The following is a 69,850-nucleotide window of genomic DNA, read 5'->3' as shown; positions in this document are numbered from 1 at the left end:
TAAGGAATTAATTAATTAATACATGAATTAATACTGATTTAAGGAATTAGTCTGTAGAAGTGTAGATAATATAGCCAGAAGGGACCTTGGGGTGATCTGGAGAGTCTGTTTCCCTCAGGCAGCATTCCCTCTTCCAGGTCACTGCAGGTACATTTGTCAGATTTGCTCTCAGCTCCCTTTTCTGGAGGATGCTCTGCCTGGCTGCTCTTCTTCCAATTTTCCAGTTCCTTAAAACAATATTTATTTGTAATGGAATTTTTCAGGGGCTTAAAGGTAACATGGCCTGTGTTCACCCACCACTTCTCTGTTTTTTCCCTATTTCAGCTATTTCAGAACTGCTGTGTTTTACCACCTGCTGTTGCCACCCTGGGGATGGCTGCAGGGGAGGGGGCTCTGGGCAGTGCAGCTTAGGTGGGGAAGTGCTGGGGTGCCATGGGATGTCACCACTGCAGGAGCCATGAACAGTCCCTGCATGCAGAGAGGAGAAGTCCAGAGATCAAGGGCTTTTCACTGTGGAATTGTTAAATTAACTATTAATTTAATTTTGATTAAATTAGAACGTCCTTTTTTTTTTTTTTTTTTTTTTTTTTCATTACCAGCAAATTATTCTCTGCATAATTAATGCTGGCTGAGGCTGCTGATTCACTTGCTGCTGTGGGACAGAGCATTCAGTTGCAGTCCAAGATGTGCTGGGCTCCAGGGACAGTCCTGTAGGAAAGCCATGGGGAGAACTTTGGTCCCCAGGAGAGGGAAAGCACTGGATCAGATCCCCCCTGGCAATTAAACCATTAATTGTTATTGATGAGCCCACTTTCCCCGGGGTCTGGAGTGATGCTCCCCATTCACTCTGCTCACAGGGGCTGGGAGTGGGCTGGCTGCAGCTCTGTCAGGTGCAAGTTGTCATCAGCCACAGCTTGACTAGATGAGATTTCTGGGGAATTGTTGCAGCATTTCTGAGAGAGAGGGCATGATTTATGTTTGGAATGAGATTTGAGCTACTCCAGTCTAGGCCTCAGATTTGGGCCTTGTGAGGCCTTCCAGCCTCTGATGTAGTGAGAAATTAAGAGTTTGTGGTGCAGTCAGAAATTAAGAGTTTGTGGCGCAGTTAGAAATTGTATTAAGGTGTGATAGGAAGCATTGGGTTGTCTGGGTGTGAAGTAGTACAGGTTTATAGTGTAAGGTTTAGGCCACCTGAAGACAAAGATAAGCAATGTTAGCTGCCAATGAGAGTGCCTTTGTAAACTGTAAACTATATAGAAGTGTATATAAACTGCCATGTTCTCTGGAATAAATGGAGAACATTGCACTAATGATATTGGTTGGGTGTGCGTTCTGTCCTGTCCAGCCTTCCTGCTTTATGAGGATGCCTTTGGGGAATGAGGAGCTCCCAAGCTTGTGGCAGTTACCTGCCCAATGTGGGCAGAGGGGAATTTTCAGGTTTTCCTCCTTGCTGTACAGTTGTATCCTCTGAACACCCTTCAAGCGCTGACAGCCTTCCCCAGGTGTGCAGAGAGCCCTTCCCTGCCTCCAGATGTCTGAAAGGAAAAGAAATGGTGAGTTCACAGAGATTTGGGCTTTTAATCATGGAACACAATCTTTAAAAACCTGCAGTGATGGGGACAGCTGGTTTCATCATTCTGGGCATGTTTGGCCAAAATCCTCTGCTGGTTCCCAGACATCCATTCCCCTCTGCTGCGTGGCTGCAGCTGTGGTGGGAAGAGTGGTGGGGCAGGGATGGAGGTGGGAGAGGGATGGATGGATGGATGGATGGATGGATGGATGGATGATGGATGGATGGATTATGGATGGATGGATGGATGGATGGATGGATGGATGGATGGATGGATGGATGGATGGATGGATGGATGGATGGAGGTGGGATTGGAATCTATGGTGGGCAGGGGTGGAGGTGGGACATGGATGGAGGTGAGGCAGGGATGGATGGAGGTGAGGCAGGGATTGATGGAGGTGGGACAGGGATTGATGGAGGTGGGACAGGGATTGCTGGCAGGGCAGGAACCACCACACCTGGCTGGCAGAGGGAGTGGCCAGTGGGGCTCTGTGGTGCCTGGCTGAGGATGGCTGGCATTGCAGTAAAGCTAAACTCAGCATCCAGGATGTTCCTGAGAGACACCATCAAGGTGCTGCTGGCGTTGGAGCAGGCTGGTCCTGCTGGCAAGAGGAGCATTTGGTGCAGAGACCATGTTGGCTCTCCTTGTGCCCTCCATGGTTAACACTCTGCAAATATCTTCTTGGCAATGACTCCAATTAGGCCAGGACATCTCCCTGTAATCTGGATCCCTGTTGTGCTGTCAGACTCAATTCAAATTTAATTTGCTAAAGGTGTATATCAGGCAGTTTTTTTCCTTAAAACAAAACGGAGGGGAAGATGTCGTTGATGGAAGAAATAATACAAGTTCATATTCTTCTTAAGGAAGGAAAAGAGATGCCAGAAAACACAGCTAAATTTACATTTTAATGGGAAAGGTTCTGACTGCCTGCTCTGAGAATCACAAATTGCTTTCCGAATGGGACCCTCACTTTATACCAAAGTGCAGGGAATTAAATCCAGCAGCCCCTGATGAGATGAAAGGGACATCTGGAGCCACAATCCCCACCAGCAGCCAGTGGCAAGGACAAATTGGGCGCTGCTATTGTAAATGCAGGTGAACCCAATGGGAAGAAATGATGATGTGTGACTCAATTCAGAAGGCTGAATGATTTCTTTATTATAACTATGCTAAAATACATTAATATACTATATAAAAGGAGGATACTAAAACTACATACTACTTTCTCTGAGCCTATCTCTAACTCTCCCACAACTTGTGACCCTCTTGCCAGAGCCCAGCCCCAGGTGGGTTGGATTGGATTGGGTTGGATTGGATTGGGTTGGATTGGATTGGGTTGGATTGGATTGGGTTGGATTGGATTGGGTTGGATTGGATTGGGTTGGATTGGCCATCAGGCTCAAACAATCCTCACCAGAATCCAACCAAGCACTCACTCCAGGTAAACAATTCTCCAAACACATTCCACATGGGAAAAACAAGGAGCAGAAATAGAAATTGTTTTCTCTTTCATTTCTCTCTGTGCACCTCTATGAAAAATCCTGAGAGGGAGAGAAATGTGCTGCCACACGCTGCTGGTGAGGCCAGGCTGCTGTCCCAGCGGGGCACAGGCTGTGGGTGGCTGCTGGCACTGAGGACGTGGCTCTGGCTCAGCAGCTGGAGGTGCCATGGCAGGGGGCAGAGGCCTTGCCATGTGTTTCAAACCCTGGGTGAACGTGGCCCTGCCCCTGCTGGGGTACCCCAGCCCATTTTGGGATGCTGACTGAGGGAGGGCTGGCTCCTTATTTCTGTGTGCTGAGGGGGTGTCAGTAGCAGAACTGCACTGGCACAAGCCCCACTTCAGCCTTCCCAGCTGGAGCCTCCCAGGAGCCCTGCCCAAGGCAGCTGTGCCCTCTGGGCTCTCTGCTTCTCCTCAATGTTGGAATCTGAGGTATTGATGGTCCCAAGATTGTAGAAAGTCTCTGTCTGTCAGCCCCACTGCCAAAGCAGAAGCCAGAATTGGTCTGTGCTGGTTTCCAGGTTGTTTATTCTGTTGATCTCTCACATGTTCTGCTGCCCTGCCCAGCTCTGTCCTGCAGGGCAGCGTGTGGGGCTCTGCCCTCAGTGGGATGTGACAAACATTCAATACCAGAAACTCCCTGGGCTGGATTTACAAGAACGTGCCAATATCTGTCACCTACGTTGGACAGTGTGTCCCCAGCCTGAACCAACAGAAAAATGCCAACACCACAGTGAGACATGGAGGGCATGAAGAAGGAGAAAAAGGACAAGGCACACCCGATTTCCTCCATCTTGTCCCCTTTGGACCCCTCATCTAGAATCCTAAAATTTTACTTTTGCACCTGTGCCACACTTAATTATGACTTATATCAAACATTCAGAGCTGGTAATCCATCCTGTAAGATTGAAAACTCTTTTCCATGGACAGAGATCACAGCCAGTGTCTCTGGGGGCTCTGTCCATGGGGGTTCCTGAGCCCTGCCAGGGTCCCAGACCTGCCAGGGCAGCCAGAGGAATGCCCTGAGTTCCCACACCTCAGGTCAGCTCAAGCTGGCACACAGGTCCAGCAGTCTCTCTTTGGTGGCTCAGACCCCCACGCAGCCAAAAGCCCTGCCCAGGAGAAGCTGCTGTGAATTTCTTTGCATCTTAAAGCATTTCTGCAGATGGAAGCATGGCACAGTGCTGTGTAGTCTTATCTCTGGCAGGGCCTGTCACCTGCAGACGTTTCTGGCACATTCACAAGCATGGCAGAGACTGGTCCCTGCTGGGACTGAGCTCCTGGAGTGTGTCCCCACCCCATATGGTGCTTTTCCAGTTGTCAGAGCAGTTGTATGCAGTGGATGGGATGTAAACTCAGTGTCATACAGCAAAGGCATCACTCAGACAAGGAGACAAGATGTTTATTGGGGATGCGTCCAATCCAATAAAATAAGCAAAATCATCCCTGTTAGAGGTTCAATCAGAGCAGATGTGCTGGCACCCACAAGGCTGCTTCCCTGGGGGAAACAGTGTCACTGGAAACCAAGGCAGTGATAAATCATAGGTGACATTCAGTAATTTGTTACTGCCTTGTGCAAAACACTGCTGCTCCTCTGGGCCAGTCCTGGGCACCCCCCTGGGATCACAGTGATTCTGATCTTTGCTATCATAATGGCTTTGTCATGGGATAGATAATGACAAAAGGCCGTGGATGCAGGAGAGCACGGATGTGGAGCTGCTGGAAGCAGAGCAGAGCATGGACCAGTGGCAGGTACTGCTGGTGTTGGCTGCTGTGTCTGCAGGTCTGCTCAGAGGCCCTGGTGGCTCCTGTGTGCCAGAGGGAGGTGGTTTGCTGTGTTTTCAGGGTGCAGGGTTGTCCTAGGTTATAATATTGGGGTGTATTCCATTACCACCTCAAGCTGCAATCCCTTTTTTTAGCCCTTATCTCATGGCTCAGAGATAAGTCCCTCCAGGAGGAGCTGTTCTTTCAGCCACATGGCTGATAAGATCACAGTTCTCTTGTGAGATGCTCCGCCCAGAGGGAGGAGCCAAACGATGCCACCAAGGATATAATGGGGTTGTACAAACAACAAGTAAATCCCATTTTCCAAGAGGAACAGCTGAGACCTTCTCTGCACTGGACCTCCAGAGGGAAACTACATCAGTCTGCAGGAGCACTGCTGGGACAGAACCATATCTGCCACCACCGCCCCAGCCAGCAAGTGTCAGGCTGTATCTCTGACTCTGTCAGTGGCTCTTCTTTTGTGTGTGTGTATGTATTTGGTTCTTTGTTCCCTTTTCCTAATAAATCGTATTTCTGACTTAGAGCCTCTCACTGCTTTTGCTTTTTCAAACCAGGACAAGGGTGCAGGCTCAGTGCTGCTGGTAGTGATTTATTAAAAAAATATGGATATTGATTTAGTACTGATATCCAACTGTGACAGACAAAAACTCTCTCACAGTTTAAAGTTAGAAAGTGTGTGTTTATTGTGTTTATTGTGTGTGGGAATAGCTCCCAAATCCACACACAGCTTCCAGGTGATAACAGAGTCTTTTTATCCATCCAAGTATTGAATACCCAAAATAAAAAACATATTCATCATGTTGGTACATCCCATTCCTTGCTTTGTATGCTGATCACTCCAAAAGCCATTCAGCATGAGTAGTTTGTTCCTTGAAATGGGTCGGTGTCCCTTTCATGGGAGGTCCCAAAATGAGGAAGTCAATGAAGTCTTCCTCCATCTGACCTTTCTGCCTTTTCAATGCCAATCTGATAAATGAACTCTTGGTAGAACTCCCATTCCTTGTCTTCAGTTGGTTTCAGAACAGAGGAGGCCACAATTGTCTGATGTTCCTAAAAGCTCTTTGTCAGTTTGTGTATTCTTCATTATAAACCCAGCTAACTAAACTTTGTGCTGACAACCAATCAAATATTAGTTAACTACTAACTCCTAACTTCATCAAGGCCTACTCATTTATTTTAATTAACTCTAGTAAGGCTTATCTCTAACTAAAATCTTAGCTCCTCTAAAATCTCGAAATTCCTTAAAATTTACGTTTCAGAAGCAGCAGGAGTGATGCTGCTGGGGCAGGCAGAGCACGGGCAGTGTGTGCAGCACACAGGAGGTGTTTGTACAGAGATGGAGCAGCTCAGGGTGAGCGCTGGGGATTTGGGCTCCACAGTGGTGTGCTGAACTCCTGCCCAAAAGTGGGGACAAGCTGGGGTGGTGAAATGCAGATTAAAAATGAAACTTCACAATTCTAATAAAGATTTGTAGGGAATGGGTATGTTTATTTACAGCACTGTGGACGCATGTTGGGACTTATTGCCTTTTAATGGACATGTGTACGTCTGAGAATTCTTGATCTTTTTTATTACCCTTACTAATTTCCATATTGTCTTGGTTTGAAAAGACAGGAGTCTGTGAAGGAAGGCAGGAGTCCTCTGTGAAATGGAAAAGGTAAACCCCCTCCCTCCAAATTACCACAATTTTTAAAAAAAGGCTCTCAGGCAAAGATATGGGAATGGGAAAAACAGTTCTTTACTAGGAGAAAAACTAAATTAAAAAATAATAATAAAAAAATGTAATTAGTACAAACAAAACTAGTGATGGAGTCAGAAACCTGACACCCTGAGGAGTCAGGGTGTTGGGAACAGTCCAGTGAAATGGTGGCTGCTCCTCCTGGAGGGGCAGATGGAATGCTGCTGGAGCGGGGATCTGGAGAAGGGTGGAGTTTTCTCTGAAGGTCTGGGGATGGAGTAGCTGGGCCTGGTCTTCCTCTGAGGATCCAGCAGGGAAGAAGCTGCTCCTCTGGGAATCCAGCAAAGGGACTGCCAGTGTCCCAAAAATGCTGATTTTATGCAGGTAGGAATGCTTGGCTCCTCCCTCTGGGCGGAGCATCTCACCATGGGCTGATGGAACTTTCCCAGCCATGCAGGGAGTCATTAATGGCCCATTAACAGAAGATATCTCCCCGAGGGAGACATTGTTCTTGGGAGAGATAAGGAAACTGCCCCACCTCCAACAGATGGCAATAGAATACATGCTTATCTTACAAACCAGGACATATATCCATAGAATTTCACAATAGGTTAATGCATATTTGTTCTGCTGATTTCACATTATACTTACAGCTAGTTACACTTATACTCAGTTTTTGTCAGAATAGAAAGAACTCTTGGGTCACTCTGTCCTGTCTGTTTTAAGGTCCGAGGAGTCTTTCTTATATCTTATCTTTTAGTGTGGAAATTTGCATTCTTTCTCCTTAGCTGGGGTAGTTTTGCTAGGGCTGCAGTCACCAGACTAAACAGCATATTTAGCAAGCTCAAAGTGGCACATTTCACTTAAATCTAAATGGATTTCTACCCTGTTAAATTTTCACTCTGTCTCACAGGTGAGCAGTGGGGTTTGTTGGTCACAGACAGGAGCTGTTGGGATGGAGCTGCAGATGGGGCCATGGTGGAAAAGAGGGTGTTGGGCCCTTCAAAAACATCACTGGGCACCTAGATGGTCCAAAGGACAGATTTCAGTGCTTCTCCTTGGACAGGCAGCCTTGGACTGCTCTCCCTGGCAGCAGGATGCTCTGCACTGAAATACAGGGGGCTGGTGTGAGTGGCTAGTGGTGCTCACAGGGATTTGGGAGCCACACCAGCACTGAAGAGAATTCTGAGGACTCCCTGCGATGATCCAAGCTGAGCACAGAAGCAGGTGGCTGAGTTTAACCAGCAAGTTTGTGTGGGTTTGGCCGGAATGAATGTTATTTCCTCCCCAAAAATCACAAGGAGACAAAACACCTACTAAAAATAAAACTTCCCCATGATACTTCAATTGTGAATCAAAATTTATGTTTTGATTTTGGAAATCAATGGCAATTCACAAATTACTCTTCTGTGCTGCTAGAGGTCATCTGTCAGCGTTGCTCTCTGCCTGACAGGAGCCATTATGGGTTTTGTTTGGTGGTTTGTTCAATATTAGTGGTTTGTTCAGCTGCTCTCCAGGTCGGCATGGTAATGACAAATTACAGGCTCGTGGGCTTCTTTCCCAAACAGTTTTAGGAAATGCAGCTGGATGACATCATCTAAGAGCCACTGAGCACACAGCAGCAACACCTGGGATGAGGAAGGCATGGCCCCATGCAGCTGAAACGCCGATGAAAAATCAAACTCTACAATTCCAATAAAGATTTGTAGGGAATGGGTTTGTTTATTTACAGCTCTGTGGACGCATGTCGGGACTCATTGCCTTTTAATGTACATGTGTACCTCTGAGAACTCCTGGTCCTTTTTTATTACCCTTATTAATTTCTATATGCATAGAATTTCACAATAGGTTAATGCATATTTATTCTGCTGATTTCACATTATACTTACAGCTAGTTACACTGTACTCAGTTTTTGTCAGAAAGTACAGAAAGAACTCCTGGGTCAGTCTGCCCTGTTTTAAGGTCTGAGGAGTCTTTCTTATCTCTTATCTTTTAGTGTGGAAATTTGCATTCTTTCTCCTTAGCTGGGGTAGTTTTGCTAGGGCTGCAGTCACCAGACTAAACAGCATATTTAGCAAGCTCAAAGTGTCACATTTCACTTAAATCTAAATGGATTTCTACCCTGTTAAATTTTCACTCCGTCTCACAGGTGAGCACCAGGTGAGTCTGGTGGGGGCTGGAGCTCCAGAGGTGTGGCTCAGGCACACTCCTGCCCTTGTGTCCCTTCGTCTTCCCCCGATTATTTGTCCTTGTGCCCAGGAGGGACCAGAACATTTCAGGATCACTACTGCTTCCTTTCCCTGTCCCACCCACTGCTCACTGTGTTGGGATCACCTTTCCTGATTGTGAAAAATGCCAATCACTTGGTTTTTAAAATTTTAAAAGTTTAATAATAATATAATGCTTATAAAAATAGTAATACAATTAGAGTAATAAAGTTTAGAGTTAGGGCAATTACAAGACAATTAAAGGCAAAGAATTAGGGACGTCCAGATGCTCTCGGACACTCAGCCACAAAAATTGTCCCTTGTGAACAAAGAATAACCCTTATAACAATACACTTGTTGCATATTCATATATTCTTCATGGTTATACATACATTCTATTCTAAATAAGAAACTCTGTTGTATGTCAACTGTTTCCTTTAATCCCTGTGAAAAACGCCAATCACTTGGATTTTTAAAAAAATTTTTAAGCTTAACAATAATAAAATGGTTATAAAAATAATAATACAATTAGAGTAATAAAGTTTAGAGTTAGGACAATTACAAGACAATAAAAAGCAAAGAATTACAGACATCCGGATGCTCTCGGACACTGAGTCACCAAAATCATCCCTTGTGAACAAAGGAATCACCTTAAACCAATACACTTGTTGCATATTCATATATCTTTCATGGTTATGCATACATTCTATTCTAAACAAGAAACTCTGTCTGATGTGTGTCAACTGTTTCCTTTAATCCCCTGGCGTTGAGCAAGGCCTGAAGAAATTAGCTTCTTCTGATAGAAAACCATAAATTTCTCTCCTTTGGAAGATTTAGGTGTTCCTCAAAGCGAGTATCTCATTCCTAAAATAAAACCCTCCCCTCACATACACAGACTCTATTTTAACATGATGTTGGAACCTAAAACTACATTTAGCACACTACTTAAGAGAATTAATACAGCACAACTTTCTAACATTACACATACAATATTCATTGTACCATTTGCGAAAAGCCAATCATAAAATACGCATTTTTCACACTGATGATCCTTTAGGTAATCCAAATCCTGTCACGACATGTCGGAGGTTCTGGGGGGTGGTGGGATGCACTGAGTGCCCCGTGTGGCAATTTTGGGGGCTGGAGCAGCAGCTCAGAGCCCATGGGGACACAGAGGGGTGGGTGTCCCTCGGGAAGGGGCTGTGCTGCCACTGGAGCCATCCCAGAGCTGCTGGGCTCCTTGCCAGCACCAGGCCTTGCTGTTATGGGCAAATTACCTGCAGAATGCTTTTTTAATCTTGAGAGAAATAACTTGATTAGTAATTATTGGTGCAGAACACTTGGGGACTCTGCAGAGGGTGAGGACAGGCTGTTTCACTGGAGCTGCCTGTCAGTTTTGTCACCTAATTATAAAACTGTTCCATGCCAAGACTCTGGACAGACAGAGGAGGAAAAAAAATTCCTCAGCGTAATTGTATTGGTCATATTTTATAGCCACTAATTACTTGCTTTGCAATTAGCATTTTTCTGGCTGGCTGGGGAGCTGTCACAGCCTGGCTCGTGCCACACAGCTCAGTGCCTGCCATGGCACAGCCTCCTGGGGCTGCCAGGGAAGGGCATCAGGCTCTGGGGGGTCATTCTGCAGCCCCAGCACAGGAGGGAAAAGGGGGCAGCTGAGGGATGTCACCAAATCTGGGACAAGATGCTGGCTCTGGGTTTGATGGCTCCACCTGAGCTCAGTGTGATAATGAATCAAAATTCTCATGTGAACTTTAGCTGCATTCATAAATTCTTCATTTATCATTATTAAAGATACGTCAACGTTCAAACTCTGGTTTATAGCTGGAAATGTACGTTGTATTCTTGTCTCTGATGCAGTAAATATTTTTGTCCAAAGCCCATCAGGCAGTTTTCTACTTATTAGGAATTAATGACTCATAGAACAGAGCCAGAACAGGCTGTTGGTGTGAATGAAGGGAACTCCGGAAGAATTATGAAGGGACCCCAATAATCAGGAAATTGGGTCAGTCCACCCTCTGAGCTGCACCTCCAGGTTCTCTCCTCTTACATCTTACAATACATATGTTAATCCTCTGCTTCTCTCTGCACTGGCAAATCTTCAAAATCCTTCACCTCCAGGAAAAACCATCTGCTGCTGCAGCAGCATGGAAGCAGCTTCCAACAAGCAAAAACTTCACTTCATCCTTTTAATTCAGCCCAGTGCCAAAAGCTCAGTCATTTATTGTGCCTTTTGAGAGGTTTTTCTCTAAGCCTCTCTGTGGCTGGTGTTTGTTTGGAAAGTTTTAGGGATTTTGCATTTGTGTGAGTGCCTCAGAGTTGCCATGAAATGGTGAGGGAGCTCATCTGGTCTGATGTGCTGTGCTGACACTTTTCCATAAACACATCCAGTCCTAAACTAAAACTCTCCTAACAACTGGAATCAAAGAGAAATCAGCAGTTAAATGCATTTGTGGTGCTCCAGGTGGCCTGGGGATGATGCAGGAGTTGCAGTTTGGCTTGTGCTCCTGGGGCTCAGAGCAGGAACAGCTCTGAGAGGGGTTGCACTGAATCGTTTGTCCATTTGTTGCTTCCTTTTAGCTTTGCAGAGGAAGTTTTGCCTCCCAGTGCCTGATTTTAGGACCTTTGCTCACACCCTAGGACAAGCTTGTATTTTGGTTAAAGCATTACAGTGTGCTAGAATGAGCAATGCTATCTTCAAGAAGCAATTGCACTTCATAACATGAATTAATTAACACTTTACACTTAAACCAAGTAGCTAATTACAGACCTTTTAGCTTAACAGAGTGCAGGAAGGGATAATATAAATGGTAATTATTGAGTTAGGCAGGATGTGATGTGCTTCCAGGGCTCACCTGGAACATCTCAGTCAATACTCAATTACCTCAGTGCTCCCTGAAGGCTCCTGCTCCCCTGCAGTGATGTGCCCAGGGCCTGTGCCAGGGCCAGAGGAGAGTCTCATGAGGCTACTGTGCCCTGGCAGCCACCTCTGAGCCCGTGCCCGCCCTGCCCTGGTGCCCAGCTCTGCCCTGTGCATGCCCTGGTGGTTCTGCTCTGCTCTGTGGCAAATCCTGGTGGCCCTGTGCATGTCCTGGTGGCCCTTTTGTGTCCTGTGCATGTCCTGGTGGCCCTGTGCATGTCCTGGTGGCCCAGCTCTGCTCTGTGGAAGCCCTGATGGCCCAGTTCTGCTCTGTGGCATGTTCTAGTAGCCCAGCTCTGCTCTGTGGCATGTTTTAGTGGCCCATCTCTGCTCTGTGCATGTCCTGGTGGTTCTTCTCTGCCCTGTGCATGCCCTGGTGGCCCTGCTGTGTCCTGTGCAAGCCCTGGTGGCCCAGCTGTGCTCTGTGCATGTCCTGGTGGTTCTTCTCTGCCCTGTGCATGTCCTGGTGGCCCAGCTCTGCTCTGTGCATGTCCTGGTGGCCCAGCTCTGCCCTGTGCATGTCCTGGTGGCCCTGTGCCATGTCCTGGTGGCCCAGCTTTGCTCTGTGACATATTCTACTGGCCCGGCGCTGCCCTTTGCATGCCCTGGTGGCCCTGTGCATGTCCTGGTGGCCCAGCTCTGCCCTTTGCATGTCCTGGTGGTTCTTCTCTGCCCTTTGCATGCCCTGGTGGTCCAGCTCTGCTCTGTGCATGTCCTGGTGGCCCTGTGCATGTCCTGGTGGTTCTTCTCTGCCCTCTGCATGCCCTGGTGGTCCAGCTCTGCTCTGTGCATGTCCTGGTGGTTCTTCTCTGCCCTGGTGGCCCAGCTCTGCCCAGCTCCTTCCTGTGGCCTCTGCACACTCAGCTGTGGAGCTTTGCTGCCTCCCAGCCCAGCAGGGCTCCTGGAGGTTTGTGCCATGGCTCTGCTCTGCAGGGAGGCAGAAATGCTCCGTGCTGTGGGTCTGGGTGCTGGCAGAGCCTCTGCCCTGTGCAGCTGTGCCCTGCTGACCCCTCTGCTCATCCAGCACGCCTCGGCTGAGCATCATTCCTGGCACTGCACAGCCCTTACAGGAACACAGGGGAGAAATTCATTTAGCAAGGCTCAAGGTCAGAGTCGGAGAGCGAGCTGTTGTGAGGTCAGGAACAGTCACAGGAGGAAACAAAGCACAAACCACAGCCCCAGAGCAGTGCAGGGGCAGGCTGTGGTGCTGCAGGGCTCCGTGTGGTCTGTGTTAGTGACGTTTATGGACAGCAAAAACAGAGTCAGTGCTCCTCATGCCTTCCTGTCAGATGGGAATGGATGGGAAACCACCCCAGGCCCACTGCCACCTTCCCTTCTGGGGATGTGTGGCAAGCAAACCTTTCTGCAGGCATGGGGTAGCCCTGGAGGGCTGCCAGCACTGGCCACAGCCATCCTGGCACTGCAGCAACAGCCCGAGAGCTGATGTGAGCTTGGTGGCTGGATGTGGATGCACTGACTGGCACGACTGGGACTTGACACTAAGCCAGAGCTGTCTGGCTGGAAAACTCTGCCTTGTTTGGGAAAGGTCACAACCAGCACTTGAGCAGGTTGGATCACAAACAGCTCCAAACACCCAGCAGTTACTGGAAAGTGGGATAAGATGTCCCAGGGGCTCCTCAGCAGGTGATGCAGGCAGGCTAGCACTGAGAGAGGGAGGACAGTGTGGGACCCTGGCAGGGGTCAGGAACCCCCCTGGACAGAGCCCCCAGAGACACTGGCTGTGATCTCTGTCCATGGAAAAGAGTTTTCAATCTTACAGGATGAATTACCAGCTCTGAGTGTTTGATATATGTCATAATTAAGTGTGGCACAGGTGCAAAAGTAAAATTTTAGGATTCTAGATGAGGGGTCCAAAGGGGACAAGATGGAGAAAATTGGGTGTGCCTTGTCCTTTTTCTCCTTCTTCATGCCCTCCATGTCTCACTGTGGTGTTGGCATTTTTCTGTTGGTTCAGGCTGGGGACACACTGTCCAACGTAGGTGACAGATATTGGCACATTCTTGTAAATGCAGCCCAGGGAGTTTCTGGTATTTAATGTTTGTCACATCCCACTGAGGGCAGAGCCCCACACGCTGCCCTGCAGGACAGAGCTGGGCAGGGCAGCAGAACATGTGAGAGATCAACAGAATAAACAACCTGGAAACAGCACAGAGCAATTATGGCTTCTGCTTTGGCTGCGGGGCTGACAGACAGAGACTTTCTACAATCTCAGGATCATCAATACTTCAGATTCCGACAGGGCAGGACCCAAACTGTACAGAGCAGGCAGAGGTGAGACAAGCTGCTGGCCAAAAGCAGTGAGCTGAGCTGAGAGTGAGGAAGGGCTGGGTGAGGATGGCAGCTGTGGGCACCTCAAGGACCTTGGGGCTTGCTGTGGTGAGGGCTCAGTCCTGTCCCTGGCAAGGCCATGGCTGGGAGAGGTGCTGGGAGGGGATGGTGGCAGAAGAGCTCCTCCAGATGCTGACAGGTCCTGCTGAGAGCCAGTCCTGCAGCAGGAGGTAGCACTGCTTCCTCCCCCTCAAAGGCAAAATGCTAATTTCTGTCTGAGCAAGACGAGTTAGGAATTGTACATCAGCCCCTTCGTGTGTGGGCTCCATGCAGCACCTCTGCAAAGGGTTTGAACAGGGATGAAAACCTCCTGTTAAGAAGAGAGGCTGCTTAAATACTGTCGAAGCTCACCCTAGGTCAGGGGTGGCTTTCTGTGGTGGAAAAGTCTCTCCTCCAACCCGAGCTTCCAGAGAAAGGCTCAGCAGTCTCTGTTGTTTGGTCTCAAGGTAGTTTATTGCAAGTTATCTAAAAGATTTTCTTCTGGGGCTGCTGTGGTTTGCTCACAGCTCAGGCAGAGGCACACACACACCCTGACATCCTCTCTGACCCCGACTGCTTCTTCTCTCCTGCCCAGGGCTGCTGCTCTCTTTTATATGGTACATTACGTGTTACATGTTCACAGTTTTTCCCAATGCCTATTACCTATATTAAATGGTGCTTTTCTATCTTTTATATGGTACATTATGTGTTACATGGTTACAGTTTTCCCCAATGCCTATTACCTATATTAAATGGTGATTTTCTATCTTTTATATGTACATTACGTGTTACATGGTTACAGTTTTCCCCCAATGCCTATTACCTATATTAAATGGTGCTTTTCTACTCTAAAACAATCTGTGAGTGCCAACATCACCAAGAACATGGAGGTGAGGAAGAAGAAAGAGGGAGGACAGGACTGGCCCAGATCCCTCCATCTTAAAACCTCTGACCCCCATGTACAAAACCAAAACCCCCCTTGTACAGCACTCAAAAATTCTTCCCTCTACTTTGTGACTACTTCTACTATAATATCTAAACTTTTGTGACTTCTTGTTCTTCCTGCAAGGTTGGTAAATAATTTCATGGCTCAAACTCAAAATCACAGCTGTTTCCAGCTGCCTGCCAGGGTCTCAAATGCTTCTGACAGGGGCCAGGAACATCCAAAAATGTCTGAGGGACATTTTGAGTTCCCACAAAATACCTGAGTTGGAGCTGGCTGGCAGCTGCTCCAGGCCTGGGGTGAGTATCTCAAAGCTGGGGTGCTGAGGGTCCCCAGCCATCTGCAAGGGAAGAGCTTCTTTAGAATTACTAACAGTGGCATCCTGCATCCTCTTTGGTCCAAGCTGATGTTTGCTGAAGGAATTTGGAAGAATTAGTGGAGCTGTTTCTCTTTAATCCTGTCCCAAGTGACAGCAAGATCAAACTGAAAGCCAGGAGATGGTGTGCTGTTGTTTTAGGCAAGAGCCCAGTGGTGTTAACAAAGGGTTTTATTATTATGGGGGCTATTTGATTTACAGAATAAAAGAACCCAAAGTAATAAAACTGGATGAATTAAAAGCTTAACAGCATGAAAAGGTATTCTAGCCCCACAAATTCTTCAGGGAACTTGTCTGGGCTATCCCACACTTCCCTGAGGCCAGTGACACTGCCAGCCAGCACTGTCCTTCCCTCTGGGCTGTCCAATACTCGGTTGATGGATTTACCTTTCTTGGAAAGAGGTTTTAGGGGCAGGCAGATGGTGGCTTTTGGCAGGGATGCAGCATTGTGTGGCTGCTGGGGGGTTTGGAGAACATTTCTCACTGTTTGTGGTTTGACTTGTACTTGATGAGTCAAGGGTTATGAATAAATGGGCTCTGTTTGCAAGGGGGATGCTTCTGCATCTCTGACTGGCATGAACAAGGGCTGGGGAGGGGGAATAGTGGGTAGGGATGTTTCTGAGAATCTTCTTCAGTCCTTGCTCTCCTTTCCTGGCAATATCATCAAGCACTCCAGCACAGCTGCTCTCAAATCTAATCAGACCCAGGGAAACAGGATTTGCTGCAGTGTCTGACCACTTAGCTATCCACCAGCAGAGTAAATACCAGACAAGTTCTGTGAGAATGGCCACGAGCTATTCCAGCCCCTTTCAGTGCAGAGACAAGATCTCTGGGACCTGCACCTCTCCCTGCTTTGGGCTGCTGCTCCACATTCCACCAGTGCTGACCTTTAGCAAAACTCTGCAGGTGGGTTCATTGACACAGAGCAGGATCTATATGAGGGGAACTCAGACAAGGGGTGCAGCTTCCCATCAGCATTTATGGGTGTCTTCCAAAGTGTTTTCCTCTGTGATTCTTGATTAGTAGATAAAAAGCCATTTCTTCTTTTAACACAGTCTCTGATGTGAATGGTCTCCCTCCAATCAGATTCAGGTGTTTTGGCCCATTTTTCTCTACTGGAGGATGATGGAGAAATATCTGGTTCACATCTGGCTCACATCTGGCTCCTTGCACTCTCATTGTGCTGAGCTGCAGCCACTAAGACACTACTGGGAAATAAATAATTATTTAAAAAAGGCTGGAGGAGTTCAGCCTTCACAGGGGCTCCAGCACTCCCTCCTACCTGCCCCTCTGGGCTGTGGGCACATCCTGGGACTGTCCCAAGAAGCACATGGAGAGCAGGGGGGAGGCTGTGCTGGGGCTGTGCTCACCCCACTGAGCTCCTGGAGCTGCAGTGCCTGCCCTGCCCTCATGCACTGGGAGCTGTGCTGCCCTCCTGCCTGCTCCTGCCCTCCTGCCCTCTGCCAGCCTCTGCCATGTGCCATGGCCAAGGGCAAAGCAAAGTGCTGGATTCTGCTGGATAACCAGAGCTATTAGATGCACTCCTGTGTGCAAGAGGGCGTGGATGCAGATGGCTGGAGGACCCTGGGGAGCAGGACAGAACAAGTGGGGACGTGCCCATGTCTCTGTGAGGCCAGGATGGAGCTGTGCCTGCTGGCCTGGGGGTCCTGGGGTCCCTGAGCCCTACTCAGCCATCTGACTTGCACAGGCTGTGCTTGGTCCCACTGTATTAACAAGGCACCACTTCTGCATTTTAAGTGTGTGCTCCTTGATATCGTCCTGCCTCTAAATGATCCTGGAAATGCATTGTCTACTTAACTACTTTTTAATTAAAAGTCAGGGTTATTAGAAAAGAGAAATCAATTCTTGTCACAATTAAGACTTGGTTTGAACAATTGCAGCATGTTTCAGTGAAGGATCCTCTCTGGGCTTATTGATCTGTATTGTCATAATGTCTAGGTTATTGCCATGGCTCAGACAGTCTTAAATGAATATTTCAGCTGAATTATGTATGTTATCTGGCAGGCAGAGGAGGCTGCCTGCTGCCACTCAGAGCCTGCAGGGCTCCCCAGGCCCCCATGCCTGCTGACTGAGGTTTGGGCTGGGATGAGCACCTTGTCCTGCAGTGTCAGGCTCCTCAGCCAGCCTGTGACTGTGCCAAGGGCCTGCTGAGTGGCTGGGCAAGTCAGGCAGTCTCGGGGTTTGCAGCCCCAGGAAATTCTCAAAGCTTGGAGGCAGGCACAGGGCAGGCAGAGGCACCAGGTGAGCAGGAGCTGCACCCTTGCAGTGCTGCATCTCCCTGCTAACAGGAGCTGCAGGAGGGCAGCTGAGTACAGGGGCTGAGCCCTCCTCACTGCTCCCCCAGCTGTGGAAGTCTCTGTCCCCCCCCTCCTTCTCCCTTTCCCTCTCTTTCTCTTCCTCTCTCTCCCTCTGCAGAGAGGGGCTGGTGGGAGGTCTCCAGCACTCTCCGCTGTAGAAGTGACAGGAGAGTAGGAGGCTGATTAATCAAAATCTAGTATGATGAAGGACCTTTTTAAAGGTAAAAGATGTCCCAGTTATGGTTTGTCTGCCCTTTAAAAGTTCTTGAAAACTAGGGGGTCTTGGAGGAAAGAAAATTGATTTCTCATGGTTCCTCTTGTACCTTGGGGCAGAAAATAAATTCAAAGGGGCCCTACCATGAAAGGTTAGAGTCTGCTGCTGTGGCTGATAATGAGGTCTCTCAGAGATAAATCAAAACACCTGGACTTCACCACGGAGCAGATACTGGTTTAACCCAAGATCTGGAATCAGAAGAAGAGAGGGCACATGCTAAACCTTGCCTGCTGTGGAAGCAGAGGTGGCAGCAGCAATTGCTGTAGCTCCTGTTACATTGGTGCCAGAGCTGTTCCCTCCTGCCTGGTGGTGCCTGGCACATCCAGCAGCTCTCCACAGTTTGTGCAGAGCCACCAATGTACTTTTCACACCACCACTGCTCCCTTACATGCAGTGGCACATCAGCAGCAGCTCCCGTAGCTCTGCTCCCTTCTCCCTGTGCTCCCCCAGTCCTGTGAGCTGCATCCCCCAGACGTGGGGGCTGAGGAAAGAAAACCCTGATGGCCTTGTCAACACCCCTTGTCAACCAATGCCATGGCTTCCAGGGCTGCAGCCCACCAGATCCCATTTACTTTGTGATAAGTAGGATTCACATAGTAACTTCTGGCTCATATTAATTCTTTTAATCTGCAGACCTCAGAAGGAGATGAGCCAGAGAAAACTGGGAGAGAGACGCTAAGAAAAAAAAAAAAAACAAGAAAAGAAGCAGAGAAAAGTGAGTAGGATGAACTCTTTACCTCTCTATCCCATTAGCATGTTCACCATGGATTGCAAAATCCTGTTAGGCACAGGCAGGCTGCAGATCTGGAGGCAGGGCAGAGCCTGTGGTATTAGTGTGGCTTTGGCTCTGCAGTGGTGCCAGGGCTCTCCTCGAATGCTGGCTGCCCTCAGGGTGCTGGGGAGGGCTCCAGCACAGCCTGCCCCTGGCCCCAAGGGCCTCCCCCACACTGGGACTCCCCAGCTCTGATATTTGTTGTTCTTTGTTTTGGGTTCAGTGAGCCTCAGGCTCTGCGTTCGTGCTTTTGCTTTTGACTAATTGGAGAAGTGTCAAATCCTCTTCTCCATGGATGTCACTGTTATGTAGCCTGTGATTAAACATGCTGTCAGCTGCTGCTGTTTACAGATAACAATGCTACTTCCTCTCATTCCTACACTATCAGGCTCATTAGGAAGGTTTATGGATAAATTATTCAGTCTGGGATTGAATAATGTCTGAAATGTCCTCAGCTCCACTGAGGAACTGCATCTTCCTGCTCTGGATAGCCAAATGTGACAGTGACCTGAACCTCTGCAGAGGGCACAGGCCAGCCCCACACCAGGGTGACCCCCAGATCTGGAGCCTAATTGCTGTCCCTGTGTGGGCTCTCTTCAAGGAGACTCTTCCAGGGGTGAGCCCCCCACTTCTGGTACCAGGCTGGAGGCAGAAGTAAGTGTCTGGTTGATAAAATCCTCTCTGATGCTTCATTACAGCAGATTCTGCAATACCTATAAAAAGAGGCTCTTTTCCCACTCTTATTGCATGAAACACTTATACATTTCCAGAGAAGGCTCCTGGTAGGCTTGGTGCCTGCCTGTTCAATCCAGTGGGAACAAACTGCAGCTGCAGATGGGAACAGGTTGTTTCTGCCATTTGTTATTTTTTTCCCCTAATTATGATGCAGATTGGATGCTCCCTCCAGCATCCCCTCCCTTTCTGTTTATTAAGCAGGATTTTTGTGAACCTATACACCAATTTCTCTCTGGGCCCAGAGTGCCCCATTAGAGTGGAGAAGAATTTATTGCTCCCCTGAGCTGCAGCTTTTCCCCAGCCCCCTCCACCACTGGCCAGCACTGAGCTGGGATGGGAGCAGGGCTGGGGTGTGAGGATTATTGTAAATGCAGGTGAACCCAGTGGGAAGAAATGATGATGTCTGACTCCAGTGCAGAAGGCTGAATTATTTCTTTATTATAACTACACTATAATACATTAATATACTATTTAAAGGAGATACTAAAACTACAAACCTACTTTTTCTAACAACCATATCTAACTGCTAACAATTTGTGACCCTCTCGCAGGAGTCCAGACACAGGTGGAATTGATCAGGCTCAAACAATCCTCAGCAGAATCCAATCAAGCAATCACCCCAGGTAAACAATTCTCCAAACACATGCCACATGGGAAAAACAAGGAGCAGAAATAGAAATTGTTTTCTCTTTCTTCTCTCTGTGCTCCTCTATGAAAAAATCCTGAGAGGGAGAAGAATGTGCCTGCCACAGAGGATCCCTCTCTCCATCCTCAGCACAGGGCTGGCAGGACACCCCTGGCAGGTAAACAGGGGATGGTGTGGCTGGCAGTCTCTGTCTCTCTGTCTCTCTCTGGAGCTGGACACACCATGCTGGTGCCTTATTTGGAGTCTGCCCAAGTGCTGAGTCCTGGAGTGCAAAATGCAGCTACGAATTAGCCACAGCTGGAGTAAATTGCTAATTATAATTTGCAAAGTGTATTCCCTTCTTCTGTCATGGACAAATGAAAAAGACTCAGTCTGCATGACCTCGCCATCACCCTCACCCTGTGACTGCGGGGAGGGGATAATTGGTGAATGTCTTTGGTGATTGAGTTACCAAGTGAGTCCTGAAGTGTCTTTCTTCATCGGTGTGCCATACAAATTGCATTTCTGATTTGCCTGATGAGTAAGAGCCAGAGCAGAATCACTCCATGGAAATCCACAGCAGTTCAGTGCCCTCGTTGTTGTCAAGGGGCATTTACTGCCACGTTATTGAGGGGCCAGGAAAGTTAGAAATCTTGCCATTTAAAATGGTGATCAGCACAAAGATATGAACATGGAAAAGCTAGTAATAAATAGAGGAAACACCATGAAACTGGGGAATGCAGGCCCAAGGTTCATTGGCATTTTGGGGTCCCCCTTTAGGGTGCACAGGGATGCTCTCCTCAGGAGCAGTGTGAACCAGACTGGCTCTTAGTCTTCAAATGAACCAAGGTTTGGGTTGCAGGTGCAGTGCAGCTCGGAGCTGCTGAGGGAGGTCTGGGAAGCACTCGAGCTGTGGAGGGAGCCTGGCACCAGGGCGGGCACTGGCCCTTGCTGTGGCCACTCTGGAGCTTCTCACCTGGCACTCACCTCAGAACCACAGGACCAGCCTGTCTAAAACACCTCTGGCAATGAGTGATGGCCACATGCTACAGATCCCTTTGTGAAACACAACCAGCCTGCTGTAAGACCATTTCTGATGGGACTGAAAATGAAAATCCTGATGGCAGCACTTCAAACAGAACTGCTGCAAATCTCTATAAGTGGTTTTAATGAAACCAGCCAGGAAGAGAAGGAGAGGAAATCAAAGGTAGGACAACTTCTTTGTTCAAATTACTGTAATTGGTATCAAAAATACGTTAGTGGTTGTTTGCACCATTATACTCGAGGTATACCCTCATTTCTCCCTCAGTTCTCAGAGGTTCACCCACCTGAGCTCTCACTCTGCACCTCTGCCTTTGAAGCAGAGCAAGTGAAGCCACAGCAGAGGGGCAGGCTGAGGGGTGCTGGCATCCTGCCCTGTGCTCAGCACCACCAGCAAAGCCTCTCTGAGGGGCAGTGCCTGAGCTCACCCTAGGTCAGGGGGGGCTCCATGTGGTGGAAAAGTCTCTCCTCCAACCCGAGCTTCCAAAGAAAGGCTCAGCAGTCTCTGTTGTTGGGTCTCAAGGCAGTTTATTGCAAGTTATCTAAAAGATTTTCTTCTGGGGCTGCTGTGGTTTGCTCACAGCTCAGGCAGAGGCACACACACACCCTGACATCCTCTCTGACCCCGACTGCTTCTTCTCCCTGCCCAGGGCTGCTGCTGTCTTTTATATGTACATTACGTGTTACATGTTCACAGTTTTTCCCCAATGCCTATTACCTATATTAAATGGTGCTTTTCTACTCTAAACCAACTTGTGAGTGCCAACATCACCAAGAACATGGAGGTAAGGAAGAAGAAAGAGGAATGACAGGTCAGGCCCAAATCCCTCCATCTTAAAACCTCTGACCCCCATGTACGAAACCAAAACCCCCCTGTACAGGTGTTAAAGCCCCCCTGTACAGCACTCAGAAATTCTTCCCTCTACTTTGTGACTACTTCTACTATAATATCTAAACTTTTGTGACTTCTTGTTCTTCCTGCAAGGTTGGTAAATCATTCAGTGGCTCAAATTCAAAATCACAGCTGTTTGCACCTGCCTGCCAGGGTCTCAAATGCTTCTGACCTGGACCCGGAACATCCAAAAATGTCTGAGGGACATTTTGAGTTCTGACAGGGCAGGACCTGCCTCCTCCCACTGCTCCCAGGGGAGCAGATCCCACACACACCTCCTGAGCTCAGGGCCTCGGTGTGCCCTTCAGGCTCTGTCACCAGGCTGTGACACCTGGATCCCTCCTGTCTGGCTCTAATTAGCAGCATGTGGTAATTTGTCTCTGATTGAGTTGCAACTTAACACCGAGTGCATCCGTGCCCCAGCCAAAGGCAGGGTTCAAACTGATGATGACAGAACAAGGTATGACTTACATAACTGTAATGATGATATGCTGCCTGGAGCTCTGGATTTTCTCCGTATATGATGAACATGAGGCATTTAAAAAAATTAGACACTTTATTTTCCATTATTTTCTAAAATGTGGATATCTGTGGGCTGTCTGGAATTCCATTATCAAGAAATGTAAAGATGCTTAAAGGCATTTACCCAGATTAGCTGTGCTTATGCAGTCAAGGATCTTTTATGTGATTACCTTAAAAGCTAAAGAACTGCTGCAAAGCATTTATATACTGCAGACATTGTGAGGCAAAGAGTACAGATCTGACAGAAAGACAGAGCTGTTATAAAACAAGTGCACAGCTCTGGTTGCTTTGTATTTGCAGACAAAAAAAAAGCAGAAGGTAGAAGGGTTTTCCCTTTGTAGCTCTGAGCATGAGATTTATGGGGAGCCTTTAAATTAACTTCCATTTTCACTGTGATTTCTGCCAGTTAGCAGGAGGGGATGAGCCAGCACTGGCTGTGATGGAGCATTGTGCCCCTGGGATCAGCTGGGGGTGGCAGACTGGTGAGGTGCCCCTGGGACCTGATTGAGCCACCTTCCTCTGTGGGATATTCCCTAATGCCAGGCACACTTGTGCTGTATCGCTGCTGCTTCCCCTGCTCTGGCTCTGCCCTTGTCACAGCAGAAGGCCTGGAGCACGTTTGTGTGACATGCCAAAAACAGTACAAAATTGCAGAAATCCTTTGTTTTTCATTGTACAATAATCTTGCAATTGTGGAAGAGAAAGGAGAGCTGCAAAAGCTTCCGTGAGGTTTCTGCCTGCTCCATCTTTTGTCAAGGATTACTCTTTCAGCTGTACATTGAGGCCTGCATCCTCATGGCTCCTTTGTCCTTTAGCATAAAAAGTAATTTGTCAGCAAAAGAAGTAAAGTTTTGTTTTCCAGTACAGATCTGGCTGTCCTCCCACTGAGACTTTCAACTCTCTTTATCTCAGGAATTGATGGTCTTGGTTTCTGATTCTCTTTCCTTGGTGTTTGTATTGATTTTTTTTTTCCAGGAGGGTTATTTTCACTGTGGTGTCAAAACTATCTTTCTGTCTCCACTTACAGCAGGTAATAGCTCGACTTTGCCAATTACACATTTTCTGGGCTAGCCCCGCTCTTTGCACAAGTTCCCCTGACAATCTGGAGCCTGGCTGACCTGATGTCTTTGCTTTCCCTTTGCTCTTGTCTCTGCAGGCTCCAGGTAGGAGTGGGGAAGGGCAGCAGCTCCAGAGCTGGATGTGAGCAGCAGAGGTGACCAGAGAACCTGGCATTCCTCTTCCTTCACCTGCAGATATTGGCCCCTTGCTGTGCCATCCTGGGGACAGCATCCCTCCATCCTGTCATGAAGAAATCCAGTAGTATCCATTAAAGGCTGCTCTGTCTCTCTGTTTTCACACCAGCAATGGCTTTGTCATCTGCTGCTGCTGAAACAAAATTCATGAGATCATTTTCCCAAAGCATGATACTTAAAATCTTAATTAAAATACCTCTGGCTGTTCTACTACCAAGATTTTATAAGTGCTTGGAATAATATTTCAGATAAATGGATAAGCTGTGTGCTTTTAACATGACAGACCCTTCTTCTAGTAAAACATATCTAACATCAAATCCTCCATATACTTCCAAAATCCTCTTCCCTGCTTGGCTCCTCAGTGACAGGAAAGTGAACATGCCTGTGGAGCTTGGTGGTGAATGGAGCTGTCCCAGGGGTCTGGATTGATTTGCTTTGTGACATTGATACCTTCCACTGTCCCAGCAGCAAGACCCAGTGTGTGAATACTAAAAGGAAGCTGCTGTGCCTGGAGGCAGGCAAGCGAGATCCTGTATATTACACTGTGAGAGTTGTGTGTCATATTAGAGCAATCTGGCTTTAAAGGGCATCTTTCAAGCACAAACTAGCTTTTTCCCACACTTGACTGATCACACAAATAACTGTGATTAAAGGTCAAGTGCCTGGGTTTTTCTATTTTACTCCTTAAAAATTTATATGCGAGAGAAAACCTAGAAGTTAACATAGCATGAAATTGTTATGCAGTTCTGAGCCTTTAACGACAACTAAATATCACTTTTCTTCCTGGGTGGCTTGAGAAATCTTCAGTAATAACAGGTCACTTCTTTTGGTTTCCACTTGAGGAAGAATATAAATAAACCCTGTCCTTTGCTTCCCTGCTCTGTAAGATGATGGAGGGAGGGTTTTGGTGGTATGAACTCGTGCCCCCAGTCAGCACGGCTGTTCCTGGTCTCACCAGGAGCTCCTGGGCTCTGTGTGCACGGCAGGAGGGGCTCCAGGGCTGCTGCACTGGTCCACACTGAGCTGTCTTAGATGGGAAGAAGGGAAGAACACTGATAAATGGATGGGAGCTTCCTCACCAGTAAAGCTAACACAGACAGGTGATGACCATGTTTGCAAAAGAGCTGAGAGCTGGAAACATCCTCTGGCTCCAAATGTCCAGCTGGCCTTGGCCTGAGCTCCAAGCACCAACTCCTGCGAGCAGGGCTTGGCATGGGCTACCAGAGCCTGGCTGGGCTGTGCTGGATACTCCATGCTTTTACTTCAGACCTGCGATATTTTACATTTGACAGGTAATCACAGCAAAACAAACATCCCACAGGAATAAATGTTTGCTTTGGTATCATGGTATCCACCATCAGGGGGAAAACAGGGGGCATTCAGCCTGACTAAACTCTGCAGGAACCTGCAAGACCTACAATTAGTAATAATTAAACCTCGTTGAGTTTCTTTCCCGATGCAGGAGGCAAATACCTTGGCTTTGGTGAGCCAAGAATTGAAGAATCGTTTCCCCCAGAGCAGGCACCCCCGCAGCCACAGCACTGTCCTGGGTGTCTGGCAGGACTCTCCCTGCCTGGGCTGCCGTTCCTGGCGTTTCTGTCTGGGCATTTCTGCTTTCACAGCAGCTGCTGGGCTTGGCGGACCTCGACATAAAGCCGGGAATGAAATTTCAAGACAGAAAGGCAGGAGAGAGGGCTGGACAAAACCGACATTCCTGTGCATCTCCTGCAGGCCAGGGCAGGGATGCGACTGCCCGGGGCTGCAGGAAGGAGCTTCCAACCCTGCGAACATCCCCTGGGCGTGAGGGGCAAACGCCGCTGGGTGCGGCCGCAGCACCTCGCTGGCGGCGTGCCCTGGGCAGCACTGCCCGCGGCGCGGAGCTCAGCGCGGCCGCCGCTCCCTCAGGGGCCGGTGAGGGAGCCCGGTGAGCGAGCCAGCCCGGTGACCCGAGCCCGGTGAGCGAGCCAAGTGATGGAGCCCGGTGAGCCAGCCCGGTGAGCGGGTTCGGTGAGTCTGCCCGGTGACGGAGCCCGGAGACTGAGCCAGCCCGGTGAGGGAGACCGGTGAGGGAGCCAGCCCGGTGAGCCAAGCCCGCTGAGCGAGCCCGGTGACGGAGCCCGGTGAGCGAGCCCGGTGACGGAGCCCGGTGAGAGCCCAGTGAGCCAGCCCGGTGAGGGAGACCGGTGATTCAAGCCCGATGAGCGAGCCCGGAGACGGAGCCCGGTGAGCGAGCCCAGTGAGCCAGCCCGGTGACGGAGCCCGGTGACGGAGCCTGGTGACAGAGCCCGAGCCCGGTGACGGAGCCCGGTGAGGGAACCGGAGCCCGGTGACGGAGCCCGGTGAGGGAACCGGAGCCCGGTGACAGAGCCCGGTGAGGGAACCCGAGCCCGGTGACCGAGCCTGGTGACGGAGCCCGGTGAGGGAACCCGAGCCCGAGCCCGGTGACCGAGCCCGGCGAGCCATCCCGAGCCCTCAGCCGGGCCGCCCTCCCTCAGCCGGCTCCCGCCCGGCCGCCCGCCCGCCCTGGCCCCGCCCCCTCCCGCCCCTCCCCTGCCGCCCATTGGCTGCTCGGGCCGAGGCCCCGCCCCGGCGGCGGCGGTTGGCGCGCAGCGGCGGGGGCGGGGCGCGGCGCGGAGCGCGGCGGCGGCGCGGGGCGCGGAGTCGCGGCGCCATGGAGACGGCGCTGCCGCTGCCGCTGCTGCCGCTGCTGCTGCTGCTGCTGCTGCCCGTGCTGCCCCGCGCCGCCGCCGAGCAGGGTGAGCTGGGCAAGGCGGCGGCGCCTCCCGGTGCTCCGGCGCCTCCCGGTTCTTCGCCGCTCCCGCGCCGTGTCCCCGGTGCTCCGTCACCGCCGTGTCCCCCGTGCCCGGCTGCCTCGGCGCGTGGTGTGGCCGCATCGGCCCCGACTTTGGTTGTGCTGCGCGTTGCGGTACCGGGAGCGGTCGCTCCGGGGCTGGCCGGACGGGTTGTGCGGCGGATGTGCCGCAGCTGTCCGGGGCGCGGAGATCTGCCGGAGGAGCGGGAGAGAACGGACGGGTTGAGTGACCGGGTCAGCCCGGGGCGTCCCGGTCCCCGCGATCACCGGAGGCACGAGGCACCGCGCTGGCAGTACCGTGACAGGGAGACGGTTCGAGCCCCGGGGTCCGTGTTCGCGGAGATTGCGCTGCCACGGACGGACCCCACTGGTCCCGGAGGCGAGAAGAGTGTCCCGGAGCATCCCGGAGCGCTCCGGGCGGAACGGTGCTCAGGGATGTGCCCGCCGGGATGCGCCGCCGCACCCCTTGTTCCCGGTGTCTCAACCTGCCGGTCGGGAGCTGTGGCTGTTTGCTGGTTGTGGAACGGTGGTGAAGCTGTGAACTGAGGGAAATAGCTCTTCCTGTCAAAGGCAGAATTGGCTGTTTGGTGGAAAAAGGGTGTTGTTTGCCAGGGAAATCCCTCTTTCAAAGCAGCTGCTGGTGCCTTTCAATTCCAGCATCTGCACGCTGTGGGCATGGTACAGTGGCAGTGTTGTTTGTGGTGTCCGAGGAATCGTCCCCGGGGTTGCAAATCGTTAGGGCATTGATCAGACACCTGCGAGGTTGTTCTGGGTGTGCAGGGACAGCTTCGTGGCGCTTGGTGCTCACACGGTGATACCATGGCTGGTGGAGCCGGGCTGGGAGCTGCTCCCGGGAGACCTGGCACAGCACGGCACTAACCTTCCCAATGCAAGGACTTGGTGGGTTTTACCAGCATTTTTTTGCCAGCATTTCCTGTGTCAGTGGTTTTCCTAACATGCTGTCTTCCTGGCAGTTGTCCTGCTGGACTCCAAGGAATCGCAGGCGGAGCTGGGCTGGACCTCACACCCATCGAACGGGGTAAGCATGGGGGTGGGACTGTCCCTCTGGAGAGAGTGAAAGGGTCTGTCAGCTTCTTGGTGCTCAGCAGCATTTGAAGTCTTGCTTTATGAGAGCTTTGCTTCCCTCAGAGCTGGGGTAGGGCTGGCAGCCACGGGACCTCCTCATTCAAGGTCGATGGGTAGCTTGGCATGATCAGTGCCAGGAGCCCCTGGGAGCAGAGCGAGGTCCCTCCTCAGAAGGGATTTTACACTGCTAAAACAAGCCAATAAACACTGGCTACTTAAGGCTTTGTGTTGTGGTTCTCACACCAGCATGAGCACCAAGGGTCAGTCAAGCCCTGGGAATCCGAGGGCTGTGGCTGGGAAGGTCACTGGGAGCTGTGGCATGAAACATTTATTTCATCAGCCCCCGGCTTTGCTGCTGCTGTTGGTCTAAAGGCACTTTCAGTAAGCTTGGAGTTGTGCTCCTTGCAGCTTTGGGTTCCTTTTCCTGAATGGAAACAAAGCATTCAGAGGGAAGAGCGATAGATCCTGGTGTCATCTGTGTGCCACAGCTGTTTGTTTGCAGAAGAAACTCTGTTCTGAGTCTGTTTTGACTGTTTTGCATAAATTTACCCCCAGAAAGAACTGCTTTGGGAAATTGCCAGGTCGTCGTTCAGGCTGTGAGGGTTGAATCATCATTTCACTGATCAGAATCTCTGCTGATAGCTTTGGGGAAACACTGTTTCACTTTCAGTCGGAAAATTTGTCCTGTTGTAGCTAAAACTTCTCCTGGAAGAGAAGCTGCCGCTGTTCATTAAGGCATTTGACATCCTCGAGTGATGGTGTGACTGGTGTCACATCTCCCTAGAGATGGATTTCTTGGAAATCTTGGATTTCTCTCAGTGGCCCAACCCCATCCAGGGTTACACTGGTAGCACTGTGTGGATGCACCTTCCCAGGGACAGAAAATCTGAGGAGTGCGTGGGAGATGAAGGCTCTGGCTCCTCAGCAGATGATGTGTCCAGAATCAGGCTTTGTTTTCCAAGATCTGCTGCCACTGCTGCCTTTCTGGTTGCATTTTCACATTTGCGCCTCAGCGGAGAGCTCAGGTGTCAGGTTTGGTGGGCTGGGGACCTGCAGCATAATGGCCTGTGGTGGGGAGGCTTGTGGTAGTGACATTGATGCTGTTGGTGTCAATCTGCTGGGGCAGCTCCCGAGCTTTGTGTTTTGTCCCCAGTGGGAGGAGATCAGCGGTGTGGATGAAACCAACAAGCCCATACGCACGTACCAGGTCTGCAACGTCATGGAGCCCAACCAGAACAACTGGCTGCAGACAGGCTGGATCGCCAGGCGTGACGGCCAGAGGATCTTCATTGAGCTGAAGTTCACCCTGAGGGACTGCAACAGCATCCCTGGGGTGACGAGCACTTGCAAGGAGACTTTCAACTTGTACTACGTGGAGTCTGACTCCGACCTGGGCCGGAGCGTGCGTGAGAGCAAGCACACCAAGATCGACACCATCGCCGCTGACGAGAGCTTCACGCAGGGAGACCTGGGCGAGCGCAAGATGAAGCTGAACACTGAGCTCAGGGAGATTGGGCACCTGAGCAAGAGAGGCTTCCACCTGGGCTTCCAGGACGTGGGCGCCTGTGTGGCTCTGGTCTCCGTGCGGGTTTATTACAAGAAGTGTCTCAGCACCGTGCAGAACTTGGCCATGTTCCCAGACACGGTGGCAGAGACGGCCTTTGTGACGCTGGTGGAAGTGAAGGGCACTTGTGTTGCCCATGCTGAGGTGGATGTGGATAACCCCCCTCGGATGCACTGCAGCGCAGAGGGCGAGTGGCTGGTCCCCATAGGGAAATGCATGTGCAGCCCTGGCTTTGAGGAGAAGGACGGGGGATGCAGAGGTAAAAGTGGCCATTGGTGGCCTGGCAGTTTCTGCTTGTGTCAGTCCATGCTGCTGCCAGACTTCTCTGGTGCCTGAGCACAGTTTGGACAAGTGGAATTGTCTTGTGTCAGCAATATGTTTGTTTGGGTGGTGGCAGCTCCCCAGTGAACCACCAGAGGTGTGTTTGGAGGGTGGCAGTTGGAGGGCATGGGGCTGTTCTGCAGCATGGTGCTGGCTGGGGAGACGTGTCAGAGCTCTGGATGCTGTCAGGCATTCCCACAGCTTTATCTGCAATGTTAAAATTACTCTAGAACATTAATATCCCTATTGATACGCTTTGGACATGGTTTATTAATTTGGTGACTTTACAGCTCACAAGGTTATGTTTAAGGGCAGCTGCAAAAATGGATGTACCCTCTGCATCCCACTAACAAACCTGGGGCTCTGACCACTTCCATCTCCCTTTCAAAGGCAGGTGAGAGCCAGGTGTGGGATGCTGGCTGTCTGCTCTTCCTCAGAGCGTGAAGCCTCTGAATGGAGAGAGTTGCTGGGCTAATACCACCCCCAGGCACATTCTTGCCAGCTGGAACCTGGGAGAGGGGGTGTGTTCTTCAGTAAAACACGTCTGAAAAGACCCTTTGATACCCATGCCTTTGCTACCTTGGATGTCTTCCTTTTCACCTCAAAAACAGACCTAGAGGAAAACAGCTAAGTAAGTCCCAGGCAGGTGGAGTTCCCCCACGCTGGAGGCAGGTGGTGCAGTAGGAGAGTGAGCTTCCTGCCCTTCAGGAGCACCTCCAGGCTTTTCACTGTGCTGATGGTGCTGCCTCCTCCAGGTGGTGAGATGCCCTTCCCATTGCTCTGGGCAGTGGCTTCTCCTTAAGAAGACCTTATTAAAGCTATCAAATTGAAATCTCAGTGCTGTTGATTGCTTCAGTGGCTGCATGGCAGCTTGCCATGCTTTCCACATCTGTTTGGAGTGGGGATTTACATAGTGAGTCCCAGAAGGCTTTTGCTAATGTTTCAGGTTTCTCTGTGTTGAGTTTAAATAATTCATATTCTCTGAGGAAAAATATTTGAAGTAATTTAATGGACATAATTAAGTTTCTCTCCCCTCTCACAGAAAGCAGGTCATTAGTCATTCTCTGTGGAGCAGCGTCTGATGTCTGGTCAAATACCAGAAAATAGTTTTTAAGGGTTGAAAGTTTTGGGTTTGTTTGCAGCCCTACATTAGCATAGTGCTAAGTGAATATATTTAAAAAATTTCTGATGAAAGGTGCCAGGGCTGTGGAAATTCTTCAATGAGGATAAAAGCCCTTGAGCTGGAGGTAGGTGGGTGCTTTGGGAGTTTGGGGGTGCTAAACCAACCAGGAGATGGCACAATACACCTGGCTCCACCACTGTGGTCCTGTGCTGGTGGCTTTGGAGGGCTCAGAGGGTGCAAGTCCTGCTGGCCCATGAAACTTCTTGGCCACAGTCTCTGTTGTAGCTCTTGTGGGCCTGAGAGGTCTGGGTGGTGGACTGGGGGTGGTGGGGGCTTTGTTGCTGCTGGTGTGTGTGGGGTGGCATGGGGGCCAGGGTGGTGGTGGCAGCAGCACGGTGGTGGTGGCAGCAGGACTACAGTGGTGGCAGCAGCACTGTGGTGGTGGCAGCAGGACTACAGTGGTGGCAGCAGCAGCACTGTGGTGGTGGCAGCAGGACCATGGTGGTGGCAGCAGGACCGTGGTGGTGGCAGCAGCAGCACTGTGGTGGTGGCAGCAGGACTGTGGTGGTGGCAGCAGAACTACACTGGTGGCAGCAGGACTGTGGTGGTGGCAGTAGGACCATGGTGGTGGCAACAGGACCATGGTGGTGGCAGCAGGACTGTGGTGGTGGCAGCAGGATTGTGGTGGTGGTGGCAGTAGGACTGTGGTGGTGGCAGCAGGACCATGGTGGCAGCAGCAGGATTGTGGTGGTGGCAGCAGCACTGTGGTGGTGGCAGCAGGATTGTGGTGGTGGTGGCAGCAGTACCATGGTGGTGGTGACAGTGCAGGATGCAGGAGATGAACTGGTGACGGTGTTTAACCTTGGTGGCAGAGCTGGTGTTCCTGTAACTATGATTTAAATACTGAAAACATCCAAGAGAAGGTTTGTGTCCTCACTCTGAAATTAGGAGAGGTGACAAAAAGGCCAATAGGATTTCTGACTCTGCTAATTCTGGCTGCAGGAAAGCTGAGTCTTTCCATGTCCATCCTCCTGTCCTGCACCACTGCTCCAGAGGCACCCCAGCAGCACTCCTGACAAGTTCCTGATGAATTGTTTTGGTCTTTGGTGGAGTGCAGCCATCTCTGGGGTGGGACTGCACAGCTTTAGTGTCTGTTTAACATCCACTCATGAAGAAGAGGAGAGTTTGTCACTGAAAATGCACTCAGACTGCTTGTCTTGTCTGATGTATCTCTGTAGCCAGATGCTGCTTTGTGCTTAGTCTGACCATAAAACCCATTCCCAGAAGATGCATGGCAGGCAATTGGGCAGTCCTGTGCTCTGGGGATGAGCCCTTGCCCATCCCTGTTTTATTTTCACTCGGCTTCTCAGCTTTGATGTCTTTTTGCCAATAATTTTGTCAGGTGTGAGCTGTAGCCCCTTTGTGCTGTTTGTTTTGTGGTGTGTAGCAATAGTTTTTGTGTAAATGAAGCCAGGATGGGGGGGATCTGCCTGACATTTTAATTCAAAATTGCCTCCTTCTGCTTCATCTTTTCTATCCAATCTCTAGTAATATCTGCAGGGAGAATTTCAACAAAGCTCAAGGTTAATATTTACCAGCCAGATTTGCTGCAAATGAGACAACTTAAACCAGACATTGCATGAACATGATGGAGGGCAGTTACCAAAAATAGCTGCCAGCCACTCTTCTTTGACAGAAACGTAAATTTGTGCTCTGGCAAAGTTTCCTCCTCGGTTCATTTTCCTCCTCTTCTGACAGCACTGGCAGGAGCCAGCTCTGCCCTGCTGCTGTGTCCCATGCTCTGCTGCCCCTCACCAGCACCTGGAGCCCTGCTTGGTCTGGTCAGTTATGGTCTAGTTAGTGTCCCTGTCCCTTGTCTACATGGGAATGACATCACTGGAAACAGTTTTAGAGTTGAAATAGTTTCTAGTGCTTTGTCAGGATTTTTAAATGACCTTTTAAAGAGATGAGTGGTGCTGCTTTTCTGGGAAGCAAAAGCTCGCATAGGAGGTGGCTTCAGTGACAGCCTTGTCCACAGGTGCTGTTTGAAATGGGGAACAACAGAAATTCCCCCTCCTTTTCTGCATCACTGGATGGATTTTTGAGCAGCATGTTGAATTCAACCTGCTATGGACAAGATACAAGGAAGATTTATTTGTATCTCTCTTAGGGAGAAAACGGAGGTTTAGGGTGGGAGTGGGATGTGGGGTAAGATGCTCTTCTGTCCATTGGATAGGTCCCACCACAGCATTGTGTCACTGCAGTGTCCTTAGGTGGAAAAGAAATAGTTCAATTGGAAGTTAGAGAAATTAAAAATAATAAATTACAATATTTTGTCATTTACTGCTAAGATACCTCCTGAAGCCTGAGGTCTCCTTTTCTGTTTAAATACAAAAAAGATGGATCCAAATGTACAGCACTTGGAGCTTTTGATTTGTTTCATCTTTTATACATTAGCTTACAAACCTGTAAGTGCTCCTGGAGTGTACTTTATTTGCTGACTGATGCTGGAGGATTATGCATACGTTTATTTTTCCTCCTGGGGCTCTGCAAGTTGCACAAAGCACCAGGTTTTGCTTTCATCACGGATGCAGCCACAGGCATCCCACAGCCAGCCCTGTTCTTGTTGCTGTGTGGAACTGGAGGAAATTCCAGAGGAATTCAGGAGCTGGGCACATTGAGGGGGGGTTGTGAGGTGGGATCAGCCGGGTGTTGGATGCTGCTGCCCACCAGCCACACGTGGAACAGCCATGTAAAACGAGCTCTCTTTCCAATCTCTCTGCAGTGATGCCCATCCTTGGAGGTGTTCATCATTTGGGATTGCACGTTACATTGCTGTTCACAGTGTGCCTGAAATAATGATGGCTTTGGAAGTCGTGACAGATCCAGACACAAATCGCTCCATGACATTTAATTTCAGAGCAAGCTACTCTGACAATTACAAGCATCACAAGTTGCTTGCAGAATTCCTGTGAGGTTAAGGTCATGGATATCTGGCTGCTGGATGAACGTGTTGGGTGGGCTGCTGAAATCCAGAGGGGATGTGTCTTGCCCACAGCTGAGGGGGTTTGTGTGAGCTAAAGTGCTCTGCAGGGTGCTGGAGAGGCAGGTCGGGCAGTCCTTCACCAGGAACTGCTTGGTGGATGCATTAGGGAGCTGAGAAAGACAACAGTGGATTGCACTTGGCTCAGCGGATGTGCCTGCTTCAGTGTGTCCTTGAGGAACATTCTGGCATAAATAGCAATGAGGTTCTGTCAGTCCTGGCTTGATTCATCAAATGCACTCTGTTAGATATTTCAAGACTGTCTTTCTTCTGGACTAAATCACTAAATTTAATTTCGGCTTTTAAGAGTTCGTTGTTGGGGATGCACAAGGATCTTGCCCTTGGACACTAGTTTTCATTTTAGTACTCCACAAATTATTTAACAAGGACAAAAATTACAGAGTAGCATTGTCTAGAGGGGTCAGAATTGCTGGCAGTGTGTTGGACCATAGGCTGTTTGTTGAAAACCAGTTATTAAAAACCTCCAAACTGTGTGGAAGACAAAGTGCTTTTGGATTCTCTGGGGTGCTGCAGCCCAACGTTCCCACGCTGGCAGACATGGAGCCGAGGTGAGAAGAGCCTGACTCAGTGCTTGCATTGATTGCTCCTCGTGCCGAGTGTCCCTCTCACACTGGCACAGGGGTTGCACACGATTGCTGTCCCTTCTCTGCCTGCAGTATTGATCACAGCTGGTGCAGTAAGACAAGGTGAGATCTCAAACTCAGTGTAGAGGGGGCAGGAGCCTCTCTGCTACCCAAGGACATTTTCCAGCAAGGCTCTTTGGCCAGCTCAGTGCCCCACTGGAACTCTGTTGTGTCAGTGATTTACACAAGGTGCCCTGTCTGGTTTGGGCAGCGTGTCCTTGTCCATGGGTACTGCCTGGCAGCATCTGTCCCTCCTTGGGGTTGCTGCCCCCTCCTTCCCCCTTTGCTGCCCTGAGGCACTTTGCAGCACTGATGAAATGTTTGGAACATAATAAACAGTGCCTTGATAATGGGATTTAGACAGATGGAGTAGGGCTGTGCCCGCCTGGTCCAGTGAGGGGTCAGCAGGAGCAAGAGCTCCTGTGAGAGATGCTTTGTGAACAACAGGGGTGAGATTGCAGGTTTGAGTGCTGCTCAGGGAGGGCTGGATGCAAGCCTAAGAGCTGGAGGGGGCCCAGTGCTCCCAGTCTGCCCTTTGCTGGGAGGGATTGGGATGGTCAGGCTGCTGGGGAGCCTCAGCCTGGGGTGCTGTCCTGGTTCCTGCTGTGGCACCCCCAGTGCTGCCTGTTTCCCCAGCTGCAGCTTTCCTAAAGAGCATTTTTATGAATGTCTTGTTCAACAGAGAAAAGTAACACACATTAAAGCAGATGAACTTTGTCAAATACAATTCCATGACCAAAACTGGAAAGGAATTGATTTTGGAAGACAACCGGGTTGTAGTGTTAATTATAAATGCCTGTATAGGCATTTTGAGTGAGGCTGCAGCTGTTATTAATTCATGCTGGCACACACAGTGCTGCTGCTGGGAGGGCTTCACTAGGAAGGGAAATGGAAAGCTGTCCTGTGCCACTGGAGTAGCAAACCATGCATTTTCTAGGTCTGCATCCTCAGGTGCCCCTGCTTTCCCTATGGCACAGGCTGGGAATGAGAGAGGACGTTGCTCTCTCTCAAAGACACCCGCTCTGACTGAGGAGCTGTGTCAGATGAGGTGGTAAGAGAAACCTTTCCCAAGGTTACTTCATGCTGGGTATTCAGCCAACCTGCCTCACAAGTCAGTACAGCTGATTCTGCTGCTGGTCTGGCAGTGTGCAAAGTGTTACCTTGAGGGGAATGTGCTCTTTCTGTCAGTGACAGGGATCAGGCACACTTGAGGAGCTTCTGTGGTCAGCAGTGGTGCAGCTGGAGAGAGGCAGTTGATCCATCTGACCCATCTGACTGCTTCTCTTTGGCTCTGGGACAATGAATTATTCAATTTTATTGTTTAATAATTTAGTTGTGGGAGCACCAGAGGACCAGAACAGGATAGAAAGCAGTGTACAAAAAAAGAGAATTTCATTCTATAAATTGATGACCTGATCCCCCATGAGCTGTCACATACCCACTGCAGAAATAAGCACTGTGAAATGACAGGGACACCTAAACCAGCTGGAGACCAAGAAAAACACTCGTAGGATGAGGTGGAAGAGGGTGGGAGTTTGTCTGAAAAAAGAAACAGAGACACACATATGATGCATCACATGTGTTGGGCACTTTTGTTCTTCTCAAGGACAACTTTTGGACAGACAAGGAAAAAAATTAGCAAGTAAAGCCCATGGCTCCTTGTGGGACACACTCACATGGGGTTGTGGTGCCTGCTCCTGGGACATGCAATCTGGGGCATTTTGTGTCATTATTAATGCCAGACACTTCTGTAAACTCACTTCTGGCTGTTAGAAAACAGGGTGGACTAGTCTGAAAGACACTGCTAATTGGAAATGTTTGGTTTCCTGCGATGAGATGTCAGATTTGTGTGACAGGCACATCTGAGGGATGGGGGTCTGGGTTTAGTGCTTGGATCCCATCATGTTTGTAAACAGGATTGATTTTCCTGTCATGTCTGATGCCCTGTGTGGTGGTCAATGCTGCCTAACTAAAGGAAAAAGCACACTCTGTCTCCATTCCAAGAATATGCTACTAGATCTGATTTGGTTTCTCAGCTCTAAAGAAGGAAATGTAAGTTTTGGGGGTAATTTTAACATTTGCTATTTTTTCCTGATTTATCTAGCACCCTAGATAAGGAGTGACATTTACTATGAAAGTCAGTCAGAGCTACAGAACCCAAATGGGTAGAACCAAGGGACATCTTTCATGCCAGGATCATGCAGGTGGCTCAGGGAAAGCAGCTTAGAGGGTGGCGTCTGCTGGCCAGGGGCAGCAAAGGAGGTTCCAGGAAACAGGGAAATGCAGTCATCAGACATGTCCCAGTTTGTCCTGTGCTGCTCTCTCCTTAACTCCCTCTCTCTCTTTCAGCTTGCCTGCCGGGGTTTTACAAGCTCTCCCTCCGCCTCCCTCTCTGTTCTCCATGCCCTGAGCACAGCTTCACGCACGAGGAAGCCTCCACGTTCTGTTTGTGCCAGACGAATTACTCCAGGTCTCCTTCAGACCCGCCATCTGCCTCCTGCACACGTAGGTCTGGCTGGAGCCCCGCAGCGAGGCAGCAGCCCAGGCTCTGGCTGTCCTGAGCACAGAGCAGGCAGTGCCCAGGCTGTCCCTGCCTGCTCTGTGTGTCACCTCGGGCTCTGTGTGTCACCTCTGGGGAGGGGATGTCTCGGGGTCTGGTGTTGGGATGACCCCAAGAGTGTAAAAGTCCTCGTTTCCCAGCCCGTGCCGCCAAAAAAGTCTGGATGCATAAGGTTGGCTTCTTGAGGTTGTTTATTTTTCCTTATCTATAACATTCTTTCTCTGACCTGCTGAGCTCTGTCTAGCAAGTCAGCCATGGCATTCTGTCCATCCTCTGAGATGGTGTTTACATTTTATACCAAAAACTACTATTTTTACAATAACATGCCAAAATCTATCACTTATGTTAGACAGTTTGTCTCTACCTTAAACCAATAGCAAAGTGTCACCATCACACCAAGACATTGAGGGCAAGAAGAAGGAGAAGTAGGCCAAAACACGTCCAAATCCCTCCATCTTGTCCCCCTGAACCCCATTCTGAAAAGCCCCAAAATTCTACTTTTTCACCCTGTGTTAATTCAACTACCACACTACTCAAACCCTTGTGGCTTATAATTCCTCATACAAAATTGACAGCTTTCCACAGGCTAAAATCGAAGCCACAGCTGTTTCTGACTTCATGCCAAGGTCTCTGAGCCCCCTGCCAGGGTCTGGAGGCAGCCAGGGCAGCCAGAGGGATGTGCTGGGTTCCCACAGGGCTGGAGGGGCTGTCCCTACAACCCAGAGCTCGCAGGCTGACGAGGCAGATGTGCAGCCAGGCTCGCAGACTCCCTGATAAACTGGGGCACGGTCACTTAGTCACTGTAGTTCACAGGTTTTAATTAAAAGGCATCTAGTTAATGGGACTGGACTCCAGCTGCTCTGGTGATGGATGCTGTCCAGCTGCCAGCACAGGCGTGAGGAACCCTGTGTCTCTGCAGTGTCTGACTGGGAGCGAGCTCCTGGGCCTGGTGCTGCTCAGGGAGGTGCTGGGTGCAGTCAGGGGCTCCTCATGCACACTGTGAGCTGTGGCTCGTGGTGCACACACATCCCTCCCTCCAGCTGGGACCCTCTGTCCCACTGTGGTGCACACACCAGTGCTTCCGTGTCCCCTCGTGCCACCCCTGGCTGTGTGTCGTGGTTTGACACTGGCGCAATGCCAGCGCCCCCATGAAAATGCAGCCCCTCAATTGAATGCTGTGAAATGCGATCAGGAAACAGAGTAGAGCAAGCCCAGCTTAATAACAAAAGGGAAAAAAAAAACCCTTTATTAAACTACTATTATGAAAGGAAAAAGAAAGGAAAAATACACACAAAATTCAAAACTAAAACCTTTCAAAACTTTCCTCCTCCCACCACCCAACTCTAACAAACCACAGTGAGACATATTTGGACCCTTAATCAAGTATTCACCCTTCAATATAATCAATACTAAGTCTATCAGGAGAAGAGGAGTCTCCCTTGCACCACAGACCCCCAGGAAACACAGCTGCCACCTCTTGTGTTTCAATATCCAAATTGACCTCTTCCTTCTGAGAAAATTCTTTTTTCATGTCAAACCACGACACTGTGGCTGTGCAGGACCGTGCCCTTGTGCTCTGCCCCCAGCCCTGCCCTGCTGCTCCCAGAGAGGACCTTTAGGTTTGTGATATGTTACTCTTTGAGCCAGGTCTTATGAGCTCTCAGAGAAACCCATCACACCTGAGATAGCTCAGCTACCCTGAACAGCATAAAATTAACAGGATGGCTTCTGAGATATTGTTGGAAACAGAAAAAGATTTAATAATAGGCAAAATAACAAAGCTCTTGCAGAGAAAAGCCTGAGCCAGGGGCAAGAGGTTCTTGCTCCTGCTAAAACATCCCACAAAAGCAATTATTTCCTTTGTTCTTTTACTTTTCTAGTGAATTGCCTAGGTGGGACCTCTTGGCCTCTGTCCAATTGGACAGCCCTGGGTCTGAGGTGAAGTCCAAGAGGTGCTATGAGGTGTCTTTGTACCGAATTGGGAGATAAACTTCTGGGCTTTCAATGCTGTTGAGGCAGGACAGGAATGAATATATTCTGTTCAGAAGGCGAGAGAACAGAACTCTGATTTATTTCAAAATGCATCACTCTTTTATACAGAGCTTCGTGCAGACCAGCTCCATTGGTCCTGAAGTGAAAACAGCTCACACTATTGGTGTGGAGTGAATGACGTACAGTAGCAAAACCTAACTATAAACAATGTGAACAAGAGAGATAAAAAAACCTTATTTACATTCTTTTCAGCACTTTCTCAGGCTTCTGCCTGGTTAGAAATTTTCCGTTTTCACTTTGACTGAATCTGAGATCTACAGGCTTTTTGCCTTTTTAAGCAGACATGTTACAGTGGCCTCAGGCTGTGCTTTTCCCCATTTCCAGGGACCCCTGTGACTCTGATCAGATAAACCTGGTCCCCTCCTTCCTGCCCTGATAGGGTTGGGAGAGAGCCAAAGAGCCCTCCCTGTCCAGAGCCTGGATAAACCCATGGCCCTTCCTGTTTGCCCTTTTCCCCCCTCTCTTTCCCCCCTCACCTCATAAAATAAAAAAGCTAGACAACCACATCAAAGTTAAAGCCTCTTTTAAATCTTTACCCATCTCCTGATGTTCCTCCCCTCAAGGCCTCGTATCTCTGGGCTAGCCTAATAATTTGGGGCTGAGAGAGCTAGGAACATCACAGACAAAGAATAATTTAGCCACTCCGTCAACAGGGAGTTGCACATTCCTACCTGTTTATCCCAACACTGTTGCCCTGATTCTTAAGATTTTCTAAAGCCTTCTGAGTTTACATTCTGTTAGAAAACTTTCTCACTCAATTTTCTATAAACAACATATTATTTTGCATTCCTTCATAGGGGTGGAGAAACTTAATATACTGGTAGTTTGTCCAATGTCTTTGGAGAGGTGGCCTATTCACTCTCCAATCCACTGTCACCTTTGGAAAAGTATAAAAGTTAGAGTCAGAAAATAAACCTTCTTCTTTACCTTGCAAACAGCAGTGGCCTTCATTGTGCTTTCACATGTCCTATAGCGTCAGAACCCCAGCCTGGTTCAGGGGTTCTGTGTGGTGGAAAAATCTCTCCTCCACCCCGAGCTTCCAAAGAAAGGCTCAGCAGTCTCTGTTGTTTGGTCTCAAGGCAGTTCATTGCAAGTTATCTAAAAGATTTTCTTCTGGGGCTGCTGTGGTTTGCTCAGAGCTCAGGCAGAGGCACACACACACCCTGACATCCTCTCTGACCCCGACTGCTTCTTCTCTCCCCGCCAGGGCTGCTGCTGTCTTTTATATGGTACATTACGTGTTACATGTTCACAGTTTTTCCCAATGCCTATTACCTATATTAAATGGTGCTTTTCTACTCTAAACCAACCTGTGAGTGCCAACATCACCAAGAACATGAAGGTAAGGAAGGAGAAAGAGGGAGGGCAGGGCAGGCCCAAATCCCTCAATTTTAAAACCTCTGACCCCCATGTACAAAGTAAAAACCCCCCTGTACAGGTGTTAAAACACCCTTGTGCGATACTAAAAAATTCTTCCCTCTACTTTGTGACTACTTCTACTATAATATCTAAACTTTTGTGACTTCTTGTTCTTCCTGCAAGGTTGGTAAATCATTCCATGGCTCAAACCCAAAATCACAGCTATTTCCAGCTGCCTGCCAGGGTCTCAAATGCTTCTGACCTGGGCCTGGAACCTCCAAAAATGTCTGAGGGGCATTCTGAGTTCCGACACTACAGCAACACCAACAGCTGCTCACAGACACTCTGTTGCTTGCAGGCCCCCCGTCAGCGCCGAGGAACCTGGTGTACAGCTTGCGGCAGTCGTCCCTGGTGCTGCGGTGGAGCGCGCCGGCCGACGCGGGCGGCCGCAGCGACCTGACCTACAGCCTGTGGTGCGGCCGGTGCCCGGCGGTGCCCGCGGGCCGCTGCCAGCACTGCGGCAGCAGCGTGGGCTTCGTGCCGCAGCAAACGGGGCTGGTGGAGCGCACGGTCACCCTGGTGAACCTCCTGCCTCACGTCAACTACACCATCCGCGTGCTGGCCCTCAACGGCGTCTCGGCCGTCAGCCCGCTGGCCGGCCAGCAGTACGCCGAGGTCACCGTGTCCACCGGCCACGCGGGTACGTGCCACGCACGGGCAGGGCACGCGGCTTCGGGCCCCGGGGCTGCTTTGCTCTGGCACGTCAGCTCTGGGGTGCTGGGGTGTGCTGTGTCAGCTCTGGAGTGTGCTGTGTGAGCCCTGGGGTGTGCTGTGTGAGCCCTGGCATGTGCTTTGTCAGCTCTGGGGTGTTTGGGTGTGCTTTGTTAGCTCTGGGGTGTGCTTTGTCATCTCTGGGGTGTGCTTTGTCAGCTCTGGGTCATTCTTTGTCAGCTCTGGGGTGTTGGGGTGTGCTTTGTCAGCTCTGGGGTGTGCTGTGTGAGCCCTGGGGTGTGCTGTGTGAGCTCTGGGGTGTGCTTTGTCAGCTCTGGGGTGTTTGGGTGTGCTTTTTTAGCCCTGGGGTGTGCTTTGTCATCTCTGGGGTGTGCTTTGTCAGCTCTGGGGTGTTGGGGTGTGCTGTGTCAGCTCTGGGGTGTTGAGGTGTGCTCTGTCAGCTCTGGGGTGTAGGGTGTGTTTTCTCAGCTCTGGGGTGTTGGGGTGTGCTTTGTCAGCTTTGGGGTGTGCTTTGTCAATTCTGGGGTGTGCTGTCTCATCTCTGGGGTGTGCTTTGTCATCTCTGGGGTGTTGGGGTGTGCTGTGTCAGCTCTGGGGTTTGCTTTGTCAGCTTTGGGGTGTGCTTTGTAAGCTCTGGGGTGTGCTCTCTCATTTCTGGGGTGCAGGGGTGTGCTGTCTCATCTCTGGGGTGTGCTTTGTAAGCTCTGGGGTATAGGATGTGTTCTGTCATTCTGGGGTGCAGGGGTGTGCTCTCTCATCTCTGGGGTGCAGGGGTGTGCTCTCTCATCTCTGGGGTGCAGGGTGTGCTGTCTCATCTCTGGGGTGTGCTTTGTAAGCTCTGGGGTATAGGATGTGTTCTGTCATTCTGGGGTGCAGGGGTGTGCTGTCTCATCTCTGGGGTGTGCTTTGTAAGCTCTGGGGTATAGAATGTGTTCTCTCATCTCTGGGGTGCAGGGGTGTGCTGTCTCATCTCTGGGGTGCAGGTGTCTGCTCTGCAGTCGGGGTTTTGGTGGCTTTCCTGCTGGGAGGACACAGAGTCTGCAGGTGGTGTGGTCACCGTCTGGGGCTGGGCGGTTCCTGCTCCGTTTGTTCTGGGGGCACAGATGTATTTGTCCTTAGGTGTGGCAGAGGGGCAGATGAACACTGGCCCATGGCACTCTCAGAGGGTTCCAGTTGGTGCTGTTGGGATGCAAGGGTGAGCATGCTGATACCTGAACTTTGAAGGGAGAAGTTTGCTCTGCGATCTGGCTGCAGTTTGAGTTTACAAATCATAAGAAAAAAACCCTTTGATGAAGCAACATTTCCAGCCCATTCATAAAAAAGCCCTCCTTAAAAAAAATAATTCAAATGTTGGCTATCTTTCAGAAACAAAAAAAAAAATTTATTTCCTCTCTTTATCCTGTGCTGGTCTGTGACACAATTCTTACTGTAATTGTCCCCTTCCATTTCCAGTTTGGCATTCTTGTTCCCTCGGGTAAGGGAAGTGAGTGCCCATGCCTGTGGACAGATCCCTGAGCAGAGGGGTTGGCTGAGGAGTCCCTCCTCAGCTGTTGTCTGTGCCAAAGGACAGTCAGGTCCCTCCTCTGCTGTTGGCTGTGCTGAAGGACAGTCAGCTCTGGCTTGTCATGTCCTTGTCCGTTCCTCTGTGGTTACATTATTAATTTGCATGAAAACCCTTTCCCAAGCCACCGTTAATGGAGACTGATGATCCTCAGGTACCTCTTGGCAGGAAGTGGCCCAACAATTTCATCTGAAGAGATTAAACTTTGATCTTGTTATAAATAATTTTCCCACCGCTTGATCAAATGGTTTTGGAGACGTTGTTGCTGTCTCTTCCCTCATACCATAGTCCCTGTGGCTCCATTGGGGGATGCTGTGCTGCAGACTGCTCCTCAGCAGAGGTGTCATTCCTCATTAGGATCTTTGCTGTTCAAGGATGGATTTAGCTCTGGGAAGGTCTTCTGCCTCCTGAGCTCAGGCCAGGAGGACAGAGAGCAGGCTGGGCTGTGGTGAGCTTAGAGAGATCTGATCACAAGGCTTTCCTCCAGCCTGGTGCAGGCAGAGGTGCTCTGGAGGTCCCACCTTGCCTGGCCCCCAGGTCTGAGCTGGGCCAGCTGTGGGCAGTGAGTGCCCCATTCCCCTAGGGAGCAAAGCAGCAAGTCAGTGATGCCAGCCCACGCCTTGGCTGCTAAGAGCAGCTTTTCCCCTGGGGAAGGGGGAAATCTCAGCCCCTTACTTGATACCGTGTACTCCTGGGGGAACTGAAATGCACGTCAAGAATGTGGATAATTAATCCTGTAACCTGTTCAAAATCAATGTCTCTTGTTGAGCTGTCAAGTCTCCAGATGCAGATGGTGGCTCAGAATTAGCCAAGCAGCTGAGGCTCAGGAGTTTCTTGGACCACTGACAGTTTTTATTGGTGAGGGTGTCCCCTCCCGGGCAGTGCCAGGCCAGGGCTGCCCTGTCAGCAGTGCCCTGCTTCCTCTTGCCTTTGCACTGTTGGCAAGGGGTGGCAGTGATGGTTAACCCTACCAAAGAAGGGTTAATGCCTACCAAAGAAGGGGAGAAGGTTGTCTCCTGAGGGAGTGGCTGCAGAGCTGGGTTGGTCTGTAAGACCCCACAGTGAGGAGGGGACCCTGCGTGGGCAGGACACGGAGCCACAGCTGGCAGGGACAGCGTGGGGAGCTGCTCCTGGGAGCACATGGCTTCTTGGAGTCCTGACTCTGCAGCCCCTTGTCACTGGAGCCCACCACAGAAGTGCTGGATGGGGCCAGAGGTCAAGAGGAAGGAGATTTGGGGGTGCCTGGGCAGCAGTGCCTTCCATGGTGGCTGCCAGGCTGTGCTCTCAGAAGGTGCTTGCAGCAGCAGGGGAGCTCTGTCTGCTGCTAAGAGGAAAAACTAAACAAGAAACAAGACTCTATTTAGCTGTCAGATCCTGCTCCTCTAATCCAGCTCTGAGTGCAGCTCTGTGCTGCCCTTCCCCTCCAGCAGTCACCTGAGGGAATTGTCCATCGTTCCTCGTAATTGCAGTGAAAAGAAGAGATGCAATTTAGTCTGTAGGTGGCAAAATTAATACTGTGTTTTTTCTAATCTGTCCCCAGCATGGGACTAAATAAAAGTGTTTGAGGAGTGAGGGGAGCTGTTTGCCTGCAGGAGTGGAGCTGCATTAGCCATGTAAATGTGCACTCCAGGCCACTGTCATTTGTATTCCCGGCAGGAATACAAGGCTCCTGCCTTAAAGAGCTTTTAAATCTGCTGCTGATTAATAATACAACCAGTGCCAGAATGCATCCCCCTTCCTGAGGCTGGAGAAGGAGCTTGAGCTGGATTTGGTCCTCCAAAGTAGATTTGCCTGGGTGTGCCCAGGGCTGGTTCAGTCACCGTGGGGCAGTGGGGCTCCAGGATGAGCTGGCTCTGGGGCAAATGTCTGAGCTCCTGGGGTCTTTGCCCTGGAAGGGCTGCTTGCCCTGGTGGGCAGCTCCTCTGCTTTGGAATGGAGATCTCTGAGGTGTGTTCTGTGTTGGGGTGTTAGGAACTGGTGAGGGAGAGGAGAGGTGGCTCTGTCTGGCACGAGCAGGGGTGTTTGGTGTCCCTTGCAGCTTTGGATGCAGCGAGTTGTTCTGGGCAGGGACACGGTGCCACGTGTGGTTTTATGCCTGTTCTGCTGCTACGCTGGTTAATCAACAGGAGAAAACCCACGTACAGAGGAATGGAGTTCAGAAAATCAGGCAGAGTGGTGAATAATTTAATGTTTGCTTTTTTGAATAGAGGCAATGATAGGAGAGCTTAAAATATTGATGGGAAACACATTTTTTTTTTCACAGTGTGAAATGCTTTATAGCCCGTGTGATTTTCTTTAATGTTTTTTAAACATGTTTGAGGCTGGCACCTGCTTTTCTGTCATGTACCATGGGCTCTGCTCTAAAGCACATCCCAGAGTGAGTAGGATTTTTCCTGATGACTTTGTTAACAGTCAGGACCACACATTCAGGTCTCTCCAGTCCATTTCCAGGATTCAGAGATACAGGAGGGCAGCTGTGTGATATTTTATTGATGGGGATCATATAACAACACAGTAAGGAGCACTTAGCTTATCTTCCAGGAGCAGGACCCCAGGCAGGTGTTGGGGGATAATGTTTGACTCTGTCCCACACCCTGGGGTGGGTCACAGCAGAGGGAGCTGTGTGTGGACACAAGAGCCCCTTTGACTCCTCTCACGGGAAGCCAAAGTGACTTGGAATCAAGGAGCAAATCACCATGAATAAAACATCATGAGGGCTTTTTACTTCAGCAGAGATTAATGAGCTAAGTAACAAATACAAGATTTCACAGATACTTAAGTTTATTTTCTAGGGGCTTGTTCCTCTCCACAGGAGTCTTGGTGGACAGAGACAGGTCCAGCAAATGTCCTGATTTGATGGGAAGTAGGACAAGTGGAAAGAGTCAATGTCCCTGTGCAGCTTTTGCTGTGCCTGAGGGCTGTGAGCTGCCGTGCATAGGCTGGAGACCTGTTTGGAGCCAAACCTGGTTAAAATGGGAATATTGGCAAGTGCATCTTGCAGTAGATGAACTAAATGGATGCACACATGTCGGGGAGGGAGTTTGTGCTGACCAGAAATACACAGGCAGCTCTTGAGGCACAGCCTGCTCTCAGAGCAGAGGTCATGCTCCCAGCACTCCTGCTGCATGGGGTGGATCTGGTGTGAGGTGGTTCAGGAGGCCTTGCCATATCCAGCCCTCCTGATCAAAGACTGTGTTTTGCCTTTCCCAAACATCCTCAGCAGGGTTCAGAGGCCAGGACACGAGGCCACCCTCAGCAGCACTAAGGGTGGAGGGTGCTGTTGGGATTTTTACCAGTTTTCCTTTGGAGTGTTTCAGGCTGTCCATGGATTACAGAGCTGTTGTGTTTTACCATCTTCTCCCATTGCCTGGTCACCAGCTCAGAGCCCTTCCAGTCCTGATTCAGAGAGAGGGGACTGGTGTCTGCAGGAGCCACACACGCTGCAGCTGTGTCACCAGCTCAGAGCCCTTCCAGTCCTGATTCAGAGAGAGGGGACTGGTGTCTGCAGGAGCCACACACGCTGCAGCTGTGTCACCAGCTCAGAGCCCTTCCAGTCCTGACTCAGAGAGAGGGGACTGGTGTCTGCAGGAGCCACACACGCTGCAGCTGTGTCACCAGCTCAGAGCCCTTCCAGTCCTGATTCAGAGAGAGGGGACTGGTGTCTGCAGGAGCCACACACGCTGCAGCTGTGTCACCAGCTCAGAGCCCTTCCAGTCCTGATTCAGAGAGAGGGGACTGGTGTCTGCAGGAGCCACACACGCTGCAGCTGTGTCACCAGCTCAGAGACCTTCCAGTCCTGATTCAGAGAGAGGGGACTGGTGTCTGCAGGAGCCACACACGCTGCAGCTGTGTCACCAGCTCAGAGACCTTCCAGTCCTGATTCAGAGAGAGGGGACTGGTGTCTGCAGGAGCCACACACGCTGCAGCTGTGTCACCAGCTCAGAGACCTTCCAGTCCTGATTCAGAGAGAGGGGACTGGTGTCTGCAGGAGCCACACACGCTGCAGCTGGTTCAGGGCAAGGCTTTACTGGGGCAGCCCCTCAGTCACCGCCTGTTTCCTCTCTGCATTTTCAGTGCCAACTCCCATCACCGACATCCGCACAGATAAAGTGGAGCAGAAGAGTGTCTCCCTGTCCTGGCAGGAGCCAGGTTTCCTGACTGCCAATGGCACCGAGTACGAGGTTAAGTACTTCGAGAAGGTAGGCTCTGGGCACTGCCATGGGCTCTGCTCGTGCCCTGCTGGCTCTGTGTCCTTCCCTTGCTCCCCTCAGGGGTGCCCATCCATCTGTGACTGCAGCTAGGCAGGCACTGAGATGCCACAGTGGGTTCCTGCATCCTGCAGGAGGTGGTCTCTGTGTTCCCAGCCTGCTCTCTAGGAGAGTGTTGGACCTTGTGGTCTGCACTGGTTCAGTACTGAGAGCCACAGACCTGTGACTGTGGATGGCTCTTCTACATGGAAGGGGACCCAGCAAATGTTTTTATGGCAGCTCCTTGATTTTAAAAATTGCTGCTGTTTGACAGGTGCAGCAGGTTGGGAATTTTAGGAGAAATACCAGTGGGCAGAGCAGGGACAAGGCTCTAAATCAAAATGAATGCAGTTTATGACACAGTTCTGCAAATTACCTTATCTGCGTGTGCTCAGGCTCGTTGTGGAGCTGATGGCGTGTCAGGCACACTGTGCAGGTGACATGTCAGCATTCTGTATTTAGAAACAAGCTACCGTGGAGCTGATTCATATTAATGTGATTTTCAGCATCTGATAGATTTGAGAGGAGGGATCTGTGGAGGAGGGCAAATGCTGGAGCCTGAGACGTTAATTCCTGTGCAAATGGGCTGCAGCAACATGATACTTGGGGTATGAAATGAGGAACCTTCCTCCTTGAGTAGAGAATTTAAATTCAGTTTAGCAGTTACTCACTGAAATGAGGCTCTTGATGCTGACATGGATATCAACTTAGTTCCTAATATCTGCTTTTAAAGCTTTTGTTTTTACTGTGAAGATTCAAAGGGGAAAACTTATCAAATGGAAGCACATTTGGTAGTGATGTGAGCAGTGCAGAGAGTGGCTGCTGCTCATGCCCACGCTGGGCTGTGGGGCTGGGACAGTGCCTGTGCCAATCTGTGGAGCTGGGACAGTGCCTGTGCCAATCTGTGGGGCTGGGACAGTCCTGTGCCAATCTGTGGGGCTGGGACACTCCTGTGCCAATCTGTGGGACTGGGACAGTGCCTGTGCCAGTCTGTGGGGCTGGGACAGTCCTGTGCCAATCTGTGAGGTTGGGACAGTGCCTGTGCCAATCTGTGGGGCTGGGACACTCCTGTGCCAATCTGTGGGGCTGGGACAGTGCCTGTGCCAGTCTGTGGGGCTGGGACAGTGCCTGTGCTAATCTGTGGGACTGGGACACTCCTGTGCCAATCTGTGGGGCTGGGGTGCCCCTCGGGGCTCCAGTGCCATTTCCCAATCCCCGCAGATTTGCTGCAGCACCCCAGCAGCCGCAGCAGGGAGCAGGGAAGGTCTGGCTGGTGCCCAGCTGAGCGTGGCACAGGGGGAGGTTGCCAGGAGGGGTGGCACAGCTGCTCCCCACCACCTCATCTGCTGCCTTCATATCTTCACGGCACCATCCACCTCCACCTGCCATTCCCTGTGAGCTTCCCACGTCATTTCTGCCGGTCTGACATCCAGTGAATGTGTTGTTTCTTTTGGAGCTCTTTGGACAGGCTGTCCTGACGGGCCCAGAGCTGAGCATACACTGTGCCATGCTGGCTCTGTGGCGCAGCTGTCAGCCCAGGTATCTCATTCTTTCACAGGATCAGAGAGATCAAAGTTACTCAACTGTGAAAACCACATCCACGGCTGTGACGGTCAATAACCTGAAGCCTGGTACCCTCTACATTTTCCAAATCCGAGCATCTTCCTCTCCAGACTACGGGAACTACAACCCTGGCATTGAAGTGGAGACCTTGGCAGAGTGTAAGTGCAGCAGGGCTCTGAGCTGGGCTCTGGGGATGCTGTGCTCCCAGCTCCTGCCCCTGGTTTAGTGGAGCAGCACCTCTTTGGTTCTGCTTCTCCAGGTCTAAGGGCCACTGCTGTCCAGGAATTTGCTTTTCCTTGCATTTTCCCATTCAATTTTGATGAGGTTGGTCCTGCTGTCTCTTCTCAGTAAAGAGTCAATGAGGGCAGTTGCTCTCTGGCTCCTTTCTCATGAGGAGGCTGGGACAGTCTCTGCTCTTTGGCTGTAATTTTCCAAAAACCTGCTTAGCTCATGACTGCTCCCAGCCTCCTGCTGCTGTCCTGGCTCAGGGGGTACTTGGCTTACCTACTCCTTGGCTGGCTCAGGGCAGCCAGCAACAGTGTTATCTGCTGAGACTTCTCCTTTCAAATTCCATTCATAACTGTGGTCCAAAAGCATCTTATTTCCCTAAAAGAGAAGCTGGAGGGATGTTGGGCTTCAGCACAATCCCCCACGCTGGCTGGAAGAGCAAGGCTGAGCTGGCTGGCTCAGAACAGCTCCCACAGATTGTGTTTAACAGGGCTTTAAATTGCCTTCATTTGCCACACAGAAGACATTTCAGAATTAATTGAAGCCAATAAAAATTTTATAGGAAATGTAGCTATCTAATACCCCTGTTTGCAAAAACAGGAGGAAAAGGGATTAGTGTGATGAAAGAAAACTATTTGTAAGGCCATAAATTTTGATATGTTCCTCTGATAAATAGGATTCTTCCTCAGCTCTGATTACCAAAACCAGGAGCAGTGCTGGGTTGCTCTGTCTGTGCTGCCTGCAGTGGGACTGATCCCACCAGCCTGGCCTCTTAAAGCTGAACCAGAGCACGAATTGTTGTGAGGATGGTGAAAAGCTCCCACAGCTCTTCTGGAGGACACAGGCTGGCCATGGGAGCAGTCACCAAGGAAGCTCCTCTCCTCAAACCTGCCCCAGAGCACGCTGGTGAGTGGCTCTGCTTGCCTCCTGCAGTGACAGTGGCCTCCAGGGAGCAGAAGCCCGTCCTCATCATCGCAGTGCTGGCCACCGTGGGGCTGACGGTGCTGGTGTCCGTGCTGGTCGGCGTGGTGGTCTGGAGGAGGTGAGCAGGGCCAGGCATAGTCCAGAGGGGTTGGACCTGGGCTAAGGAGCTGCTGCCCAGGTGCTGGTGTGCATCTTCATTCTCTTTGCAGGCAGTGTGGGTACAGCAAAGCCAGCCAGGATGGGGACGAGGAGCTGTACTTCCACTGTAAGTGGTGCTCAGCTGTCACAGCCGGTGTGACTGTGGGGATCCCTGTATTCATCTTGGTTAATGACCCACCAAAGCAGTCCTGAGCCCTCACTTCTGTCATGCTGTGTTATCCCAGAGCAGGGGCCAGCACAGCAAGGCTCTCTGGGGACCGTGGGGTGACAGCTCCACGTGCCAATGTCTGTCCTGGCTGCCTGTGGGTCCCTGCGTGCCAGAGGAAATGGGGACACTTGCAGCTTACATGGGGTGTATAAATTATTGTCAGCTTCTCACGAGCACGAGCAAACAGCCTTGTTTTCTGGGGCGACTCTGGATTATTGAGCAGCAGTAATTTTACAGACCACAGTTGTCAGAGGGAATTCAGATGTCGGGACTGAGGAGTTTATTTGATTCCTGGCACAAGCCCATGCTTTTCTGTTCCCCAAAGCACCTCAGAAGTAGAAGAACCTGCCCTGACCATTTCACTTAGCTTTGGAGGGTGGGAGCTTCACTGGAGCAAAGGGGCTGCTCTCCTTTACCCAGGGGTGTGGCAGTGGAGCAGAGCAGTTGGATTCACTCAGTCCAAAAAAGGATATCTTAAAAACCTTAGAAATGAGTCTTTTGCTTTGCTAATACAAAGGTGGCATGTTGGTTCTGCCCACAGACAGGAGATGGATGAGCTGGGATAGTGTTTCCCAGGATGGGTGGGTGGAAGTTCTGCCGAGCCCCTCTCACCTGCCCTTTCTGCCTTTCCTGCAGTTAAAATACCAACCAGGAGGACTTACATTGACCCCAGCACCTGCGAAGATCCCATGCAGGCTGTGCACCTCTTTGCCAAGGAACTGGACAATGCCAGCATCAAAATTGAGAGGATTATCAGGACAGGCAAGTCCCACGGGGTGGTGGCTGTGCCGTGGGCTGTGCTGGTGTGCTCCCCTGTCACTGGGCCATGACATTGCTGCAGTCCTGGGGTACCCACCTGCAGCAGAGGATGGGAGTGGTGCTGAGGATTTTATCCAGAAGCTTTGTTCCACATTCCTGGTGTTTTCCTGAGGCACTGAGCACAGCCAAGCACACGCCACGCAGACCAGAAAGCATCAGCAATTATCTGCATCTGGGCAGTTTGACAGCAGCATGAAAACGATTTATAAATACGTGAACCTAATGATTTATCGATTTTCATCAACTTCACTGCCTAAAACTTAAAAGCAAATTAAAATCCCCTGACTGGACCCTAGAGCTTTAATGGCTACTGTGTGCCAGAATGTGGGAAACGTGATCATTCTTTGTCATTTGTTTTCCTAAAGATAAATTCAGCTGTAGCAGCAGCAGAGGTGGAGGAAGGGAGGAGGAAGGGCTTTGCCTGCAGCTGAAGGACAGCGTTGAAGGGGAGAGGACACTGAAGAGGGGACGAGGTTGCCTCTGAACTGCAGAGTGGAGCAGCTCAGAGGAGCCCCGTGTACCTTTTATGAGCAAACTGGTGTTTGAAAAATGAAGAAAGAAATTAGTAATGAAGACATTTAAATCTAAGGAATTCGGGAGTGTGTTAGTCTCACTGCTGACCCAACAATAACCTGATTTCCAAATCAATAAAGCTGCTCATAGCTACACGCTTTTTGCTGTAAAGCCAATATTGGCTTTTCGTGTTGGGAATTTCGTGTTGTGGAGCTCACGGCTGTGCAGTGGGATGTTCTTCCTCGAGGATTGCAGGAACCCTCCCTCACAGCCCTGCTGTGTCCACCTCTGTAGGAAGCAAACCAGGAGGTAGAACCACCCAGACCTTGGTGACAGGGGTCACTCCTCCTCTCATGGGCTAAAACACAGTATGCACTGAAGCAGAGCATGGAGAGAACAGCTGAGAGGCTCTGGAGATGGCTGAGGGTCAGCAGAGGAGTGGCACGGTGCTCAGGATGGCATGTGTGAGTGGCAGCAGTCCTGCCAGGGATCTCTTTAACCCATTTCTCTGCTGTACAGGAGGGTTCAGGGAGATGCTGCCTGGTGTGAGTGGCAGAAATCCTACCATGGATCCCTATAACCCATTTCTCTGCTGTGCAGGAGAGTTTGTGGAGATGCTGCTTGGTATGAGTGGCCATGGATCTCTTTAACCCATTTCTCTGCTGTGCAGGAGTCTGGGGAGATGCTGCCTGGTGTGAGTGGCAGCAGTCCTGCCTGGTGTGAGTGGCCTGATCTCGGTAACCCATTGCTCTGCTGTGCAGGAGTCCAGGGAGATGCTGCTTGGTAGGAGTGGCAGCAGTCCTGCCAGGGATCTCTTTAACCCATTTCTCTGCTGAGCAGGAGAGTTTGGGGAGCTGTGCCGGGGCTGCCTGAAGCTGCCCAGCAAGCGGGAGCTGCCGGTGGCCATCCAGACGCTGCGGGCAGGGTGCTCCGAGAAGCAGCAGCGCTCCTTCCTGGCCGAGGCCTGCACCATGGGCCAGTTTGACCACTCCAACGTCATCCGCCTGGAGGGGGTCATCACCAGAGGTAGGTGGGTCCCAGGAGGCTCCTCTGCAGGAATGGGCTTAACCTGCTGCATTGGAGAGGTCACCTGGGGCTAGAGGTGCAGCTGGCTACCTGGAGTGCAGCTGTTCCCACGTGGGTTTGTGATCTGGTGATTAATAAAAAGCTTCCAGCTAGGTTAATAATGCAGGTAGTGGGACTGGCTTAGCAGCCAAGCATGTGTGCTCTTAACAAAAGTCAATTGAAGCGAGATTCTGTCAGTAAAACAGATGAGACTGACTGCTGCAGCTCCCTCCCATGAGGTGTGTGTGCAGAACCAGGCTATGAGTGTGACAATTAATGGATATTCATCTGAATCCAAAGAAACCAGAGCATGTGAGCTGATTCTAACTAGGCTTTTTATTAGGAAAGTAAGTATTCTGGCTGAGCTGGTTGCTTTTGCTTTCACTGGGCTGTGCTTTCCTTTGTGATGTGCTTCAGAGTCCTGATGAAAAGAGCTTCTGATACTGGAATCCATTCCTAGCTGGGAATGGCAAGGAAGCCTTGGTCCTAGTGCTCATTATTACCTGGCTGAGATAACGTCCTTATCTCCCCCAAAAGCCAGGCAGTGCAGGGCTTGGCAGCTGGATTTGTAACCCCTGCAGAGTCTGAGTGACGGTGGCACTGACACCGTGCTGCTTGTCTGTCTGTGCAGGGAGCACCATGATGATAGTGATGGAGTACATGGGGAACGGCCTGCTGGACTCCTTTCTCAGAGTGAGTATGGGGTGTCTGCCCAGCTTGGACTCTCCTGGCCACGTTCCCATGGCTGCCCTTTGGCTTCTCCTGCTCTGCTTTCACAGAAACACGAGGGGCAGCTCACAGGCACGCAGCTCATCTGCATGCTGCAGGGCATCGCCTCTGGCATGGCGTACTTGGCAGAGATGGGCTACGTACACAAAAGCCTTGCTGCCCACAAGGTCCTCGTGAGCAGCAGCCTGGCATGCAAGATCACGGGGTTCAGACGGCCACAGGAAGACAAGATGGAAACCATCTTCTCCACCATGGTGAGCTGCATTTCCACGTTCTGTTGTCAACACTTTTCCTAGGCTCCCATTTCCTTCTTCAAGTATGAGCAGGGGCTCTGCACCTTAGACTTCTTTCTCAGGTAGAAATCCAATGTGTTTGGTCAGGGACCTGCATAGCAGGGCCTGGCACCACGCCTGCTGCAGCCACAGCCTCGCTGCACAAATCAGGGCAGAGGGACTCGTGTTTGTACAGCTGTGAGGTGATTTCCCTTAAATATTAGTGTACAGAATGCCATCAGCTCTTCCTGAGGACATTCTCCTCTCCCATTAATATTTCAGGACTCACACTGTAGCATACAGTTGCAGTGACATTTTAAACAAATGGAGGAAAAAGTTTTCTCTTAGTACTAAATGTGCTCATGGCACACGGGTTTGCTCGGTGTCCGCCCCGTGACGCCAGGCAAGGCACGATGAACGGTGAATGACTACCCAGGAATGGCCGACACTGGCCACATCCTTCTGGACAAGCAAATCACTCCTGCCCTTCTGCCTGTGCAGCGTGGGAAGAGCCTGGTGCTGTGGTCAGCCCCTGAGGCCGTCCAGTATCACCACTTCAGTCCTGCCAGTGACGTGTGGAGCTTCGGGATCGTCATGTGGGAAGTCATGTCCTACGGCGAGAGACCCTACTGGGACATGTCCCACCAGGATGTGAGTGCCCCGCAGCTGCCCGCTGGATGATGGTGCAGCCATTGCTGAAGGAGTGGCTGTGAGGAGGGAGGCTTGCCCCAGGGTTTGCCTGTGGTTTGCATGGCAGCACCTGACCCCGGCCCCTCGTGTCCTGCAGGTGATGAAGGCTGTGGAGGATGGGTTCCGCCTGCCCGCCCCGGCCAACTGCCAGCCACCCCTCCACCAGCTGATGCTCAACTGCTGGCAGAAGGACCGCAGCCAGCGGCCCAAGTTCTCGCAGATCCACAATGCCTTGAGCAAGCTGGTGCAGAGCCTGGAGCCCCCAGAGTGCCCCAGCTCCACGTGCCCCAGGTTTCCACACCTGCCCGTCCCTCCTCTGCCCTGTTGTGCCCCGCTCCCTCTTCACCACCCTCTCTGTTGGCAGGTCCCATGGCACGTCCATCCCCCTCTCCAAGAGAGCCTTCTCGGCCTTCCCATCGTTCAGCTCCGTGGGAGAGTGGCTGGAAGCCATAGAAATGGGCAGATACAAGGACAACTTCACTGCTGCGGGCTACTGCTACCTGGAGTCGGTGGCCAGGATGACAGCCCAGTAAGTGACCCCTTCTCCTGGCTGTAACCTTGTGTTGTGGGTGCAGTGAGAGCAATGTTTCCTCTCCCTGCTAGAGAGGAGAGCCACATCCAATGTGATTTACTGGTAACTGTGGTGCTGCCAGCCCTGCACACTCTGCTCCAGCCCTGCACCCGCTCAGCCCCAAGGGGCTCTGGGGAAAGGGGGGTCCATAAGGCTCAGACAGGGAACCCCAAGGTGCAGCACTGCTCTCAAGGACGGGCTCAGCACTTGGCAGGTGCTGGTCATACAGGGGATTTTTAAAATAAAACCTTCATTGTATGGTGCTGGTGAAAGCAGCTGCCACAGCTGCCAGGTGCATCACCAGTGGGTCTGGGTTTTGGGGAGAGCAAGGGAGGAGCCAGGGCTGCTCCTCTTGCCCCTCAGTGCCACACAGCAGCCCCAGACATGAAATCCATCATCTTCCCACAGGCTGGTGGGCTCAGAGCTGTCCCATGCCTGGCGTGTTGCTGGCTCCTGCTAGCCCGGGATGCCTGGTCAGTGTCAGTAAAGCCAACATTGGCTTTTCATGTTGGGAATTCCACAGCTCCTGTTGTGGAATCGCACGGCTGTGCAGTGGGATGTTCTTCCTCAAGGACTGCAGGAACCCTCCCTCACAGCCCTGCTGTGTCCAGCTCTGTAGGAAGCAAACCAGGAGGCAGAACCACCCATGCCCAGAGTGTCAGTTCTGCTTTGGCTGGGACAAAAGGTTGGGGATGTCTCACTTGTGCCATGGTGGCCAGGGCCGGCGTGTCCCGGCTGATGTGAGGCTCGTTTTGCAGAGACATCCTCAGCCTGGGGATCACGCTGGCAGAGCACCAGGAGACCATCCTGAGCGGGATCCAGAGCCTGCGGGCGCAGGTGATCCGGATGCAGGGCCGAGGCGTGCAGGTGTGAAGCCATGTCCCTGCTCCCGGGCACGAGTGGCCTGCTGGCCCCCAGCAGCCCCACCTCGGAGCCCTGGCCTCTCAGGTGGGCTGGGAGATGCTGTGTGCTGCCAAACTCGTGGCAAGAGAGCAGGGCTTCTGTCCCCTGTGCCGGGCAGCCCAGCATTCCTGGATGGTGCCTGGGTGGACGAGGCTCTCCCAGCACTGTTTTGTAAGATGAGTCAAACTGTGTTGATGCCATTTCATGTGGTAGGTGAATTCACAGGGTGGGATGGACCTTTTTGCACTGCCTTGATCCAGAGCCAACACTTCTGTATCCAGTATCCTGCTGGTGAATCTGTCGTTGTCGAGGCAGGACAGGAATGAGAAGACTCTGACCAGAAGGCTGCTGAGAGTAAAATTCCAGTTTATTCAAAATACCCTGCTCTTTTATACAGAGCTTAGTGAGGACCAACTCCATTGGTCCTGAAGTGAAAACAAGCCACACCATTGGTGCAGAGTGCTTGACGCACAGTGATAGAACTTAACTATAAACAATGTGAAAAACAAGAGAGATAAAGAATTATTTACATTCTTCTCCACCTCTTTCCCAGGCTTCTGCCTGGCTAGAAACTCCCGTTTCTCTCTTTGACTGAATCTGAGTCCCACAGAATCCACGGGGACTTTTATACAGCCTGACAGATCTCAGCAACCCCACAAGGAGTTTTTATTGCTTTTAAATTTAGAGAGCAGCTCTCACCCAGTGCCCAACTCCTGGAAGGTGACTTTCCCCATCTGTGCTGAAGGAAACTCTTTCCCAGTTGCATCCCTTCTGCTCTATGAGCTACTTCACTGAGCATTGACACCTCAGCTGGTGAACAAAACCAAATATTCTCCATTAAAGTACAGAGGAAATGGTGCTGGCTGCATCCATGCAATCCAGGGCACACCCAAAATTAGTTTTGTAAGCATGGTGCTGCCTGCCTGTCATTGCTGGCAGCTCCCAGAGCTGCAGCCTGATCCCTGAGAAGACATAAATAACATCTTAGTAATACAACTTTCCTTGAGGTTAGTTAATTAAATGGGTATTTGCAGCTCTGTATGGAGTTTTGTAAGGCTTTATGGTGATCTGTAGGTGTCTCAAGTGAATTATTCATGCTGAAAGGCAAAGATTTACGTAGGGGATGAAGGCTGTGAGAGATGCTCAGAGTCTGGCTGGAAATCTGCTTCAGCCAGACCCTCCTGTTAGCCTGCTTCGAGAGGATGAGGATGAGGGTGAGGGTTGAGTGAAGGGTCCCTTGGGGCTGGCATGGTGACCACTCTGCCCAGGAGAGTGCTGCATACACTCTGGGGAGTTTGTTGCTCTCTGGGGAAAAAAGATCTCTCCTTCCTGCCCCCTCTGCAGTTCAGACCATGCTCCCTCCCCAGAGTTTCTTGGTTGGTGTTTTTAACAGAAATCATTTCTCTAAGTCTGGCCCATCCCAGCCAGGTGGGTCACTTGCCCTCCCGCTGTTCCCAGCCTGAGAGGAATAGCAGTGAGCCAAAGCCCTGCATTTAGTGAAATGCCTGATGCCAAGGATCAAGAGCAATTTGTGTGCTCTGTGTTTACACTTTATCTCTTGGGAAAGTATATTCCAGGTCTCTAGGCAGGGGGTTGAACTAGCTTGGCTCTTCCGTCCCCTCTCCCCGCTCTGTTGGGGTGCAGGAGCCATGCTGGGAAGTTGCTCCTGGAGGAGCTGGCTCCAGGCTGGCTCAGCTGCTCTCAAGGAGATCTGGAGACATCTAGGGCTCGGTGGTGAGGTGGCAGTGAGCCTCAGTTTGGAAAACAAACTGGGTTCCCTCGAGTCCCCCAGAACAGAGCCTGCCTCCAGAATACAGGAGGTGAGAGGGGGCCAGCTCAGGGTGCCACCTGTGGCCCTGCAATCTGCTTTTCTGTCCCTCTGGATGTTGCCCAGCTGCAAAGGGATAAACCTCAGCACAGTTATCTGTGGTCATGGCTGTTTCCCTGGGCTGCAGTGGCTGGCCAGGCCTGGTGGCTCCTGTGGGAGGGGTCCCACAGGAGCTGAGCCCTGGGATGGGCTCTAACTCAGCAGAAACAGGAGTCATCACCTTTCCTGGTCCCTCCTACAAGGAAGGAAAGGAAAGCCCCCCATGGAGCAGCCTTCTAGCCCAGGTTTTTGCAAGAATAAAGACCTTTAATTGAGCTCCTCACCAACACAACAAAATTTGTAGATTAAGCTATTGATGTTATGATATTAAAATTAACTTGAATCCTCTCAGCTTCTCTCCTTGGGGAAGTAGTATAATTAAATTAATCAGCACTGCTGTTTTGGAGCTGCAAGGGAAGTGCCTCAAAATGACCCTGATCTCTTCCCATCCAGCCTCTGGCATCTCATGAGGCTCTTGCCTTCTCCACGGGCTGGGAGAGCCCCAGTCCTGTTGGAGCAGCATCTGCAACACTCCTCTCACAAGAAACCAAATGGGAATCAAGGTGGTTCATCTCCAGATGCTTTTATATTCATTAGCCACATCTTAAGTACTGTAAATACACACTTGAGAAGTCAATATATATTTTTATAAGCTTGAGATAAATGTAATATAATATTATAAGGGACTCTGTGTGCATCTCATGTTTGAACTATAGTCAGACATCTCCAGGGAATCTCAGTTGGTTTGGAATATTTATTAATAATTACAATAATAATAGTTATTATAAATGCTAATAAAATCTATGGACATTTTTTAAAATTTTGTATTTATTGAATCATGTTGAAGCTGGCAATAAAGACCTATCTAAATACCTGAGTAAAACCAACCAGTAATCCTGCCCTGGTTTGTCTGTGTGGGTCATTTCAATGTTCTGGGGGAAAATGCCACTTTATCAAAGGTGGCATGTGGTGAGTAAGGGACAGATTTAGTAGCATCAAGGTGTGAAGTAATGCCTAGTTTTGTTAAATGACATCTGTGCTAAGGTGGGCTGACACCTGTAGAGGGGCTGGAGGGGTGGGTTTTTGCTCCTGACACTTTTTGGGGAGGAAAAAGCACCTGCTTTGCTTTGTTGTGTGGTCAGAAAGGTGCATGGCCTGGCCTGTGGGCCAGGTGCTGTTCAGACAGGGGTGTGGCAGGCACATTCTGCTCTCTCTCAGGATTTTTCCTAGAGGAGCACAGAGGAAAGAAAGAGGAAACAATTTCTATTTCTGCTCCTTGTTTTTCCCATGTGGAATGTGTTTGGAGAATTGTTTACCTGGGGGTGAGTGCTTGGTTGGATTTTGGTGAGGATTGTTTGAGCCTGATGGCAAATCCAACCCACCTGTGGCTGGGCTCTCAGAGAGGGTCACGAGTTGTGAGGGAGTTAAATTTAGTAGTTAGAAAAAGTAGGTATGTAGTTTTAATATCTTCTTTTATTAGTATATGAATGTATTATAGTATAGTTATAATAAAGAAATCATTCAACCTTCTAGAGTCAAACATCATCTTTTCTTCCCACTGGGTTCATGTACATTTACAGGACAGGTGGGAACCCCTCCCACCCCCCCTGGGACCAGACAACCTTGGGCTGCTGTCAGTGTGGAGCTGCCAGTGCTGTGGCCAGTCTGACACAGCGTGTGTGAGTGTGGGGATGTTGCTGAGCAGAGGGAAAATGCTGCAGGGCTCCTGCACTCAAGGCACAAAATTAATTGTTTTATTGAGTGAATGAAAGCTGTCTATGGCCAGCACATGAAATGCAAACTCAGCACAAACAATGATACCTAAAAATGATTGGATGTGACCCTCAGGCATTCACAGCTCTTTCTTTTTGACCCTCAGACCTTCACAGCTCTTTTTTTTGACCCTCAGACATTCACAGCTCTTTTTTCCTGGGCTGTTCAGTGCCCAGGAGCAGGCACGGGAGCTCTGGTTGGTGTGGTGACAGCAGTGGTGATGGTGAAGAATGGGTGAAGTCTGTTTGCCTTCTGTTAATTAATGCAGACAGCTTCGTGGAGCCTGGCTGGGGCTGCACTGGCTCTATAAAGAAATAACCAGAGCTCTGCAGCAGGGTGATGAACAGTGGATTCCCAGTCACAGCCAACCAGGGGCAGATTTTGCCCAGTTGTGCTGATGCCTTGTGCAGGCTGACCTAGAACAGAGACCAGCCAGAACTAAAGAATAAAGCAGGGATTTATTAAAAGGCCTCAGTGGATCCACCTTGGGCAGCACAAGAGCCCAGCCAGGGCTGCACCCAAGATGAACCAAAATGGTCACAAAATGAACAACTGGTCACAAGGTCTCTCACTTTTATAAGTTCTGATCTATTAGCATATTTGAGTTAATAGTCTAATTATAGCTTTAGCTTATGAAGTCCCATCCTTCTTGTTTTTCTCTTTTCAGTCCACTGTTGTTTATGTTCTTGGGCCTGAGATTTGGATTATTTGTCCTCGGTCCCCAGCTAGAGAAGGAATTGTTCTGTTTAGCTTAGAAGAGAAGAGAGCTTAGTATGAAGCTCAGAACTGCACACTAAAGCAGCAGAGAAGATGAAAAATATAAAAGATAAAACCTAAGGCCTGCTTGGAAGACATGGAGATGCGTTTGTCTCTCTTCCTGGCACTGTGCTGGAAGCTGTGGGACACCTCCTGTCCTGGCTTGAGCCCCTGTGCCAGCCCTGCACCCTCTGCTCCAGCCCCAAGGGGCTCTGGGGAAAGGGGGGTCCGTAAGGCTCAGACAGGGAACCCCAAGGTGCAGCACTGCTCTCAAAGACGGGCTCAGCACTTGGCAGGTGCTGGTCATACAGGGGATTTTTAAAATAAAACCTTCATTGCATGGTGCTGGTGAAAGCAGCTGCCAGGTGCATCACCAGCGGGTCTGGGTTTTGGGGAGAGCAAGGGAGGAGCCAGGGCTGCTCCTCTTGCCCCTCAGTGCCACACAGCAGCCCCAGACATGAAATCCATCACCTTCCCCCTTCCTGCTGTGGACTGTCACTGAGGAGGCTGCCAGACCCCTCTGTGCTGCCATGGTGAGCCCGTGCTGGGCTCGGGTGAGCCCGGCCTTGCTGCCACCTGTGCCCACCCTGCCCGCACGGGAGGGACAAGGGCAAGAGGAGGGCAGTGCCCCGGGGATGTCAAAAAGAACCTGGGTCTGGAGGGAGAGCAAGGTTTGAATATGAATAATTGCTAATTATCAGGAAGAGCAAGTGCCATTTGTCATGGTAATCAGTGATCTGTCAGTTCAAACCTCGCTGCTTTCCTCCTTCTGTTCACCTCCCACCCCACAGCACTGCACGGGTGGGACACGGCCAGACCCCACAGATCCTCCTGCCCCACCAAGGATGGGCTCCCAGTGCCACACGGGGCTGTCCCCAGTGCCACACAGGGCTCTCCCCAGTGCCCCACGAGGCTGTCCCCAGTGCCCCATGGAGCTGTCCCCAGTGTCCCACGGAGCTGTCCCCATGGCCCCACGGAGCTGTCCCCAGTGCCACACAGAGCTGTCCCCATGGCCCCACGGGGCTGTCCCCAGTGTCCCACGGGCTGTTCCCAGTGCCACACAGAGCTGTCCCCAGTGCCACACGGAGCTGTCCCCAGTGTCCCACAGAGCTGTCCCCATGGCCCCACGGAGCTGTCCCCAGTGCCACACAGAGCTGTTCCCAGTGCCACACAGAGCTGCCCCAGTGCCCCATGGAGCTGTCCTCAGTGTCCCACGGGGCTGTTCCCAGTGCCACACGGAGCTGTTCCCAGTGCCACACGGAGCTGTCCCCAGTGCCACATGGAGCTGTCCCCATTGCCCCATGGAGCTGTCCCCAGTGCCACATGGAGCTGTCCCCAGTGCCCCACGGGGCTGTCCCCAGTGTCCCATGGAGTTGTCCCCAGTGTCCCATGGGGCTGTCCCCAGGGCCATGCACCACCCACCTCAGCCAGGACAGGTGGGTGCACCTGTACTGCCGGCCCAAGGGGTGCCCACCGTGGGGATGTGGGAATTTGTGGCCCATTGGAGACACAGCTGGATGGCCCTGGAGAAGTGCTGAGTGACACTGGCACAGTGCTGGGTGACACTGGGACAGGGCTGGGTGACATAGGGCTGGGTGACACTGGCACAGGGCTGGGTGACACTGGGACAGGGCTGGGTGACATTGGCACAGGGTTGGGTGACACTGGCACAGGGCTGGGTGACACTGGAGCAGTGCTGGATGACACTGGCACAGGGTTGGGTGACACAGGGCTGGGTGACAGTGGCACAGGGCTGGGTGACACTGGCACAGGGCTGGGTGACAGTGCAGCAGGGCTGGGTGACATTGGCACAGGGTTGGGTGATACATGGCTGGGTGACACTGGCACAGGGCTGGGTACCAGCCAGCAGCACCCACCCTGCCCACCGTGGGTGACCTCAGCTGCCTCTGCACTTGTGGCTTGCCACTCAGAGTGGTGCCATCTGCACAGCAGCAAGAGCTGCCTGGAAGGCGCAGGAGCCATTTAATTACACAATTATAAATAACTTCAGCCTCTTTATCTTCCTGAGGCTGACAAGCACCTTCAGCACAGACAAAGAGCAGCTGTTATCGCTCGGCACAGTGACTGCTCCTGGGCAGCTGCCACCCCTGAAGGAGCACAGACAAAAACAGAGGAGCTGTGCCCTGCCAGCAGCTCCAGCTGTGTCCCAGAGCCACTGTCACTGCATGGCCATGGCCACTGCTCGGAGCTCGAGCTTCCTGCTTTCTGCCACCTCCAGAGCCCCAGCAGCAGGAGCAAAAGGGAAGGAGGAGAGACATGAGGCTTTGTTGCCCTGATTCTTAAGATTTTTCTAAAGCCTTCTGAGTTTGCATTCTTGTAGAGAACTTTCTCACACAACTTTCTGTAAACAATCTATTGTTTTGCATTCCTCCATAGAGGCAGAGAAATTTGATGTACTGCTAGTTTGTCCAATGTCGTTGGAGAGGTGGCACGTTCACCCTCCAATCCACTGTCACCTTTGGAAAAGTATAAATGCTGGAGTCAAAAAATAAACTCTCTCTTTTTCACTTTTACAATAGCAGCAGCTGGTGTTGTGTTTTCACGTGTCCTATAGCAACAAGGTTGCTCAGAGGTTTCTGGAGTTTCTGTAACAACAAAGAGCACTTACACAAGGTGTTCTCCCCAGGCACCTGCTCCCACACCCTGTTTTTTAAGGATGATGTCTGACTTAGAGGATGTCAGTAGTGAAAAAGTTATTTTAATGAGCTCTGGTTTATTGACAGACCAGACTTTCAGGAGTTGGCCGTGCCAGGAGGAGCATTGCACCACCATTCACAGAGCTCTGACCAGCAGTCACTTCTGGGGGTGCAGCAGCTGTCAGGGTGGCAGTGCCAGCTCCAGGGTCATCCCCCTGCCTGCTCTGCTGCTGGGCACCTCCTCGGGTGCTGTGGCAAATCCCTGGCACCTGCAGCATGTGGGGAGCTGCCCTGGTTCTGCCCTGCATGGTGGGAGCCCAGCTCGCTGCTGTGTGGGCAGCCATGAACGTTTCCATCAACTCCCACAGGATTTAAATTCCTTAATGGGGCTGGAATAAAGCAGCAGCATCACATCCCTGTGGGAGCCCTCAATCATCTGTTCCAAAGGCACCCTGGGGAAGCATTTGGAAAAGAACTTAGAACTGGGCAATTCAGGTTTTTGTTGCAAATCCCTTCTGTATAATGAAGCCTGTTCCTGCTGACATGTTCCCAGGGGAATACTGTGTCTGTTTGCTGGAATCTTAATGCAGCCAGGTGTGATGGGGCAGTGATGGCTCAGGTTTTAGCTTTTATGTTTTTCAGATTCTGTGCTGCTTTAGTGTGCACTTCTGAGCTTCACATTATGGGATGGTGAGCTCTCTGCACAGAGCAGGGAGACAAAACAATTCCTTCTCCAGCTGGGGACCAGGGACAAATGATCCAAATCTCAGCCCCAAGAGCAGAAACAATGTGGGCTGGAAAGAGAAAAACAAGAAGGGTGGGACTTCATGGGGTAAAGCTGGAATTGAACAATTAACTCAAATATGCAAATGGAGCAGAACTTATAAAAGTGAGAGACCCTGTGACCAGGTGTCCATTTTTTGTGACCATTTTGGTTCATCTTTGATGCAGCCCTGGCTGGGCTCTTGTGCTGCCCAAAGTGGATCCATTGAGGCCTTTTAATAAATCCCTGCTTTATTCTTTAGCTCTGGCTGGTCTCTGTTCTAGGTGAGCCTTCACAAGGCATGAGCAGCAGTGGGGCAGCAGGCAGTGCTGCCAGGCCTGTCTGCCTCCTAAAACCCTGTGGCTGCAGGGCCAGGGGCTCCTGGAGTCCTGAGCACAGAGGTGGTGGGGCTGTCCCTTCAGGCAGCCCTAGAGATGGCACTCAGCCCTGGGGGTTTATGCTGTAAAATAACTTAAAGTGAATTCTATTGAACACTAGGAGGTAAAAAGATTAAGAAGGCAATTTGTGAGATTTAGGTGTTCCTGAGTGATATCAATTTTGGGTTGGATAAATGGCTGTTTGTGACTGTAAACACAGTCTCCCAGGGTACATCAGGAATGCTGTACACCCCTGGGGAAAAACAGGCTCAGGGACCTCAAAAATGATGAGAGCTTCCCTGAACTGGTTAAAATCATGGTTAGAAGTGTTGCCTCTCTGTGGGAACCCAGGGCTTCCCTCTGGCTGCCCTGGCAGGTCTGGGACCCTGACAGGGGTCAGGAACCCCCTTGGACAGAGCCCCCAGAGACACTGTCTGTGATCTCTGTCCATGGAAAAGAGTTTTCAATCTTACAGGGTGAATTACCAGCTCTGAGTGTTTGATATAAGTAATTATATATATAATATATAATATAGAATTATATTAGATCTATTCTAATATATAAGATATAATATTATTTTATATATTATATTATATATATGATATGATATGATATGATATGATATGATATGATATGATATGATACGATACTATATGATATTAATATTATATAATATATAATTAAGTGTGGCACGGGTGCAAAAGTAAAATTTTAGGATTCTAGATAAGGGGTCCAAAGGGGACAAGATGGAGGAAATTGGGTGTGCCTTGTCCTTTTTCTCCTTCTTCATGCCCTCCATGTCTCACTGTGGTGTTGGCATTTTTCTGTTGGTTCAGGCTGGGGACACACTGTCCAACGGAGGTGACAGATATTGGCACGTTCTTGTAAATGCAGCCCAGGGAGTTTCTGGTATTGAATGTTTGTCACATCCCACTGAGGGCAGAGCCCCACACGCTGCCCTGCAGGACAGAGCTGGGCAGGGCAGCAGAACATGTGAGAGATAAACAGAATAAACAACCTGGAAACCAGCACAGACCAATTATGGCTTCTGCTTTGGCAGCGGGGCTGACAGACAGAGACTTTCTACAATCTCAGGATCATCAATACCACAGATTCTGACATCTCTCCTGAGGAGAGCCAGGTGGATCTGTGAGGCACACACTGTCTCTCAGCAATGCACAAATCCCTGCCTTGCCTCACGGGAGAAAGGATGTGTTAGATATCACATCACACTGCATCAAAATGAGAATGGCACAATGAATCGAACTCCCCAAAATAAAACTTTCTTCCAGAAATAAGCTTGTCACTGTCAATTTAAGCTCTTGCCAAAGAAGCGTGATTAGAGACAAGTTCCTCTTGCCTGTGATTTACAGGAGTGGGTGTGTTTAATCACTATTTCTGATAGCAAGAGTATAAATGGAGGTGTTTCTATTCAAAGGTCCAGCATGAGACCCAGATCCTAAATGCAGCTCTGATACAGCAGAGCTGGGAGGAGAGAGCACAAAGCACAATGCACTCACTGAAGGAAAAGGAGCTTTTCCTTGCCTTCCACTTCCCCAACACCACGGTGGTGACACAGGGGGGCTCTGGGCAGGATTATTGCCCCCCTGGCCAGAGCACTGGCCCCTGTGTCAGCGTTCAGGAACACACAGAATATCAGTATATGCAGGTGCTTTTATTAAAGAGCTCTGGGAATCAGGGGTACAGACCCAAATCTGACTCCCACACGGCTTTTGAGCTGAACGTATTTTATATTCTATCGTTATATAACTTGCATATTAATTATTAAACTTATATTGTATACATTGACCTCATTCAAACATGAGTTTCTCATGATCTTTCTCAAGCCCCTGACCACAGTTTCTCATGATTATTCTTATGATTAAACAGTAATTATATTTAATTACTAAACAATCATTGCATCTAACAATTCTATCATTTATCATATACTGGTTACACAGGTGAAGTTCTAGCAAGTACAAGGCCTAGAGTATTTTCCCAGGGCCTACTAAGCCTAACTTTCCTTCTAACTCCCCAAACCCCCATGATTTTAAAACCCTCTTACCATCACCTGCACCTCACCACCCTGAGGGGTTTTAAGGGGTTATTTAGTGTCCAAGACCACCCTCTGTCACGGGTGGCTCTGTGTGGTGGAAAAGTCTCTCCTCCAACCCGAGCTTCCAAAGAAAGGCTCAGCAGTCTCTGTTGTTCGGTCTCAAGGCAGTTTATTGCAAGTTATCTAAAAGATTTTCTTCTGGGGCTGCTGTGGTTTGCTCACAGCTCAGGCAGAGGCACACACACACCCTGACATCCTCTCTGACCCCGACTGCTTCTTCTCTCCCCGCCAGGGCTGCTGCTCTCTTTTACATGGTACATTATGTGTTACATGGTTACAGTTTTTCCCAATGCCTATTACCTATATTAAATGGTGCTTTTCTATCTTTTATATGGTACATTACCTGTTACATGTTTACAGTTTTTCCCCAATGCCTATTACCTGTATTAAATGGTGATTTTCTACTCTAAACCAACCTGTGAGTGCCAACATCACCAAGAACATGGAGGTAAGGAAGAAGAAAGAGAGAGGACAGGCCAGGCCCAAATCCCTCCATCTTAAACCCTCTGACTCTCATGTACAAAACCAAAACCCCCTGTACAAGCATTAAAGCTTCCCTCTACTTTGTGACTACTTCTACTCTAATATCTAAACTTTTGTGACTTCTTGTTCTTCCTGCAAAGTTGGTAAATCATTCAGTGGCTCAAATCCAAAATCACAGCTGTTTCCAGCTGCCTGCCAGGGTCTCAAATGCTTCTGACTTGGACCTGGAACATCCAAAAATGTCTGAGGGACATTTTGAGTTCCAACAATTTAGAGACAAAAATCATACAAAGCTCTGCAGGGAGAGAGAGAATCCTGCCTGGTTAAAAAACTGTGAGAAAGGCATGGGAGTGCCAGCCTCAGGAGGGGCCCTGATGTGCCATGCATGGGCACTAATGCCAGTGGCTCCCTTATCCCATCACTGGGGCATGGGGTGATGATGTGCTCCTGGGCTTTTTTGCTGCAAAGACAAAACCCTGCCATGCCCCCAGTGCAGCACAGGCAGGTGCCACCAGCCCTGCCCAGGGAACCCCACACAGGCACCAGCTCGTGGCTGGTGGGACCCTTCAAGGCTGAGCCCAGCTCCGTCACTGACTTGAGGAATGTTTCAAACAGATCATTTATTTTCATTAGAGTTGTACCAATATCTCTGTCCCAGTGTTCCTGATGCAGGTCGACAGCAGTCCTCAGGAATGCTTTAATTGTGTTTTCCTGGCTTTGCACAGCTCTTATCTAATGCCTTCTGGCTTCATTAGATTAGACACCTCTTGTCCCGAGGATGTTGTCATGTTTTCAAATGGCTTCACTCAGCACCTCCCAGGCTCTGGCTATTTCAGGATACAATAAAGCTAAACCTCATCCAGGCTGGTGAGTAATGGAGGTGCATCTCCACCCCCATGCAGCCTGGCTTTAAATTTGCCTGGCTGACATCCCGTAGCTGCAGGCAGAACACAATTAAACCTCTTGTCTTTCAGGCATCGTCCACGCTTACACACAGCTCGGGAGGAAGAGCTCAGCAACAGGAATTGGCTTTCTAATGATCTTGTCATCCAGAACAGCAGAGAGAGATAAATGAAAGAGTGAGGAAACAGCCAAGATCAAACCCCAGCTCTCCAGATGTCCGGGGCATGGCAGGTTGCAGGTTGGCTGTGCTCATCTCCTCAGACCCACGCTGGCACAGCTCTTGGGATACAGGGACGTGTCCTCTTAGTGCCAGGGAGTGAAATGCAGAGGGGCAGAGCCTAAACCCACCCAGCACCAGTGCTGGGGGCTTCTCTCCTGAGCTTGATTGCTCATAAACCTCATCTCCAGGCTTGACTGCTCATAAACCTCATTCAGCAGAAGCGTTCTTCCTTTTGGCATCCCAGGGTCCCTCACCAGCTGCAAAGTGCCCACAGGCTCAGGAAGGAAACCGAGGTGGGAAAGGACAGCCAGACCCTGGGCTGGGGACAGAGACCTGCTGCACCCCCTGGGGGAGGGCTGACAGCTCCAGGACAGTCCCTGCTCTGTGTGTCCCTCCTGGAGCCCAGCACATCAGTCCCTAGCACAGCAGTCCAGGCAAGGGCTCTCCTTCCCCAGACACTCTCCCCTGGCAGGAGAATTGCCTCAGCCCTATCTTCTTATCATGAGCCACCACAATATCAGTATCGATCCCTTTCACCCCACAGGCAGTATTTTGACTTCTGGAATTCATCTTACCTAGCAAGGGACTCTAAATATATCCCAGACAATTTCCTCTCCTCATTTTTAATAATCTCTTTCAGCCTTAAATTCATTTTTGAAAATATGTGTTGGGATGATGGGCTTTCTATCACAGCTGATGGACAATATTCATCACACCTGTGTCCTACTCCTCACAACACACACACACATTCCTTATAGCAGTCCTGCATCAATTTGAACAGCACTTAATTCATTACAACCCCATCACTGCCTGTGCGTGCTCCCCTCAACAATGTCACTGGCAATTTGTCACTTGGGTCCCTGCAGGCAGCTCTGGTCCCACCCTGCAGAGACACTGTAGCTCCTTGAGCCATGGGACAGGACAGAATGGCCCCGTTCAAGCCTGGCAGGTGTAAAGGATGCTTCACTGTCCCCCACCCTGGAAACCTCTGGAAGGTGGCAGGTGGAAGAATAGAAGCAAAAACCCCTTTTCAGTCTAGGATCTCTTTGCTCACTGGGCACAGCAAGGCTCAGGCAATGTGCTGGGGCTGTGCTGGCACATCCTCCCAACCCTGAGCCCTGGTGAGCCCAGAGGGGAGCCATGGGGACAGCACCAGTGGTGCCTCTCTGGGCCCCCAGCTCAGTCAGGGTCCCCAGGACAGCAGCTCTTTTTTAGAAAAACAAATTCCCATTTTGCTAGACACTGCCACCAGGCCCTCGGCCCAGTTTGGGTGCTGGGGATTCAGGTGCAAGGGAATTGGGCACTCAGGCACAAAGTAACCCAGTGCTCAGCTCTCCCACCCTCCCCTCACGCTGCCCGAGGGCTGAGTGTGCTGGCCTAGGGAACGAGCTGCACCAGCCTAGAGGCTCCATTGTGCCAAGGCAAACCAAGGCACAGAAAGGCACAGAAGCTCAGGATTCCCTGAGGCCTGGCAGCTGCGATGTGGTCTCTGAGTACTCTGCTCCCCACTGTGCTTCTACGTGCTCTTGGGCTGTAACTGTGGAGCCGTCGTGTCCAGATCCCTGACCTGCTCTGGCACGTTTTCATCTACAGGGGCTGCTGGGCCAGACAGAACTCAGTGCTGGCAGCCCCTGGCAGGGTTTTTTTTGTCCAGCAGATTCCCCTGGAGCTGCATTCCATCCTCTTCCTGAGCACTAATGAAGGACTAATGAAAGACAAAGCAGGAGTGTCTGAGTGGGCCTGAGCTGTTGGCTCAGTGCTGCCCTGGCTGGGCCTCCTCTACCCATGTTGAAGACAGGTGCATTTCCAGTTGCACCTTCCATTTGGCATCCATTGCTGCCTGGTTTCCTGTGCCCTCATCTGCAGCCAGCAGAGGTGGCCGCTGAGGCTGGGAGAGGACTCCTCATGCCATCAGTCAAGCACCATCAGGATCCTGCTTCCAGGGCTCACAGGCCACAAGGTCACCCTCCGTGGGAGATCAGCTTTGCAGCTGAGGCAAAGCTCTGCTCCTACTCCTCTCCCACCACAGCCCCAGCTCTGCTGCAGGGTGGACAAGGAGATCTACAAGCTGCCATCGGGCCCTGACCCTTCCCTCCTGCATCAGGGCTCTCAGACTATTTCAGGGATAAGTGGGAAGAAAAATCACAAACTTTTTATTTTGGGAAAGAGTGAAACGCAGAGGAACATCTGACAGCATCAGATGCAAAGCTTTCTCCCAGGGCACTGTGTTCAGTTTGGCACTGTGATCAGGTCCCACTCCTGCTCAGGACTTGGCAACAGCAGCTGAGACCTTATTGACATTTCCAGCTGCTACCCCCAGAGCAAAGGCATTAAACCCAAATTGTGTATGAACCGTGGGCTGCCCTGCTCAGCACAGCCCTGAACTCTGCACCATCAGCAGGGTTTGTACTTCACAGGGACAATTGACTT

The 69,850-nt window shown here is 50.6% G+C and overlaps 1 protein-coding gene and 1 long non-coding RNA gene across 5 annotated transcripts; both read left to right on the top strand.

Annotated features, from left to right (window-relative positions):
* Window positions 1-14,176: 14,176 nt before the first annotated feature.
* Window positions 14,177-23,976, top strand: LOC146765566 (uncharacterized). Of its 3 annotated transcripts, XR_014949936.1 has the most exons (6): window positions 14,177-16,231; window positions 18,551-18,632; window positions 19,976-20,047; window positions 20,154-20,227; window positions 20,912-21,256; window positions 23,661-23,976. It is a non-coding gene; the product is annotated as an uncharacterized LOC146765566 (long non-coding RNA). The 3 variants fall into 3 exon arrangements; XR_014949935.1 differs by lacking the exon at window positions 20,912-21,256; XR_014949937.1 differs by lacking the exons at window positions 14,177-16,231; window positions 20,912-21,256 and adding an exon at window positions 17,429-18,275.
* Window positions 23,977-26,390: 2,414 nt separating this feature from the next.
* On the top strand, window positions 26,391-58,272 carry EPHA10 (EPH receptor A10). 2 transcript variants are annotated; one of them, XM_085559817.1, is made up of 17 exons: window positions 26,391-26,513; window positions 27,544-27,608; window positions 28,809-29,478; window positions 36,700-36,855; window positions 40,680-41,021; window positions 46,689-46,813; window positions 48,420-48,582; window positions 49,586-49,694; window positions 49,786-49,841; window positions 50,580-50,705; window positions 52,116-52,301; window positions 52,972-53,033; window positions 53,120-53,323; window positions 53,843-53,992; window positions 54,129-54,322; window positions 54,396-54,560; window positions 55,361-58,272. In XM_085559817.1, the coding sequence occupies exons 1-17, from the start codon at window positions 26,429-26,431 to the stop codon at window positions 55,473-55,475; spliced, it is 2,973 nt and encodes a 990-aa protein (XP_085415943.1). In that variant the 5' UTR covers window positions 26,391-26,428; the 3' UTR covers window positions 55,476-58,272. The 2 variants fall into 2 exon arrangements, with proteins under 2 accessions (XP_085415943.1, XP_085415944.1); XM_085559818.1 differs by lacking the exon at window positions 36,700-36,855 and having other exon boundaries at window positions 26,408-26,513.
* The last annotated feature ends 11,578 nt before the right edge of the window (window positions 58,273-69,850 follow it).

This window comes from Lonchura striata, chromosome 23 (assembly GCF_050655825.1).
Source record: "Lonchura striata isolate lonStrDom1 chromosome 23, ASM5065582v1, whole genome shotgun sequence".
Taxonomy (NCBI): Eukaryota; Metazoa; Chordata; class Aves; order Passeriformes; family Estrildidae; genus Lonchura; species Lonchura striata.
The sequence above is the reverse complement of the archived record's forward strand: the minus strand, read 5'-3'. Positions and strand labels throughout refer to the sequence as shown.

What these genes read in the sequence shown, in the direction of transcription:
- EPHA10 (XM_085559817.1), top strand. Translation starts at nt 26,429, where the DNA reads ATGGAGACGGCGCTGCCGCTGCCGCTGCTGCCGCTGCTGCTGCTGCTG. An exon ending in TGCTGGACTCCTTTCTCAGA is followed by an intron (nt 53,034 to 53,119) that starts GTGAGTATGGGG and finishes CTGCTTTCACAG; the next exon opens with AAACACGAGGGGCAGCTCAC. An exon ending in GTGGCCAGGATGACAGCCCA is followed by an intron (nt 54,561 to 55,360) that starts GTAAGTGACCCC and finishes CTCGTTTTGCAG; the next exon opens with AGACATCCTCAGCCTGGGGA.